Below are 72,089 nucleotides of genomic sequence, written 5' to 3' on the forward strand. Positions count from 1 at the left end.
AAAAAAAAAAACAGAAGACCACAGAGGAAAAAAAATTGCCCACAATCCTCGAACTAAGGAATTCCTCTGTTAGCATTTTAGTATGTAATGAGTTGATTTTTTTTTTTAATTAAGTGACAGCTGGCGTCAGCATTTATCTTTGGGGTGAAATTCTTTTTTTGAGAAAAATAAACTGGTACATTTTCTGGTTCAGCGTGGGAGGACAATTTGCAGGAAGGAGAGAGATGGGGTGTGGGTGTCCTCTACCAAGGAGATTCAGCGGAAGCTGTATGACCTGGCTTTCTTTCGTTTCTTTCTTTTTTTTTTTTTTTTGCAGCAAATGCATTTGTTGCATTGTGTGACTGGATATTTTGGTGCTGTGCGGAGATATTAATTTCAAGTCTAGATCAATACAAGCAGCGTAAGCATGGAGTCTGGGAAGGAACTCGGGGGGCCATGAACACAGAAATTCAGGGTGAAGCTGCAGAAATCTGGGGGCAGGCGTTTGGACTTCCACAGTCTGTGGTGGACTAACAGGGGTGAGTCAGCTATGCCCAGAAATTTGGGGAAAGAAAACATCCAGCTGGGTTATGTCATGCTAGAAATTTATCATTAGTATCAAAATTTATCATTGGGATCGCATTTGCTTTTTTGATTGCAATGTGCCTGACATTAAACTTTTGATTGCTGAGGCGTCCACATCAAAGACATCCATCTCCAACAGTCACACTGCCAGCTACACTAGATAAATGAGCCAGACCTGGTCCACCCATGAAGTTCCCTTTTTTTTTTTTTCCCAGAAAACTCTGGTTATGGTAGATAACCAGCTGTTCATTTGACTGACCTCTTGTTTTCCCTTCCTGAGCTTTAATTCTGGATTTTATGATTTGTTTTTTTGAAGAGGGTACTGAATTTATTACTTATTTTTGTTAACTGCAGGGTCATAGACAGAAATTCATAACTTTCTTTGTATAGAAATTGATATAAATGTGGCTGACTCAGGTTCATGGACCCCTTAATCACTAGAAATTGGTAAGGGGCCAGAGGAGGAATTCAGTCAAGGCTTTATTGTCATTCAGGTCCTCCTGTTTGTTCCCAAGGCGGGGAACAAGCTGCTACCTTAAATGAGCTGGGTGTTGAGGCGGGTGGGTGGGATTGGAGGGGCGGTTTGGGTGGTCTGCACACTCCCTTGGTGGTGCTGTGTTTAGAGATTTTGTGGGGTACCCTGCTTTTGCACCTCAAGAGTGGCAGTTGCTTTGTGACTGTTTTGTGTCTTCTTGTTTGTAATTTGCCCCAACTGCTCACTAATGCAGTTATTGTTAGTCTCTTATAGTTTCTTTGTGTTCTGTTGCTCAAGAAATGGAGGAGACATTTGTCCAGGTGCAAGCACTCTGCTGTAAGTTTCCAGGTCCCAAGTCCCAGGTCCCAGCCTATCAGAAATAATGACAAAGTGCAAAAATACAAGATTCTGGATGAAGAGTAAGGTTCTTCTACAGCTTGTTTTTACTCAAGCAAGTTGGGACTCTTGATTCACAGGGCCTTTTGGGAATATTTATGCTTTATCTCTTTTTCTCTTGAATTTGTTTTTCTGTTGTAGGTTTTGTTTTGAGTACCTTTATTGTTCTCTTATTTCCTGTTTTTGTGCTATGTTCTTACCTTTTTAAAAAATTATGTCCTTTTTTTACTAGCTATTTTTTTTATTTCAAATTTATTTTTTAATTGAAGGATAATTGTTTTACAGAATTGTGTTGGTTTCTGCCAAACATCAACATGAATGAGCCATCAGTATACATGTGGCCCCTCCCTCTTGAACCTCCCTCCCTCCCAACTGCCTCCCCATCCCACCCCTCTAGGTTATTGCAGAGTCCTCGTTTGAGTTCCCTGAGTCATACAGAAAATTCCCGTTGGCTATCTATTTACATATGGTAATGGAACTTTTCATGTTACGCTTACTAGCTATTTGGAATGCTTATTTCAGGTTTCCTGGTTTTTGGATTTGCTCATTTAAGATGTATTTATCTCTATTATTGTAGCTATATCTCACAAGTCTTTAAATGTAATGTCTTCTTTCTCATTCTGCTATTATTTAGAACATTTTTCTTTTCCCTCCAGTTTTATTGAGATATAATTGACATATACCTGTAAGTGTCATATACAAACTCACTGCATCAGTTTGGGGCCTCCCTGGTGTCTCAGAAGGTAAAGAATCTACCTGCAATGCAGGAGACCTGGGTTTGATCCTTGGGTTGGGAATATCCACTGGAGAAGGGAATGGCTCCCCACTCCAGTATTCTTGCCTAGAGAATTCCATGGATGGAGAAGTCTGGCGGGTACAGTCCATGAGTTCACAAAGAGTTGGACATGACTAAGCAGCTACACACACACACACACACACACACACACACAGCATAAATTTAAGATGTACAGCTTAGTGATTTGACTTCCATATGTCATGAAATGATTACCACAATTAGTTTACTGAACATCCATAATCTCATATAGATACAAAATAAAAGAAAAAAGAAAAATTTGTTCTTTGTGATGAGAACTCATGCTTTCATCTTTTAACAACTTTCATGTATAGCATATAGCCGTGTTAGTTACATTAATCATATTGTACATCGCATACCTAGTACCTATTTATCTTGTAACTGGGAGTTTGTATCTTTTGACTATTTTCAACATATAAAAATATTATATAATTATTGAATATATTTACAAGCTGTACATTTCATCCCTGTGATTCATTTATTTTGTAACTGGAAGTTTATATCTCTTAGTTTCCCTCACTTATTTCACTTATACCTCTTCCCACTGGCAACCACCTCTTAGTTCTCTGTATCTGTGACACACTTTCTGTTTTGTTATATTTGTTCATTTGTTTTGTTTTTGAGATTCCACATATACGTGAAATCATACAGTATTGTCTTTCTCTGTCTGACTTAGTTCACTTAGTATAATAATCTACAGGCCCACCTGTGTTGCTGCAGATGGCATTATTTCGTTCTTTTTTATGCTGAGCAATACTCCATCGTGTGTGTGTGTGTGTGTATACATATATATATGCCACATCCTTATTCATTCAGATATCAATACACACTTAGATTGTTTCCATCCAGATCTTATATTTTAAATTCATCAGTAAAGAGTGAAACCAGGAAGCAGTAGGCATCCCACCTTTGACCCCAATAAAGGGGAACTCCAGATCCTTTTTCTATTTCTCTCTCTCTCTGTGTCTACCTGTGACCTCTCCATGTGGTCTCATACTTTCCAGGACATGTGAGTAATAAGCCTTGATTTTTTTTTCAAACTATCCTGGTAGTTATTGCTGAGGATATCTTGCAATTACAATAAGAACCACAAGGGTCAGCCCAACTAAAATATTGACTCCATAAAGGAAATGTCTGCGGGGCTTGACACCAGTAGTACAGGCCCAGGTTAAGGTCCCCAGGCATTTCTAGTTAGTAGCATCACTATCAATAGGCTGAGACAATATTGTTATTATATATAACACAATTTTTATCTTGTTATACTTTTTCTTATTTTATACTCTTGAGTATTTTCCCTGCCCATTAAAGAAAAAATATATATATGCATGTGTGTGTTCACACAGGTATATATGTATATACATGTGTGTAAATACATGTACGAGACTTAAAATGTTTAAAAACTGCAATATTCTATCATTTGGATGAAATTCTGATGCCTAAATTTGGATGTTGAGTGTATTTGTATGGCTGTGAGTATTAAAGAAGATTTTGAAGTATTAAGGAAGACCTGACTTTGAGGTCAGGGGTTGAACATTCACTTGTGAAATATCTTTCACAGCTCTGGCCTTTCCTGCCCCAAAAGATTCCCCAGAAGCACCCGGGTACAGTGGTGACCATTCTTGCATTGTGCTGCTGCTGGGCTCAGCCGCTTCAGCATGGCTGACTCTTTGCAACCCCGTGGGCTGTAGCCCTCCAGGCTCCTCTGTCCCTGGGATTTTCCAGGCGAGAATACTGGAGTGGGCTGCCGTTTCTTTCTCCAGTTCCTGCATCACACTGGGCTATTTCGGTTGTGTGTTTCTGCTTCCTCTGCTATACCAGGAACTCCCTGATCTTAGGACACCTCATGTTTCACATTTGCAGCGCAGCGTCAGGCAGACCGTGTAGGTTCAGGACACGTTTTAAATAAACATGAGTACTGAGTCATTGAGCAGAACCCCTCCCACCCCAAGTCATGGGCAGACACTCACTCTGTCAAGCTGCTCCCATTCTGATGAAGTGGCATTCTCAACTGACAGTTAAGTCTTCTCCCCACGCTACTTAGATGAGCCCTGGGGAGGCGAGCTTTCATGATTCCTGCATCCTAACTGGACTTACATAGATTCTTTTCATGTATGACACCCAGTGGGTTTTCTTAGGAGTATTTTGTATTGTCATTGCTCTGCTTTCTGAATTTGAAAGTGAGTGGTGGAGGAGATGGGGAAAGAGGGGACAGACTGAGGTTTTCTGCTGGCATGCCTTGATATTCAGTTATTATTTTGACTTCGGGTAGGTAAGCATTAAAGATTGAATCCTAATTCTGAAAGAACTTGCAACCTCTAGAGGAAAAATGTGAGAACCAAACCCATGTCTTGCTATTTTGAATTTGAATAGTTGAAAGGATTCCCATGCACACAATTTCACCCAGTTTGTGATTTTGCCATCTTTATTGTTTTTAACATTGCTGATATCTGAAGCTAACTGAAAGATAGTCTTTTTTTTAAATTTTTTTAAAAATATAAATTTATTTATTTTAATTGGAGGTTATTTACTTTACAATATTGTATTGGTTTTGCCATACATCAACATGAATCCGCCACAGGTGTACATGTGTTCCCCATCCTGAACCCCCCTTCCTCCTCGCTCCCCGTACCATCCCTCTGGGTCGTCTCAGTGCACCAGCTCCAAGCATCCAGTATCATGCATGAAAGATAGTCTTTTTATTGGCATCTGAGAAGAGAACCATCTTCCAGAACCGACACATCTTTGTGTGGGAAGTGTTTCCTTTGCTTTTCTCCCCCCACTAGTTTCTGTTTAGAAAAACTGAGTCTTGGTGCATGTGCCAGGCAGGTCTGTCTCAGAGGCGAGTAGAATAGATGGAGTGGCTGGTGTGATTCCTTCTTCTCTTCCTATACCACTTGTTGAAGATAACACAATACATATAGTGCGTGCAGAGAAAGAGGAAACTATAGGTGTTTTCAGACATTCCACTTGACAGAAGTTGCCCTTCTCCATTTTTTTCCTCTCTCTTTCACCTTCTTACTACTGTTACAGAATTTCAATGAGTTAAGATACTTAAGACTGAGTCAACTGCATGGCTGCTATACTCTGCAAAATGAAAAGGGAAACTAACCTTAAGAGTAGAGAAATAAATGATGTTTTCAGTAAAAACACACGCTTTTCAGAGTGCATGGAATCTTGAGTCTAGAATCTAAAATCACTAGAAGAGTCCGTGGATGTGACATGGCTAAACATCTGGGGACCAGTACTGATGCTCCTTATACTGACCATGGCAGATATCATTAGCTGATCACAGTATCTGTCCCACTGTGCAGAGACAGGGCCTCAGAACACCTCTCAGCAAACCATACTCGTTCTTCTCTATTAATTCATGGGAGTTGATACTCAAGATGAAAGCTCTTTGTCTAGTGTGACTTAGACATACTATCCACTGTATGAAGGGAGTTTCTCTTATAATATTTTGGATGGGTGATTCAGGGCTTCCTATTTCCAATTATCTCTGTAGCCCCCAACAGTTATATGTACCACAAAGTTCAGACAAATGAAATGATCTCTGGTTCCCAAATAAAGCCTTGGTTGTTCTACTATAATTTTGTATATCTCCAGCATCATTACCACCCTAATAACATTCCAGCATCCTTGCAAGATCTAAGAACTGCTATTGCAGTCAAGACTTCTAACCATTTGTGCCTCACAGAATTTTATGAATTCTTTTTTATTTTATTTTTTTGACCACACTACATGGCCCGTGAGATCTTAGTTCCTCAGCTAGGAGTTGAATGTGTGCCCCTTGCAATGGAAGCACAGAGTCTTAACCACAGGACCACCAGGGAGGTCCAATGATTACTTCTTTAAATCCTCATAGCACTCTGCACCTTATAATAAACTCTAGTAGGTATTTTGTCTCTAAGACTTTTTAGAAATTTTAAACTGGTTTAAAATTCTCTCTTGGCCAACATTTTTTGGGTTTAAGAACTTCTGAGTGAAATGTAAAAAGACTCCGATAATCTTTCTAATATTTGGCTTACCCAGTGCCAGAGTAGTCTGAATTTTTTTCCTTTTCCTAGATTTAATTGATTGAAAGTTTGATGTTTTTCTTTCCAGTGTGAAATCACTTATTCTTGTGTATCAAGAATAAATCAAATCTGTATCTTAGCAACTATTTTTGAGGTACTTTCCAGTAGCATATATTTTTAATGCAAAAGTAGATAACTGTATCTTTCCCAGAGCATAACAAATATTACAGACAGCTATGGGATCACTAGCCTGATGACCACAAATTTTATGGTAGAAACTCACTGACATCTCTATCATATTATCATTTATGATAAGATAGGAGTGAGAATAACACAAGTCTCTCTTAAGGGTACACTGAAAAATCCAACTTCATTTTTGGTAATCTCAGCCTTGGAAGTCTCCTATACAAATACGGCCTTACATTACAAAGAAGTTTCCACGAACGCAGATCTGTGACATAAAATACATTCTGAAAAATAATGACTCCTCTGAGTTCAAACAGAACTTAGTGAATCTACGTTGTATGTGTTATGTAAACACAGGCTGCCCTAAATCAATATGTCTGATTATTCTTATTAGTCCTAAACCATAGTTTCTTCCATTTCTTCTTTAGATTTAATGTAAATTTCTCCCTCTTCAAACTGTCATTTCCTATTTTCTGTCCTCCGTGGAATGGACTGATGGGCAGTTACCATTGTTTGTATATTCTTTCATTGCTTGAAAATTTATCATCACCTTTTCTTCTTCTAGCTGAAATATTCTTTATTCTTTTCACTTTTCCTCAGAAGATCTGCTTAACCTCTTCTGCTGCTGCTGCTAAGTCGCTTCAGTCATGTTGACTCCATGCGACCCCATAGACAGCAGCCCACCAGGCTCCCCAGTCCCTGGGATCCTCCAGGCAAGAATATTGGAATGAGTTGCCATTTCCTTCTCCAGTGCATGAAAGTGAAAAGTGAAAGTGAAGTCGCTCAGTCATGTCCAACTCCTAGCAACCCCATGAACTGCAGCCTACGAGCCTCCTCTGTCCATGGGATTTTCCAGGCAAGAGTACTGGAGTGGGTTGCCATTGCCTTCTCGTATCCCCTTCTACCTTTTTAAATAATTGCTTTTCTGGAGACCTCTCTGAGTTCACTAGGTGTTGTTCAGTTCCTAATTGAACGGAGTAGTTTAATAAAGGTTGTTCACCGTTGCTCCAAGGCAGATGACTGGGTTATACTGCATGAGAAAGTACTTTGTGGTCTCCAAAGCAGCACCCAGATGGGGCAGATGATTATTACTTGCTTGTTTGCACATCTAGAGCCAGGTCCTAATTTCTGGAAGCAAGGTTTAAAAATGTCTTCACTTGTTTAGTCACTCATTCATTTATCCAACAATAATCTTTCTAGCAAATGCTGTTAGACAGGTATTAGAAATTGGGCAAAATCCATCTCGAGAGTCTTTACCTCTCAATGCCTATGTGACAGCTAAACTTGCTTTTCCAGTTTTTTAAAAAATTGAAGTATAACTGATTTACAGTGTTGTGTTAGTTTAAGGTATACAGCAAAGTGATTCATATATATATGTATATATACATATTCTTTTTCAGATTCTTTTTCATTATAGGTTATTACACGATATTGAGTATGGCTCTCTGTGCTATATAATAGGCCCTTTTTGTTTATCTATTTTATATATAGTGGTATGTATCTGTTCACTCTTGCCGTCTCATGTTTGACCACTTCTAATTTGCCTTGATTCATGGACCTAACATTCCAGGTTCCTATGCAATATTGCCCTTTACAACATCAGACTTTACTTCCATCACCTGTCACATTCACAACTGGGTGTTGTTTTTGCTTTGGCTCCATCTCTTCATTCTTCCTGGAGTTATTTCTCCACTGATCTCTGGTAGCATATTGGGCACCTACCGACCTGGGGAGCTCATCTTTCAGTGTCCTATCTTTTTGCCTTTTCATACTGTTCATGGGGTTCTAAAGGCAAGAATACTGAAGTTTTCCATTCCCTTCTCCAGTGGACCACATTTTGTCAGAACTTTCCACCATGACCCATCCGTCATGGTGATGACCATTATATCTACTACTGTGGTCAAGAATCCCTTAGAAGAAATGGAGTAGCCATCATAGTCAACAAAAGAGTCCAAAATGCAGTACTTGGATGCAATCTCAAAAATGACAGAATGGTTTCTGTTCATTTCCAAGGCAAACCATTCAATATCACTGTAATCCAAGTCTGTGCACCAACCAGTAATGCTGAAGAAACTGAAGTTGAATGGTTCTATGAAGACCTACGAGACCTTTTAGAACCAACACACCCAAAAAAGGTCCTTTTCATGATAGGGGACTGGAATGCAAAAGTAGGAAGTCAAGAAACACCTGGAGAAACAAGCAAATTTGGCTTTGGAGTACAGATGAAGCAGGGCAAAGTCTAATAGAGTTTTGAGAAGAGAACGTACCAGTCATAGCAAACACCCTCTTCCAACAACACAAGAGAAGACTCTACACATGGACATCACCAGATGGCCAACGCTAAAATCAGATTGATTATATTCTTTGCAGCCAAAGACGGAGAAGCTCTATACAGTCAGCAAAAACAAGACTGGGAGCTGACTGTGGCTCAGATCATGAACTTCTTATTGCCAAATTCAGACTTAAACTGAAGAAAGTAGGGAAAACCGCTAGACCGTTCAGGTATGACCTAAATCAAATCCCTTATGATTATACAGTGGAAGTGAGAAATAGGTTTAAGGGTCTAGATAGAATAGACAGAGTACCTGATGAACTATGGATGGAGATTGATGACACTGTACAGGAGACAGGGGTCAAGACTATCCCCAAGAAAAAGAAATGCAAAAAAGCAAAATGGCTGTCTGAGGAGGTCTTACAAATAGCTGAGAAAAGAAGAGAAGTGAAAAGCAAAGGAGAATAGGAAAGATATAAGCATCTGAATGCAGAGTTCCAAAGAATAGCAAGAAGAGATAAGAAAGCCTTCCTCAGTGATCAATGCAAAGAAACAGAGGAAAACAACAGAATGGGAAAGACTAGAGATCTCTTCAAGAGCATTAGAGATACCAAGGGAACATTTCAGGCAAAGATGAGCTTGATAAAGGACAGAAATGGTCTGGACCTAACAGAAGCAGAAGATATTAAGAAGAGGTGGCAAGAATACACAGAAGAACTATACAAAAAAGATCTTCACAACCTGGATAATCATGATGGTGTGATCACTCACCTAGAGCCAGACATCCTGGAATGTGAAGGCAAGTGAGCCTTAGGAAGCATCACTACGGACAAAGCTAATGGAGGTGATGGAATTCCAGTTGAGCTATTTCAAATCCTGAAAGATGATGCTGTGAAAGTGCTGCACTCAATATGCCAACAAATTTGAAAAACTCAGCAGTGACCACAGGACTGGAAACAGTCCGTTTTCATTCCAATCCCAAAGAAAGGCAATGCCAAGGAATGTTCAAACTACTGTGCAATTACACTCATCTCGCATACTAGTAAAGTAATGCTCAAAATTCTCCAAGCCAGGCTTCAACAATATGTGAACCATGAACTTCCAGATGTTCAAGCTGGTTTTAGAAAAGGCAGAGGAATCAGAGATTAAATTGTCAACATCCACTGGATCACTGAAAAAGAAAGAGAGTTCCATATCAACATCTCCTTCTGCTTGGTTGATTACACCAAAGCCTTTCACTGTGTGAATCACAACAAATGGAAAATTCTGAAGGAGATGAGAATACCAGACCACCTGACCTGCCTCTTGAGAAATCTGTATGCAGGTCAGGAAGCAACAGTTAGAACTGGACATGGAACAACAGACTGGTTCCAAATAGGAAAAGGAGTACGTCAAGGCTATATACTGTCACTCTGCTTATTTAACTTAAATGCAGAGTACATCATGAGAAGCACTGGGTTGGATGAAGCACAAGCTTGAATCAAGATTTCTGGGAGAAATATCAATAACCTCAGATGTGCAGATGATACCACCCTATGGCAGAAAGTGAAGAAGAACTAAAGAGCCTGCACCCCACTGGTTTTTCCAGTGGTCATGTATGGATGTGAGAGTTAGACTATAAAGAAGGCTGAGTGCTGAAGAATTGATGCTTTTGAACTGTCGTGTTGGAGAAGATTATTGAGAATCCCTTGGACTGCAAGGAGATCCAACCAGTCCATACTAAAGGAGATCAGTTCTGGGTGTTCATTGGAAGGACTGATGCTGAAGCTGAAACTCCAATACTTTGGCCACCTGATGCAAAGAGCTGACTCATTTGAAAACTCCCTGATGCTGGGAAAGATTGAAGGCAGGAGGAGAAGGGGATGACAGAGGATGAGATGGTTGGATGGCATCACTGACTAAATGGACATGAGTTTGGGTGAACTCTGGGAGTTTGTGATGGACAGGGAGGCCTGACGTGCTGCAGTCCATGGGGTCATGCATGCATGCACGCACGCACGCACACATACACACACACACACACACACACACATCAGTCAAACCAACAGAGAGGGCCCACCATCAACAAAGAATATGAAGGAGTGGAAAAACTCTCTTATATGGACCCAATTGCATGGCCAATTGGGTTCATATGTCTGGAGCATCAGGTGTAAGAAGATTACCAGAGAGGTGAATTAAGGCCCCAGGATGAGTGATGTCATGCAGCTACTCATGTTGGCCCCAACAACATGTTGTTGTTGTTGTTCTGTAAAGGACAAGAGAGAACATTTTGTAGACCATTGTAGACCACTCTGTTCCATTTTCTTCTTTTTCTCTTTCCTTTTCAAGCCCTTTAATTTAAAAGTATAGGAAAACTATTCTTAGCCCAAGGGTTGTGCAAAAAACAGTCGGCTAAATTTGGCCTGCATTCTGCAGTTTGCTATACTAAGTCCCTCCCTTGGGTGTATAAAGAATTTCCTCTAACCAGAGCCACTATGCCAGGGCGACCAGAGAGACTTGGAACACACCGATAAAGAGAGGGACTAATTCGCCCTTGGGGAGTCTTCTCAGAGGCAGTGGCATCTAAGTTGTGTTTGGAAGAATAACTAACAGTTCACAAGGAGAAAAGCAAGTTGCAGGGGGGCGACGTTCCTACTGAGTTGAACTCTGCCATTTGAAGATCATAAGCTACGGGGTAGGGCTTTGTTGGAGCTGAGTTTCTTCATCTTTAGGTTGGGTCTTACAATACCTACCCTTCTGATCTGGAAAGAAACGCAGTGCAGGTCAAATAGTACCATCACCACCACCAAAAAAAGTCCTCTAAACCTTGCTTAAAAGAGCTTAAAGTGCCTGAAAAACGTGGTTGTTATCGCAGACCCTTCATCTTGCCTGAGCCAAGATGACTCATGCCACTCATGTGTGCACAGTAATTGCTGAGATTATTGGGTTTATGCTGGAGTGTTTGGAGCCAACCGCTCATCTCCCAAGAGAGAACAGAATGAGTCAGGAACAGACTTTGGCATCTTCTTGTTGTTTTTTATGTGAGCCATTTACATACTGATCTGAGGCTAAATTTGTTACAGCTCCTTGCTTCTTAAAAGTGCAAGTCATCAGGGGTGGGAGGAGGGGAAATGGGAGGAAGATGGTCAAAAACCTTCCAGTTATAAGTAAAGTAAGCACTCGGGATGCAGGACACACGGTGATTGTAGTTTACATTATTGTGTGTGACATACGTGCAGGCTGGTAAGAGACTGATTCTAAGACTTCTCATCACAAGGAAAGTAATTGTTCCTTTTTTTGCTTTCTCTTTTTATCATACCTATACAAGATGATGGATGTTAGCTAAACTTTTTATGGTAATCATTTCACATTAGTTTATGCAGTTTAGTTCATTATGCTGTAAACCTTAAATTATAGTTCAGTTCAGTTCAGTTCAGTTACTCAGTCGTGTCCAACTCTTTGCGACCCCATGAATCGCAGCACGCCAGGCCTCCCTGTCCAGCACCAACTCCTGGAGTTCACTCAGATTCACGTCCATCGAGTCAGTGATGCCATCCAGCCATCTCATCCTCTGTCGTCCCCTTCTCCTCCTGCCCCCAATCTCTCCCAGCATCAAAGTCTTTTCCAATGAGTCAACTCTTCGCATGAGGTGGCCAAAGTACTGGAGTTTCAGCTTTAGCATCATTCGTTCCAAAGAAATCCCAGGGCTGATCTCCTTCAGAATGGACTGGTTGGATCTCCTTGCAGTCCAAGGCACTCTCAATTATATCTGAATAAAACTAGAAAACAAAGTACAAGTCAGAAGACTTTTGGTGTTTTCTGAGGGGCAGTATCAGGATCTCCCCAACTATTAAATTTTTCTATCATTCTACAATGCCTGATGTTCCAACAGAGTGGATCCAAGTACTTCTTTAGAAAGGAAATAGCATTTTGGACAACTGGGGGTGAGTCAGGCCCCCAGTGAAGTGCTAATTCACTTCAGTTGTGTCTGAGTCTTTTTGACCCCATGGACTGTAGCCCACCAGGCTCCTCTGTCCATTGAATTCTCCAGACAAGAATACTGGAATGGGTTGCCATTTCCTACTCTAGGGAGGGCACCTTAAACTAGGTATTAGCCAGAGAAATCATTTTCGTGCACCAGATTCCAAGAAATGCTGAGGTAGAGACATGGGACTCTAGGAAGATGACTTGGGTCCAAATTCTTTGTGCTAATTATTTAGCCTTTCTGTTTCTCTGCTTGCTTATTCAGGACATGAGATGGTGCCACTACCTAGTAGCTACCATTAAGATGGAATGTACAAGCATATGTCGGGAACACAGAGCAGTGCCTGACAGACAGTGATAGATGTTAGCTGTTATTATTTCTAGTTAAGGTCAAGTTGAAACAGAAGGATAGTTTTGTAACTGGAGCTAGGAGTGTGGAGAGGGGAAAACTGCTGTTTTTCAGTTGCTAAGTTGTGTCTGACTCTTTGTGACCCCATGGATTGCAACACGCCAGGCTCCTCTGTCCTCCACTATCTCCTGGAGTTTGCTCAGATTCATGTCCATTGAATTGGTGATGCCATCCCACCATCTCATCCTCTGCTGCTCCTTTCTCCTTTTGCCTTCAATCTTTCCCAGCATCCAGGTCTTTTCCAATGAGTTGGCTCTTTGCATCAGGTGGTTGAAGTATTGTAGTTTCAACATCAGCATCAGTCCTTGCAATGAATAGTCAGGGTTAATTTCCTTTAGGATTGACTGGTTTGATCTCCTTGCAGTCCAAGGGACTCTTAAGAGTCTTCTCCAGCACCACAATTCAAAAGCTACAATTCAAAAAATCAGTTCTTCGGTACTCAGCCTTCTTTATGGGGAAGCTGCCATGCGTACATGCTCAGTTGTGTCTGACCCTGTGACCTTATGGACTCTAGCCCGCCAGGCTCCTCCTTCCATAGCATTCTCCAGGCTTAGGGGTGGGTTGCCATTTCTCCTCCAGGAAAAAGCTGAGATAAGACTAAATATAAGCATCATCTAAGTTACTTTCTTTCACATACTGGACCTCTGAGTGCTGTGTCTGGGCAGGGTGTCTTGCTCAGTGAGCCAATAGTTTAGTCTTGATTGAAAGTTGCCCTGCCACCACTTGGATGGATGTACAACACAGGCTTCACCACAGTGAGACATGGAGCGATCCCTCTTCAGTTCCCTTCCTGCTGCACCTGTGGATTTGACCATCTTTATTTATGCATTCAAAATATTCTTTAAATGTGTAAATAAATATCTGTATTCCATATTTACAGGCTTTGCCTATAAATTACAAGCATATTTATAGGTGACTGCTATATTTACAGGTGACTCAGATGGTAAACAGTCTGCCTGCCATGCAAGAGACCTGGATTTGATCCCTGGGTTGGGAAGATCCCCTGGAGAAGGGAATGGGAAGCCCCTCCAGTATTCTTGCCTGGAAAATTCCATAGACAGAGGAGCCTGGTGAGCTACAGTCCATTGGGTCACAAAGAGTCACACAAGACTGAGAAACTAACACACACATACATTCCATATTTAATTCCTGGGGAAAATTAGTTGTCTGTATATGTAGGCAGATGTATTTACACATTTTATGTTCAAAACAAAGCTATTTGGGTCATCAAGATTAGATGCCAAGCACTATGTACAAGGTTGGGCAAATTTTAGAAATACTTAATCTGTTACTGGTCAATCCAGTTCATTCTCCCTCAAGTCTCAAGAAAACTAAAATCCCAATCAAAATGCTACAAGCCATTTAAATTCCTCAAAAAATCTCAGAAAGTGGAAATGTTACCTATTGGAGCATAAGAGGAACCAATTTAAGGTGAGAATCTGAGAAATAAAATGCTTTACTTTTATTGACAGTGAGTCAATATGATATTAAAACCAAAAAAAGAAATTCAGTGAAAGAGGCAGTCCATGCCATCTTTAAAAATTCAGTAGGGAGAAAAAATAAGATTAACTGGTGATTTTCCTGAAGTTGCTTGTCAATTTGTTCAGAAAGCTTAATTTGGCAGAGTCAGCCTCAAATTGGTTTCTAGGGTGTATCTTAATTGTATCACTTTTCAGAAAAATGTTTCTGTCAATCAGAAAGTGTTTTAAGAACTAACTTGCTTGCAAAGCTGAGACCCGGCTCTTCATGTAGGAGGACAGCAGGTACCGGAGTCCTGTATCAGAGAAGAGAGAACATTCCATGTAGGGATGGGAGGCTGGGATGTACAGGGAGTGCCTTGGGCCTTAAGTCCATGTTGACATTTTCTTCTGGGGGAAGTCTTGCTGTAGTTAAAAGAGTAAAAACTCACGAATTCTGCGCTTGGGCCTCCTAGTTTCTTTCTTTTGAAGGTGTGTGACCTGAGGTAAGATTCATCTTTTCCTTGTGTCTTGATTTCCTTAACTAGAAAATCTTAAGAGCTGAAGAATGTGCCGTCAGAGATCTTTTTGTTGTTGTTGTTTAGCTCTCAGCCTATGTGAATATGTGGAAGAACCAGGTTCAATCCCTGGGCCAGGAAGATCCCCTGGAGAAGGTACGGGCTGGCTACCCACTCCAGTATTGTCGCCTGGAGGATTCCATGGGCAGATGAGCCTGGAGGGCTGCAGTGCATGGGCTCACAAAGAGTCAGACACAACTGAGCGATTTTCACTTTCCCTTCACTATGTGAGTTTACAGATTTTCCCTCTAAAACCATTTCTGAGATATTAAGGGGTTTCAAAAGATATTGGGGGATATTTACAAAGTCAGAGGTATTTGGTATTTTCATGAGCAGAACCGATTGCAATTCAGGGCTACCTAAGGTGCTGCCCAGAACATCTAGCCTTGGGCAAGGAGCCAGCCAGTGGGGCTCAGGGCAGGAGCACAGGGTGGATAAACATTTCTCCCATCAGCTCTCCTCTAACTGTGGTGGAGTCATCATGAGCTGATTCTGTTGATGTTTATGCTGAGCAAGATCCACATGACCCCTGTGAATGTGTGCCACATACCCGGAAGACAGTGAGAACAGGGAGCTTTTTTGGTGGGGGGAGGAGGGCGGAAAAAGGCTGTAGAGATTTCTGTCTGCGGGAAATAGAAAAGCATAGATTTCAGGCTGTTTCTGCCATAAATCCTTATTCAGTGCCCGGTTTATAATAGATACTCTGGATTTAATGCTGAACAGCACAGGTAGGCTTCCTGCCTTCGTGGAGCTTATTGCTCAGTGGAGGAAAAGTGTGAGTAAACCGCAATCCTATTACATATCATGCTAGGGAAAGTGGAGGGTCCTGGGTGCTCATCGGTGGAATACCTGACTCAGGTGTAGGAAGCTTGGGAGTTTTTCTGAAGAGATGTTTAAGCAGAAAATGGGGAAATACACAGATGGAGAAAGCAGAAGGAAGTGTTGAAGGTGGAGGGACCAATGTGTACAAAGGCCTGGAGGTGAGAGACAGCAGGGTGTGTTCAAGGATCTGAAAGCTGTTCAGTGTGTCTGGAGGGTAAGAGATGGAGGCAGAGAGTAAATGGTGGAGAGATCACACCAGTCAGGTTCCAGAGGGCCTCCTTAAACCTCAGAAGGAACTTGGTCTCTCATTTCAATGCGGAGGTGGGGGGGAGTCTCTGAAAGACTTTAAACAAGGCAGTGATGGGATCAGATTTGTGTTTTAGAATCATCTTCCTGGCTGCAGAGTGGAGAGGGGATTGGAGGGGGCAAGAATTGAGATGGAGAAAGATAGGAGAGAGGGCCAGAGGACTTTTGAAATCCAGGCGGGGAGAAAACAGTTCTTTGGATAATGATGGGAACAGTGGGATTAGAGAGAACTGATGGGTTCAAGAAATGCTTTAGAGGTGTACTTGACTCAGTGGATGAGATGATGGGGACAACACATTTAGTCCATAACAGGTGGTATCATAGCTTTCACCGTGTCATGCTACCATTTTGAGACGTACATTGCAATTTCTGAACTATGATGGCTGGTGTATAGACCTTTAGAAATTGTTTGCCTGGATACAGAAGTAAATGATCATCTCTTTCTATGAGAATTGGTCTTCTGTTTTGTCCTATGATTCATAGAGATTGGTTTCTGAGCTGCAGTTTTTATCCTGTGTGACCCTAGGTCTCCCGGTCTTGGTCAACTGGATGAAGGGTAGAAAATTAATTTAACAGGAAGATTTGGCTCTTTCTTCTAGGAATTTAAAATTGAGAGTGTTCGTGTAATTGGAACTTTACCATGTAAACTTGGGAGCTGCAGGGTGGACTTATTTTCTACCATGGAGATTGGGAAGCACAGAAAAAAACAAAAAGGAGCAGAAGGCTGTGTAAAGATGAGCATAAGTAAGAGATGGAAAGAGAGTCTTATTTATTATGGACTATTACAATGTTGTGTTAATTTCTGCTTACAGTAAAGTGATTCTGTTTATATATATATATATTCTTTTTAGGCTTCTTTTCCATGATGGTTTATCATAGCATACTGAATATATCAACAGTTCTCTGTGCTATACAGTAGGGCCTTGCTGTTTATTCATTCTATATATAATAACTTACATCTGCTACCTCCAGCCTCGCACTCCATCCCTCCCTCAACCCCACTCCCCCTTGGTAACCACAAGTCTGTGGAAAGAGAGCCCTAACGTCCTTCCCTTCTCTCCCTGCAGTTTCTTCTTCCAATCTGGCTATATATCTGTTATGGGTTTCCATGAAATTCTCTTGTATCCTTCTTAGAAATTCTCACTTTTCCTTTTTTTCCTGGCTAGCTTGAGTTGGTTTCTGCTACTTGCAACCGGATAGCCTAAGTAAAATACCTAACACCCTAGACACCTGGCAAAACATAAGTCTTACCAGAGGCTTCTTGCCTGTACCACCCTTGCATGGAGTTCTCTTTTCATGCTTGGCTTGGGCTGTCATTTTCTATAGAAGCTTTCTAGAGGTGATGTCCAATTAGCTCAGTGGTGGCTCTGGACATCTTTTGGCTATGACTCATAGATCAGCTCTCGTCCTTGGTAGAGATCAGAAAAAAAAAAAAAGAAAACTTACAAATACTTGTATTCAGCTCCTTTCCCAACCAAAGTTGTTTTGATTTGGCATTGTGCCAAGTATCGCAGCTTGGCTCTGATGGATCCAGTCCTTCTAAGAAACATATGATTAGAATCAGGAATACTGATAACATTTTATAACCTGCTGAGGGCAATGTTTTTCCACAAATAATGCTCATAAATATCTGAAATTTTTAAAAATCTAGCTCTGCACCCAAGATGTTTTGGCACAAATTACAGAGCATTTTGGGACTTTTATCACATGCTGCTTTCTGAATTTAGTAACGGAGTGAATACGTTATGTACCAAATTCTTGCTTGTTTAAAGAAATAAAGAACTATGTTTTCAAATTAAAATCATTTTAAGGTTTTGCAGCTGTTAAATTGAAAAAAAAAAAAAAAAACCGACAACCTAGCCATATTTGAGCTGAGTCTAAACAGCAAAAGAAAGTCAGGGAGTTGAGGCATTGGCTGATCAAATCATGGGAACTTAGAAGGGTACCTACTGCTTAGTGGTTAAGAGACCTGGTGTTGGAGTTAAGACTCCATGCCTGGGTTGCAACTGGGCCTTGCCTTTTTCCAACTAGTCCATTTTTTTTTAACCTTCTGATACTCCAGGCTTCTTTATTATAAAATGGATTGCAATTGTACCTACCTCAGATGGTTTTGTGAAGATTAAGCAAAATGGTGCTCATGAAGCACTTTGGCTGGTGATGCATCCTAACGCTCAGTCGTATCTGAGTCTGTGTGACCCTGCGGACTGCAGCCCACCAGGCTCCTCTGTGGGTCTCCTGCACTGCAGGTGGATTCTTTACCATCTGAGCCCCCAGGGAAGCCCTGACCTGGTGATGGGGCATGGTAAAAACCCATTGCATGTCAGGTAACTAGTATTTGGTGCCTGGATGAGGGGAGTTGGAAAAGGGGACTACACAGTAGGATGGCCTGCTGTTAATGAAGCAATCCTCCAAAACGGAGCATGGCAAGCTCTCTCCTGAGAGCCAAGGCTAGCTGGCAGTCTGTTCCCATCTGGTCCACATCTAAGAATGGTTTCAAGTTTTAAAGGTAACATTATTCAATGAACTTCACCTGAGATCTGTGGGCCTGGAAAAAAGCAACTGTTAAACTTTCTCTTCATCTTTTGTTTTCTGAGGCTAAGTGTAGAGGACCACCTCACCCTGGCATATTCTAAGATAAAAATTGTCTCCAATCGCCTTTAAGACTTCTCTAAAACTCATGGATGGCTCCCCTCGTGTAGCTCAGGTCCTCTTCCTTTCTCTGAGATGTGCCTTGTTAACGAATGTTGACGCCATTCCAATAACCTGAATAAAGCCAGCACCTTAGTTGTCTGCTGCATTTTGTTTTTACTATAATGTTATTAAAAAGTAAGACCCAAACCCCAAATATACATGCCACAGGGACTGTTGCCCTCAACTTAAGAAATGTTTAATCTGGCTTTACAGAAAAGCTTGTCAACTCCCATGTCTGGGATAAAAAGTGTCCTGGCCCAAAACTCTCCATCAGTCATAGACATTCTTTTGTATACTTGTTGAACTTGTTAAGTGATTCCTATTATAACTCAGCTATACCATAAGAATGATCCAATCAGAGCATTCAAATGAGGGAAGGAAATGAGCAATTTGGAAATGATGAAAAATGATCAAAGGTACTTGTGCTGCATGTTTTCTTGATATTGTCTCCTTTAATTCTTAACTGTTTTGAGACAATTGTTCTAAGAAACAGTCAGTCAGTTCAGTTCAGTCAGTTCAGCCACTCAGTCGTGTCCGACTCTTTGTGACCCCATGAATTGCAGCACACCAGGCCTCCCTGTTCATTACCAACTCCTGGAGTTCACTCAAACTCATGTCAGGAGAAGCTTTGCAAACTGAGTAGAAGATACCCTTTTGTAAGGGACATTTATATGCATAAAGGAAACTTCCATTTGTAAGAGTAACAGGAAAAGAAGTGTGGAGGAAAAGAAAGATGACTCTAAATATTTAGAAACTTCTATCAATAAAGAAGGCACTGACTTAAATCTGCATAATGAACCTTACTCTTACTGGAGTGGGTTGCCATTTCCTTCTCCAGGGGATCTTCCCGACCCAGGGATCAAACCCAGGTCTCCCATTGCAGGCAGACGCTTTAACCTATGCGCCACCAGTTCAGTTCAGTTGCTCAGTCGTGTCCGACCGTTTGCGACCCCATGAATCGCAGCACGCCAGGCCTCCCTGTCCATCACCATCTCCCAGAGTTCACTCAGACTCACGTCCATTGAGTCCGTGATGCCATCCAGCCATCTTATCCTCTGTCGTCCCCTTCTCCTCTTGCCCACAATCCCTCCCAGCATCACAGTCTTTTCCAATGAGTCAACTCTTTGCAAGAGGTGGCCAAAGTACTGGAGTTTCAGCTTTAGCATCATTCCTTCCAAAGAAATCCCAGGGCTGATCTCCTTCAGAATGGACTGGTTGGATCTCCTTGCAGTCCAAGGGACTCTCAAGAGTCTTCTCCAACACCACAGTTCAAAAGCATCAATTCTTTGGCATTCAGCCTTCGTCACAGTCCAACTCTCACATCCATACATGACCACAGGAAAAACCATAGCCTTGACTAGATGGACCTTAGTTGGCAAAGTAATGTCTCTGCTTTTGAGTATACTGTCTAGGCTGGTCATAACTTTTCTTCCAAGGAGTAAATTGTCTTTTAATTTCATGGCTGCAGTCACCATCTGCAGTGATTTTGGAACCTCCCCAAAATAAAGTCTGACACTGTTTCTACTGTTTCCCCATCTATTTCCCATGAAGTGATGGGACCAGATGCCATGATCTTCATTTTCTGAATGTTGAGCTTTAAGCCAACTTTTTCACTCTCCTCTTTCACTTTCATCAAGAGGCTTTTTAGCTTCTCTTTACTTTCTGCCATAAGGGTGGTGTCATCTGCATATCTGAGGTTATTGATATTTCTCCTGGCAATCTTGATTCCAGCTTGTGTTTCTTCCAGTCCAGCGTTTCTCATGATGTACTCTGCATATAAGTTAAATAAGCAGGGTGACAATATACAGCCTTGACGTACTCCTTTTCCTATTTGGAACCAGTCTGTTCTTCCATGTCCAGTTCTAACTGTTGCTTCCTGGCCTGCATACAGATTTCTCAAGAGGCAGGTTAGGTGATCTGGTATTCCCATCTCTTTCAGAATTTTCCACAGTTTATTGTGATCCTCACAGTCAAAGGCTTTGGCGTAGTCAATAAGGCAGAAATAGATGTTTTTCTGGAACTCTCTTGCTTTTTCCATTATCCAGCAGATGCTGGCAATTTGATCTCTGGTTCCTCTGCCTTTTCTAAAACCAGCTTGAACATCAGGGAGTTCACGGTTCACATATTGCTGAAGCCTGGCTTGGAGAATTTTGAGCATTACTTTACTAGCATGTGAGATGAGTGCAATTGTGCGGTAGTTTGAGCATTCTTTTGCATTGCCTTTCTTTGGAATTGAAATGAAAACTGACCTTTTCCAGTCCTGTGGTCACTGCTGAGTTTTCCAAATTTGCTTGCATATTGAGTGCAGCACTTTCACAGCATCATCTTTCAGGATTTGAAACAGCTCAGCTGGAATGCTATCACCTCCACTAGCTTTGTTCCTAGTGATGCTTTCTAAGGCTCACTTGACTTCATATTCCAAGATGTCTGGCTCTAGATGAGTGATCACATCATCATGATTATCTGGGTCATGATCATCTTTTTTGTACAGTTCTTCCGTGTATTCTTGCCACCTCTTAATATCTTCTGATTCTGTTAGGTCCATACCATTTCTGTCCTTTATTGAGCCCATCTTTCCCTGCGCCACCAGGGAAGCCCTTAAATATTTAGAAACTTCTATCAATAAAGAAGGCACTGACTTAAATCTGCATAATGAACCTTACTCTTGCTTATTTTGATTTCCTGGTAATCTCTTTAACACTGACTTGCCTCCCACCCACACTTTTCATTCTTCTGTCTTTAGCTGAAGATGGCGTTGAAGTTGGAGTTCTAAACCACTTTTTTGAATGACCAATTTTGCCTCTGGGTATCTCCCATGTATCCATGAGGTATATAAGTTAATAAACTCAACTTCCGTTTGTTTTTCCCCTGTTAATCTCTTTTATGACAGCAGTCTCAGCTAAGAACTCAGAATGGAAGAGAGAATTATTTTTCCTCCCCCAAATAATCTTGCACAGTAAATATTTATCATCCCAACCTTACAGGTTAGGTGATTGAGTGTGAAGTCACGTAGCCAAGGTCACAGAGCAAATAATTGGAATGTGAGTCTCAAGCTCTCTGATTATAGGGTTCATGTTTCTTCTACTAAAATCCTATTAGGTTCAAGAATTTGAAGCTCTGTTATAGAATGCTGAGTAAACTAGGGTACTCTAAAGAAGACAGAGGATGAAATGGTTGGATGGCATCATCAACTCAATGGACATGAATTTGAGCAAATTCCAGGAAATAGTGAAGGGCAGGGAAGCCTGGTGTGCTGTGGTTCATGGGGTTGCAGAGTTGAACACGACTAAGTGACTGAACGGAGAAGGCGATGGCACCCCACTCCAGTACTCTTGCCTGGAGAATCCCATGGACGGGGGAGCCTGGTAGGCTGCAGTCCATGGGGTCGATAAGAGTCTGGCACAACTAAACGACTTCCCTTTCACTTTTCACTTTCACTCATTGGAGAAGGAAATGGCAACCCACTCCAGTGTTCTTGCCTGGAGAATCCCAGGGATGGGGGAGCCTGGTGGGCTGCTGTCTATGGGGTCACACAGAGTCGGACATGATTGAAGCAACTTAGCATCAGTAGCAAGTGACTGAACAACAATAAGAACTTCCAGAAGAATGGAGCTAGGCAGATTGTGGTTCAATGAACAGAAAAACTTTGAACAACTAGGGCTTTTAGCAAGAGGGACCAAGTCTATGAAGTTTTCCATCTGGCACTCTGTATGTCGAAAGATATATTTTCCAAAATTTAAAAAAAGTCTTTAATTCTTGCTACAGAATACTTTAGTGTATACAGTATAGACTTTTGCAGGATTTTGATCAGTGATTATCAGTGGTGATTAGGATGGAAGAACAGATCACCTTAAAGTGGGAAGATATCAGAATTCTCATTCTAAATGTTCGTATAGGTCTTGACAACTTTGAAGCTCACTCTTACTTTTGGGAGTGTGTCTTTAGGTTTGGGGATATTTAGATACATCTGCTACAAATTATAACTTAAAAATATCTAAACTGTAAGAGTATTTGGCCCCCTGATCAAGAGAATTAATGGTGTCATTTTGTTCCACTTGAACATATTGAAAATTATTTCTTCAACATTACATTCTTCTTTCAAATATCTGCATACCCTGAAGCCATTTTTGAAGTGGAAATATTTTTTTCTACCTGCTTAGCTGTTGCAAGTGAAAAATTGATTTGAATTTAATATTGCCATTTCCTACCCCCAGAAGCATCCTAATGTTGGTTTCTTTTGAGCATTTAAAAATTCATTAAAATATTGACTTCAGTTTGTTTTCCTTTTTCCATTTTTCTGGCAATAAAAATGATTAACAAAACCCTAGAGTAGGGTCTTATATAGATGTGTTAATTTGATTTAAATTATTTATATTTCTTGCCATGCCTTGCTGTCCACCTAGGCTGAGACTGGGGGAGTAAATTTCCTGCTTTCACTAATCTTTGAAGTGGCAATTAGAGGTCTATCTTTGCAGAAATAGTGTGCTGTTAGACTATTGGTTCTGGAAAACAGAGTAATATCTTTTGTTGAAAAATGCAAAAGTTTAGTTTGAGCCACAAGATTAATGTTTTGGATATTCTGAAAGCTTTGCATGTGCATGAAGGAATTATTTAGGTTTTAAAATTACTCAACTTCACTATATCAGAGGAGGGGCTGTTAATTTTATGTACCTGGTGCCCTTGGCTGAGCTTTGACATTCAAAAGCTATTTTAAAAAATTGGTTTGTTGTCTATGGCTGTAACTTGACTGGATTTTCACAGAAGTTTCCATTTAAATAAAAATGACTAGAGATTAACATTCAACAATGCTTGAAGGTTACAATGGGGACCCACATTTGTCATCAATTTTAGATTTTTTTCTTAAACAAAATTTTGGGTGGCTCAGACGGTAAAGCGTCTGCCTACAATGTGGGAGACCCGGGTTCGATCCCTGGGTCAGGAAGATCCCCTGGAGAAGGAAATGGCAACCCACTCCAGTACTTTTGCCTGGAGAAATCCGTGGATGGAAGAGCCTGGTGGGCTACAGTCCATGGGGCCGCAAATAGTCAGACAAGACTGAGCGACTTCACTTTCGCTTTCCAAGGAAAATATGAATTAAAAACACAGAAAAATTTTCAAGGGAAACCCACACACATGTCTGGAATAGATGATTTAAGGCTCATTAAAGCTTTTTTTAAAAACATATCAGTATAAATGGTTTTCATTTCTTCAATTTGTTATTTTGTATCTGGTGTGTGCTAGCCATTAAACTAATTAATATATATTTATGTTGTTTCATTTTCTTAATAATTCTTTAAGAACTATTCCCTCCCTTTTAGATTAAAAAAATAGTTGAAAATGTATGAGGTTAAAAAAATTGTCTAAGGTCACAAAACTCTCTAGTAGAAGAGAATTTGACAGCAGTTCTGACCTCAATATTAGAGTTCTTTTGACTACTGTTGTTAATAACAGTCACCAGGGCCAATTAACAAGATGTTTTCAACTAGTGGGCCAGCATGACATTCTGCAGAAAACAAAGATCATCAAGGTCCTTTTGGACTCCATTGTGTCAGAGAGCAGGTGACTTGTTTGGGGTCAAGACGTGGGTTTACAGTGTTGTCCTTCCCACAAAAATTCAAACTGCTTTTGACCCCTTTACCAATGGGGATTGAGAAGAACACATATACCAGATCAATTTCTTCATCTTGAAGTCCAGAGTCCCTATTGCTCTGCTCAGTAATGTTAGATGAATTGCCCAAGTGAACAAAGTGAAAGTGAAAGTCGCTCAGTTGTGTCCGACTCTTTGCAACCCCATGGCCTATACAGTCCTTGGAATTCTCCAGACCAGAATACTGGAGTGGGTAGCCTTTTCCTTCTCCAGGGGATCTTCCCAACCCAGGGATTGAACCCAGGTCTCCTGCATTGCAGGTGGATTCTTTACCAGCTGAGCCACAAGGGACTTGCCCAAGGATGCACAGTAGATAGTGGGCAAGAATGGCATAGACCCTGATCTATCTCGCTTTAAATTCTGTGCCCTGCCCAGCACATTGCATAGCCTTTCTTTATGGCTTGTACCAAGTCATTCTACATGGTAGACCTTTTATATGGGAGATATCTCAATCTAGTGGCTGATCAAAATGAAAAGAAACTAGATACTTGATTAATTTTATCAATAACTTTGTGACTGATTCAGTTAAAGATTTTATGAAAACCTGGGAAGGTTTATGATTATTGTGAAATAATCAAATGATGTCTATTATACTCTTGGGGTTCATTAGTCTATTTTGGATAACTGAATTTATATATTACAGAATGTAAGGTATATCTAGTTAGGGTGAGAGTCAGCTTGGACTCAACTTTGCTTCAAATACTATAGACTAACATTCTCAGGAGTCAGAATCATGATATTTTGAGCCACTAACTTCATGTAGCACCTACTTTGTATTGTACAATGATTTTAACTTCTAGTCATTCTTGCTTCACTTGTTCAAGGTGGGTAACACAGAGTTTATCTGGAGTTTAAGATTAAGATTGGCAGAATAAATTTGTTCCTGAGATCAACTGATTTTTTTTTTTTTTTGGTTCAGACATTAAAAGAGACATAGTCCATTCAAGTTATATACTGCAGTGGATTATGTGTGAATAAATTAAAAGATATAGATCTTTAATACTAATACCACTTTGTAGCAGCAGTGGTTCTGTAAATGGTTATCTTACCTATTAAACAAAATGGAGTTGAAAAATAAAATACACCGCTACCCAAATAACAACTTATGTTACAAATAATCAGTTTGGATGGAGCTACAAGATTTTTCTGGCACAATAGTAAATTACACTTCAGCAAATTTATCAAACTGATGAAAATCCCAATCCTATGTATTTTGTCTGAATGATGTAGAAATATAGACAACAAGCTGTTTTCTTTTATCCACATTCGTGTGAACAGAAGAATAATTTCACAGACAAATAGTTTCTAGTGTTTTTCTGAGAAAATATGGCTATAGCAGTTAGAAATGCCATTAGTAGCTTAAAACAATATCATTTACTTTTTTTTTCATAATTGGCATTCCAGAAGTTAGTGGCTACTGGTGTAAGATCACCCTATTAACTATTCCAGGGGTCCCCAACCTTTTTGGCACCAGGGACAGGTTTTGTGGAAGACAGTTTTTCCACACAGGCAGGGCTGTGGGGGAGGATGGTATCAGGATGATTCAAGTGCATTACATTTATTGTGTACTTTATTATTATATCAGCTCCACCTTAGATCATCTGGCATTAGACTGTAGAGGTTGAGGCCCCTGAACCATGCCATCAAGGACAGAAGGAATTTCTACCTTCCAGTGTTGTTATTCTTAGAAAATTAGCTTTCATTCTCCTGATTGTTGCCTCATGGTTGCAAGGTGGCTGCAATAGTTCCGGCTATCAGAAGAAAAGAGAGACGAATCAGGATATCTGTGATCCTTTATCAGTCCACTTTCACATTTATTTCCTAGGCCAGTATTGTATCCTATGTCCGTGTCTAATTGCAAGGAGGCTGGGCAAGTGAGGAACAGGATTGGTATTGTTGGTATGGCCAATCATGACTAATCCTCAGGGGCTAGGCCGTTGCTGCCTCCAAACAAAATTGGGGTGTGTCCAGAGAAAAAGAAGGATATGGATGTTGGTTCCACTTCAGAGTTTTCTGTATGATGTGGTCAGCTGTGCTTTCTACTTTTCTCAGAAGTCTGTTCTCAGGTGCCAGCTTGGATTTGTATGCTTAAGTGTGGAGGGTAGGGATTCAGATGTGGAAAAGATCAGTGAGGACAGGAATGCTCACAGAATATCTCATCAAAGAATGGAATTAAAGGGTCAGGTGGCACAGTGGTAAAGAATCTGCCTGCCAGTGCAAAAGAGGCAAGAAGCATGGGTTCGATCCTTGCGTCAGGAAGATCCTCTGGAGGAGGAAATGACAACCCACTCCAGTATTCTTGCCTGGAAAATCTCACGGACAAAGGAACCTGGTGGGCTACAGCCCATGTGATCACAAAGTGTCAAACATGACTGGGCATACATACAACTGTGTACCAGGAGGGAGAGGATTCAGATAAGTGATAGGGGAAAGAAACAGCACCCCAAACAGAGGGATGCAGTCAGTAAAGGCAGGCAGGTTGGCTAAGCACTGTCTCACGAGAGAGAAGGGAATTGAGACTGTGAATTGAGACTTTCCTTCTAAGAAGAATTGAGACTGTGTTGAGAGTGCCTTTCTGTTCTGATAGTGTTCTGATGGTTTGGCATCTGGGACCTTGCTGACCTGGAGAGACTATCCCTCCCTGGCCAGCCAATTTCTAGAGAGAGTAGATGATAGTAAATGACCTGCCTTTCGAATACGTGCACACCAGCCAATCCAGAGACCATATCTTCCCACTACCTCCTTTACTGGGCTTGTACACTCTGGGCCGCTGTCCACCTGCCCGAATCACACCAGGGCCAGGTAGGAGACAGCTAGAGGCACCCACACCCCAAAGCCAACTGAAAGTGTTTAAAGTAGCCAGTCCTATGTCTTCTCACCCTGCCCCACCTGTTCCTTCGTGGAAACCACAATAAAGTCTCTTCCCCATGTTTTCTCCTCGCTCCTCCTGCTTCCTAAACAACCGAGGTGCTCCCCCTGTGTGGCTCCCCAGCAACGCCAAACCATGCCTCCCGTTTCTAAGGATCTGTATCAACTTCTTTCTTCATGGCAGTCATTTTCCTGCCTGTTTTCCTATACCTGTTTGAAACACATCCTGGTACATTCTACAACATTGTTCATTTTTTGTTTTCACCTTATCTTTATTTTTAATTTATATTTTATTGAAGTACAGTTGATTTACAATGTTGTGTTAGTTTTAAGTACACAGCACAGTGATTCAGTTATATGTATGTGTGTGTATATATATATTCTTTTTCAGATTCTTTTCCCTTACAGATTATTTCAAAATATTGAATATAGTTCTCTGTGCTCTACAGTAGGTCCTTGTTGGTTATCTGTTTTCTATGTAGTGGTGTACAGTGAAAGTGTTTGTCACTCAGTTGTGTCTGACTCTTTGTGAGCCTATGAACTGTAGCCCTCCAGGTTCCTCTGTCCATGAGATTTCCCAGGCAAGGATGCTCGAGTGGGATGCCATTTCCTTCTCCAGGGGATCTTTCTGATCTAGGGATCAAACCCAGGTTTCCTGCATTGTAGGCAGATTCTTCACCATATGAGCCACCAGGGAAATTCATCATAGTAGTGTACAATACTAGAGAAGGCAATGGCACCCCACTCCAGTACTCTTGCCTGGAAAATCCCATGGACAGAGGAGCCTGGTGGGCTGTAGTCCATGGGGTTGCTAAGGGTCAGACACGACTGAGCAACTTCCCTTTCGCTTTTCAGTTTCATGCATTGGAGAAGGAAATGGCAACCCACTCCAGTGTTCTTGCCTGGAGAATCCCAGGGACAGGAGAGCCTGGTGGGCTTCCGTCTATGGGGTCGCACAGAGTCAGACTTGACTGAAGCGACTTAGCAGCAGCAGTAGCAGTGTACATACTATCCTTATTTGAAAGTACATCAGTGAGCCTGGGAAGAGAAAGAAGGTCTCATACTGTGGTCTGAGATTTCCAATTTTCGTGTGGAGAGGTGAATAGGAAGGTCACTGAGGAGGAGAGAGGCTTGAAAAAGTTCTGATCTGACTACCAGGATCAGAGGGCTCTGGGGCTATTTGGTGGAGTTTTCTTTCAGAGATTCAAAACATGACTGTGTTTCCATGTGAAAATCCGTTAGCTTTCAAAGTGATCTTCAGTTTGCTATTCATGTCTGAGAAGGATCAGTGAGATTATAAAAAAGATTGAAGCTAATAAGCTGCTGATGAGAAGCAATGAGCTCATTTGTAACCTCATTTCTATAAATGACACAGGTTTTGCAGCTTGAGAAAAAGTGATGTATTGGGCAGGCAAGGAAACTAGGTTTTCCCTTCAAACAGTATCTCTTCCTTCTTTTATTCTACCATGAAATATTTCTGTTGCCCATATTCATAATCTGTTTTTAAAATTCTAAGAATCCTTCTTTGGAAGTCTGCAGTTTATGAACCCAAATGATTGTTAATATTTTATGGTTTAAATAGCAGGACAAATCAAAACTAATAAAAACTTGTGGTGATTACTATCTTTACTAGCATAAATTTTCCTGCATAAATAGTCTGCAGTTAAAATGAGAAGAGAGCACGCTATGAGGTAGTGGACCTCTGATGAAGATGGACCTTAGCAGTATTGCCATCTGGAGCTGAATTTCAGAGACTTCCCTTGGCAAATTGCTGTGCTTCCAGGCAGGAGTGAGCCAACTGAGAAAAGAAGTTTAGTTACCCTACCGAGCTGATGTTGAAGAATTGTGATAACTGTTAACTCTTCTATTAACTTAAGCGAATAAGACTCAATTAAATCCAATTCATACCTCATTGGTAAATCTGAAGTTTCAGAATGCTGGCTGGTAAAATTCAACCTACTGGAACTTCCCTGGAGGTCCAGTGGTTGACTTCTCACTTCCACTGCAGGGCATGGATTCGATCCCTGACCCGGAACTAAAATCCTAGGGGGGCCAAAAAGAAAAAAAAAGATCAACCTTCTGTGTGTGTGTTAGTCTCTCAGTCATGGCCGACTCTTTGCGACCTCATGGACTGCAGCCCACCAGGCTTCTCTGTCCATGAGATTTTCCAGACAAGGAGACTGGAGTGGGTTGCCATTTCTTGAACTACTCCAAATCATCTTCTCTTCCAAATTAGGGTTCTAGAATATGTGAAAGATAGGAAAAGACCCGCTCCACTCATTTTCTTATGTGTTAATTAAAAACCAGAGCCCCTCATAGACTAGAATACCAAGAGAACTGGTGGCACCATCCAAACAATGAAATAGCTATTTCAATTCATAAAAAAGCTTCATTGAAATGGCCTTCATTATTAGGTGCTCATTCCAAAGCCATTTAAGAGGGAAAAGAACATGTTGTTCAGATGTGGGGAAAAAAAAGAACAGGAAGGCAAATCTTCTTTAGATTAGGTTTGGAGTTTTTTTTTTTTTTTTTAATGAAATTCATCTTGTAAGTGGGCTTTGCATCCAGTTTAAACCAACCATTTTATTCTTCAAAAGTCCAGGCTGTTGTTTTTGCATTTTAAAATATAATCATTTCCCAGGGCACTGTCTCTGATTAGTGGGAGAATTTTATTATTATTATTATTTATTATTATTATTTTTAATTTTTCACTTTTTTTTCCTCTTTTTATTGAGATGATCATATATTTTTCAACTTTAATATATTAGTGTGAATTTGGTAATAATTTCATGTGTCTAACACTTTTAAATTAATAATAATTCATGTGATTAAAACATAGCAATATCCTTCTGCCACAGAGAGGTGTGTAGAGGCAACACAAACTGAAAAGGCAGCTTGACTCTGCTGCTGCTGCTGCTAGGTTGCGTCAGTCGTGCCCGACTCTGTGAGACCCCATAGACGGCAGCCCACCAGGCTCCCCCATCCCTGGGATTCTCCAGGCAAGGGTACTGGAGTGGGCAGCTTGACTCTACCACCGAGCAAATTTAGTAAGCCCGCCTCTCTTCAGGCTTCACTTTTCTTCTCTCTAATGTGCTACGGTTGGACCAGCCGGTCCATGCAGTCTTCTCCAGCCCCAGCATCCGGTGGTGTCCAATCTCTGTGAGTCAAGACTGTGTGGTTCAGGCGAGTAATGTGACGGCAGAAGAGGGGCAGATGCTGAGGGAGGCGAATGCTTGGGTTAAGGAACACAGCTGCTGCTCAACTCAAGTTTACTGACGCTGCCACAGGTACAGGACCGTGCTGCAAACTCTGATTTCTTTGAGAGTGGCTGCCCAGCAGTCAGTCTTTTTTGCCTTCAGACCTATTCCTCCACTCCCTACTTCTTTGCTTTGATGTTGGGTGCTGACCCCCATAGGCTGGGGTTCCCATGTCAGCTGACTATGCTTGGCTCCAACGATTGAAGCCTTTGAAGATGGGGGTTGGGGAGAAAGGGAGAGGCCACAGTATTTCTGCCTCTGCCTCTCTGCCTTGCATAATGAAGGCCTCCTATGGCAGAAATATCTCTGCAAGGACCTCAGCTTTTGCAAGACAGGCCCACCTATGGAAATTCTAATTTTCACTGGGTGATCCTAGTCATCTCCTTGTCCTGTTTTTGCACACCCTCTCTTCCTATCTGCCTCTTCCTCTCCTTCCAGCCTAGATGTGAGACTTTCTCCAGTCCAATACCTCAGGAAAATTCTGGAATACAAAATACAGCACAGAATTTGTTCCATCCTGAGGCAAGGGTTGACCAATTTTACCCATAATGTGTTAGTAATTGGATAACTCTCCAAGTTTCAGAACACTCATCCTTGTTTCAGCCATGTTTGAACAGATGTGATTGTTTTAACTGTATTCCCTCTTGAAGGGATGGTGAGAAGAAATTGGAAGGGAGTTTTACAGCTGTGTTACAGTTCCTTGGGGGGAAAACACAACATACCCTTTAGGGCCACACAGGGAAGCACGAGGGTTGGTGAAGATACAGGGAGAGAAGGTAGCTGTGGGTAAGTACCTTCTATGGCTTCTGTGGGAAGGAGTGGGCAAGGTAGGGTGAGCAGGCTTAGGACTGGCTGATTTGAATACTTTCAGAGGGCTCTGGGAGAGTGGGGGCTGCCTTGGTTGTCTGGTCCTTGGTCCTGGGGTGATAAGAGTAGTTATATAGTGGCCTGGAATATAAGAACTCCATATGGAAGGTGCTTGACTTCATCTGCTGCTCAGGAAGGGAAACTGAGCAGCCTCTAGCCAGGACCTCCAAAGTGGATCAAAACAACACATACACAAACTATTTTACAGTGATCCAAATGGGAACTTCCCCAGGGAGGCCTTCCTTGGTTGCAGGAAGGTGTTACCTTTCCAGGAAGATTGGGAGAACTGCCAGTTCTCCATCTTTGCAAAGCTACCTAGCAATGGTGTCAACACTTCTTGCTCAGCATAAAAAGCAACTAGGGACAGCCAGTATTTACCCCAGCCAGTGGGCAGGGCCAACAACTGGTCCCTGGCTACATCTGGCTGCTTCTATCACTTCTCCCAGCTTCACAGAGGTAAGCTATGCTCTAGTCTTGATTGGCAGTTTTCCCTAGTCCCTTTCAGTATGAAGCACGAGCACATTTAGCCTAATGATCCTTCTTAGAACATCTCCTTATGGAAGATCTTTGATGTTTCGACACAGAATTGAAAATGATTAGCTTTGAGGTTATAAGAAGGGATCACATAATTTTTCTTCTTCACCCAAATTTGTTCAAAGCACCGAAGCAGCAAACCATAGACTGTGAGCTCCCAAAGGAGCTTAATCCTATTCCCTCTTTGGAAACAGGCTCAGAGAAATGAAGAGACTTGCTAAAGTCATGCAGCTAGTTTGGTGACAAAGTCAGAACTCGGATCCAGATCTCTTATTCCTTTGCTAGTGGCTGAAAGCTCCTATAAACCAGTTGTCCCATTTTACAGCATACACATAAAAATCAAACTCAACACATTTCTGGAATTTGCAAATATAAAAGTTGTTCATGTTGAACTTTATTTATTAAAAGTTGTGAGCGGGGCCTTTCTCTGCCCAGTTTCTCAGTGAAGGCAGTGAAAATGGCCTGAACTTGAATCACACAGCAAGTATGTGCAGATTACTCATGTGGATGTTTTCTGCTCGAAGAAATCATATTTGGCCCAGTGTGTGTAGCTGGGTGAACAAACCTGACTTAGCATGATGGCAATTTTATTTATTTATTAAGGAATTTGGGGGGGAAAATTTTCAATGACTACTCACAGATTGTCTATTTAGTGTGGATGCTACTTTATTTAATCATCACATCATCCCCTTGGGGCCTCCCTGGTAGTTCAGATAGTAAAGAATCCACCTGCAATGCAGGAGACCCGGGTTTGCTTCCTGGGTTGGGAAGACCAGGAGACCCTGGTTCCCTTCCTGCTGGAGAAGGGATAGGCTACCCACTCCAGTATTCTTGGGTTTCCCTGGTGGCTCAGCTGGTAAAGAATCCCCCTACAATTTGGGAGACCTGGGCTCGATCCCTGGGTTGGGAAGAATCCCCTGGAGAAGGGAAAGGCTACCCGCTCCAGTATTCTGGCCTGGAAAATGCCATGGACTGTATAGTCCATGGGGGTCACAAAGAGTCAGGCAGGACTGAGCAAATTTCATTTCACTTCACTTCACTTCATCCCCCTGAGCAAGGTGGGCTGCTTGGAGAGTCCCTGAAAGAAAAGGTTATCAGAAGGGCATCTCTCTTCAAAGGGGAGTTACATGGTACCTCTGTGAGCAAGACAGGAATGAAAACACATTTGCACGAAATCTGCCCAGATTCTGTTGACAGTTAGCCCAGTTCAGTACCTCAGGACAACTTTGTGGTTTTGGAAGAGTAGAGAACCAAGTCAGAAACGTGACTGCAATTGCCTTTCCACAAATCACACAACAGTTTGGGACCAACCTTCCTCTAATTCTTTTCAGTGGCCTTGACCATGTGTCCACAGACAACTTCTCCTTGTCAAGTTGTTAGCAGTGATTTTTTTGAGTGGCTTTCCTTTCTTCCTTCATTCTATCTGTTTCCTCCTGTACCTTGTATTTCATGTTAAGGCAACCAATTAAAAAGTCCTCATGTTTTCAGTGCTTTAGTCTCAAAGAGCACATGTTTGATTAATGTCCTTTGAGAGACATAGTTTTATTTCCTCATCTCTAGTGCTGGGTCTTTGCAGCCAAAGAGTGAAATATTAGAAGATCATGACTGACCTTGAGCGGCTGCTCATATTGTAGATATGTTTCAATGTCATTTCTTTTAATTTATTTTTTATTTTATATTGGAGTGTAGTTGATTTATAATTTTGTATTGGTTTCATGTGTACAGCAAAATGATTAAGTTATATGTATATCCCTTCTTCTTCAGATTTTTTTTCTATACAGGTAATTACAGAATATTGAGTAGAGTTCCCTTTGCTATACAGTAGGTCCTTGTTGGTTATCTATTTTGTATGTAGTAGTGTATATATGATTAACAGTGATCTTGAAGTGAGTAATCACCAACAGCATCCTTCATGTTTTATAGATAAAGACAGACTCCTGTTTGAAAACCTCTGGCAGCTTCCCACTGCTCACAGAATGGTGCTAAAACTCTTTGGCTCAATATTCAAAGAAAGCCCCTCTATCATCACCTAATAGTGAGTTCTTAGTCTCTTATAGCTCTTAGGCTTCAGTCACCTTGGACCCATTCATTCAACAACTGTGTGTTGGCCCCACCATGGACCAGTGCTGTGTCGGGCACCAGGAAGAGAGTGAGGTCAGTTCTCCTCATCGTGCCCACTGTCAGCATTCTCTTCTCCAGATGTTCACTGGGTTTCCTCAACCTTGTATCTCTGGCCTCCCTGTTCCCTGACTGCAGTAAACCCCACCCCCCATCCTCTCATCACAAAGGGCCCTCTAGGTTCTTTCCTCTGAAGTGTCCTTGGTTTCCTCATTCCCACGTGCTTCTATGATAGTTACCCTTTCCAATCCTGTATTCTAGCCGGGTTTCACAACTCGTATTATTCAAAGTACTCATGAACTGGGATAGTATCTCATTCATCTTTTAATCTTTTCTGCCTGGCAGCTGTGTGGGAATGAATAGAGGTGCATTAGACTGATGCAGCAGAGAAGGAAATGGCAACCCACTCCAGTGTTCTTGCCTAGAGAATTCCGTGGACAGAGGAGCCTGGTGGGCTGCTGTCCATGGGGTCGCACAGAGTCAGACATGACTGAAGAGACAGCATGCATGCAAGTGAAAAGTGAAAGTGCAGCCGCTCAGTTGTGTCCAACTCTTAGCGACCCCCTGGACTGCAGCCCAGCAGGCTCCTCTGTCCATGGGATTTTCCAGTGGGGTGCTATTGCCACATTTGTTCTCATTTATAGGGACTAATGTAACCGTCATATCCAAGAAAACATCTATTGCCTGTGATGTGAAACTCAGCATAGCTTGAGCGGAAGTCAAAGTGCGGGAATTTTCTCCATGTTCAGTGACTCGTTTCCTGAGAAACATGGGGTTAATGTACACTTGATTTTTGAGTATGTTCATTTGTGAATGTTTATTAATATTGTATTTACTTGTTCTGATAAAGAATTTTGGTTATTTCCATTTCCATGTAGTAGTTTATTTTAAGCTTTCAGCAGCTGCTTTGAGGAGAGTGAAAAGGATTTTCTTGCAAGAGAATAAAGTGAATATTGTGTGGAGGATAATCACTAAAATGGATTGCTCATGTGGCTGTTCAAATGACCTAGTTATTTATGTAAAACTTACTTTTCATTTCAAAAACTGTCGACTGGACCTAATTGCTTTTTGATTATAGTGCTAGCAAAATATATTAATGCTAATTACCATGGATTCTATCATTTGAAAAGATGAGGTATTTATTTCTGTTTCATTCTTGAACTAAAAAAGGATATGCCCTTCTGTTGGATTTTTCCTTAAAAGCTGAGAGTTGCATGTTTATTTTCATTTATTAATTCAAGTCTGAATTACATGGGGCCTTCTTATATATTTTTTGAGTTTTGGGTTAAAACTAAAAACTTAAAAGCTTAAAACTTTTTAAGTTTTAAGGAGCTTAAAACTAAAGTCATCTCGGTATCTCACTATTCCTATATAGCTATACCATCCTACCATCATCTACATATCTTCTCTATTTAGCTCCTTCCTGTATGTATGTCTGTCTGTCCATCCATTCACTCATCCAAGTTCTTTATAGAATGAGAAGCAGTAGGTTGTGCTTTATGTTAATTTTTGGCTACAGTGTGTACTTGGATTGTTTACCTTTTAATTTTGGTTTGATAGTTTAGGGTTTTGCTAAAACTCATAAATGAGTTTGTTTACTCACTGTTTCTAATCTTTGAGGAATTTTAGAAAATGGAAATGATGCCAAAATACTGGGACAATTTTCTGGGTGAATTTGTTTCTTTAACAAAAGAGAGAAGAGAATGGAGTCTATAAATCAAAGACTAATGCCCTTGAGACCAATATTTGTAGGGACTCTAGAATAAATGATTGAAAAATAGTTACTGAACATTTAGAACAAGAAACAGTAATCATTCAAATTCTCAAAGGTTCATGAACAATACATTTTTAAACAAACATTCTTTTCTAACTGCTTTATTGAACAGGCTTCCTCATCAGACTTTGTTTACTGAACAATTAATATGCTACTCTACTTTTTCTTCCATTTTATGAGCTTTCAATACCCTTTTTATAAACTCTTGTCTCATTAAAGTTTATTCATTTATCAAGGTACAACTCAATGCTTTAGTGAAGCTTTCTCAAGCCCCCCAATCGGGGTGAAATGCAGCTTCTCAGAATGGGCTTTCCTGGTGGCTCAGACAGTAAAGAATCTGCCTGGCATTGCAGGAGACCTGGGTTTGATCCTTGGGTCGGGAAGATCCCCTAGAGAAGTAAATGACTACTCACTCCAGTATTCTTGCTGGAGAATTCCATGGACAGAGTAGCTTGGCGGGCTACAGTCCATGGGGTTTCAAAGAGTCAGATATGACTGAGCAACTAACACTTTCACTGACTTCTCATAGAATAGACATGTGTATCTCTTTTTCCGTCTTTAATTCTGTTACATATTAGTGTTTACAAATCTATTCTTTCTTTATTTATTGAAAACAAAACCTGCTCAACTCAGCCCATGACTCTCCACTCGCACAATTGTGAACTTACATTGTGGTTGCTTTCTCCTAGGGTTCTATCATATCTTCATTTTCTTTTAGCTTCTCCTAATCAGATAAAGTTAGCTCTTGTTTACTCTTGTTATTTCATTCTCTTATCTTCAAAGGGATGTTACCATGACAGTAAGTAGGTCCAACATAGATAGAGATTGGTCAGAATCTCTGTCTTTAGCATAATATAACTTCCGTCTCCTTATATCTTGTCTCTGGGCCATAATCTGTTCCAGATTTGCACCAAGAGCACATGTCTCCCACTTTCTCTGTATGGCTGGGAAGCCTGCAGTATGCTGTGTTCTGCAGTTACTTTGTCTTGATGTTATTTAACAATGGTACATCCCATGGTTTAGATATGCCTTCTTTACATTCAGGCTATTCTTCACTCCTTCTTGAAAAAACCTGTTCCTCTCAATCCAAATTGAGAATACCATCCATTCACTTATGCATTCAATGAACATTCATTGAGTCCTAGTACGTGCTAGGCACACAGATACAAGAATAAATGATTGTCTTTTCTGTTTCTTTGAAGCACTCTGACCTCTTAGCAAGACAGATGCTCAAAAGGAGCATTTCAATTTGGTGTTCTGAGACAGTGCCAAAGAGAAGCACTGGTCTCATACGAACCCTTGAAGACAGTTCTGATCCTTCTGGTGCAGCGAGATAGGATAAGACAAGGTTCCCAGGAGTTGTAATATTCAAGTTCAGCCTATCGACATGAGTAGACAGTAGCCTTCAATAGGAATTAGCTATGGAAAAGTTGGGGGGAAGGTGAGGCATGGGGGTGGGGGAGAATTATGGCAAGGCATGAGCAAAGGCGAGGTGGTAGAAACATCATATTGTAAACTAGGAAATATAAACCATTTGGTGTTGTTGGAACATGGAATTCAGGACAGGGAGTGTCAAGAGTTGAGGCTAGAGTGTCAGTCTCAGATCAGATCTTGGAAAATCTATAAAATTCAAGCAGAGAATGTGGCAGCATTCTTGTCCTGAGTTCCACCCCAGCAATTCTCACTAATAACTCTATCTTTCCTTCTCTGGGTTAAAAACTTGTTTGTTTTGGTCTCCTTTCCACAGATACATAGAGCTGGAGCTGATTCATACTGTCTTGAATGTTTTAGAAATTTTGCAGGTTGATTGTTGAACATAGCCATTATTAAAAATTACATGCAATTATTGGGTTGGCCAAAAAGTGCATTTGGGTTTTTCTACGACATCAGACAGAAAAAGCCGAATGAACTTTGTGGCCAACCTGATAATTAAATTAAATACACCAATAATAAACACTTACCACTTTCCAATTATTTTACATTTCATTGCATTGTATGGTACCTGCACTCTTAAGATTATGTCTGTTGCTCTTGTGTGGTAGAAATACTATATAATGGCATGCTGCTCTGCACAGCCCTTCCCAACTCTGTTTGTTGCATCAACTTGATAGCTTGAAATTGGCCATGGTGGGAATATTTACACCATGAAAATCAGCAAACGCTATGAGTCAGGGATTGATTTATTGTTTTGTTGACTGTCTAGACTTAAGAAAATGAGGGAGCAAATGTAAATAACGCAGATTAACACAAAAGCGTGTTTATGTCTGTAGCCATTACATTGGGAGTAATGGTAAAAAAAAAAAAAGGAAAATATTCTTCCAGTATCTGAAAACTCATTTCCAATTCAGCAAGGAAAGCATTCACATCACTGACAGATGAGTAAACTTCCAACATATGCCTTTGTTGCTTTGCTTGTGTCCTTTCTTGTTAAGGTAAATAAAAACATCTACTGAAGTTCATTTCAGAATGATATTCATCTGTCACTTGCAACCATAAATTGGACATAGATACAAAAGTTCTGCAAAAATCAACAGCTGCATTTTGTCAGGATCAGTTGGCTATATAAATTTATAATAGAGGGGATCATATATTTTATCATTATTTGTAAGTGGTGAGCTATACATCTTTTATATGCATAAAATTTATGAAGAACTTTTATGACTATGCATTATATAATACATACATACATATATATATATATATATATATATATATATATATATATATATATACACACACACACCAAGGGCTTCCCTGGTGGTTAATGGTAAAGAATCTGCCTGCAATGCAGGAGACACAGGTTTGATCCTTGGGTTAGGAAGATCCCCTGGAGAAGAAAATGGCAACCCATTTCAGTATTCTTGCCTGGAAAATCCCATGGAGAGAGGAACTTGGCAGGCTATAGTCCATGGGGTCAGAAAAGAGTCAGACAAAACTTAGCAACTAAACAACAACAAATTTTATATACTTTTTTTTTTTCCTCAAAGAGCTGTTGTTAAACATTTTCCAACATATTATGGCCTATACTTATTTCTAACTGTAGTCTAGCTTAATTTTTTCTGTTGGTCACTGAGTTCTGTTACACAATTATTATTTTTCCTACATAATATGCAGAACTTCCTGTTACATTTGGTTTTACAAAGATCCGGGCATTTCCTCTCCCATACCTCACCTGCTGTTTCAATTACTGGTAATCATATTGACAACTCTCTGGGAAAATCTGTCTTCGCTCTCTCTTTGTGACCTGCGTGATGACCTTAGCCCATTGTTCTATTACCAGGTCCAGAAGATGGAAATTAACTTTGCACCCCCCACCTCCATGTAGCTGCTTGTTCATCCCAGTTTTTTTTTTTTTTTGTCTCATAAAAGTTCCAAGCTCTCAACTCTAAGTTGGGATATATAAATTCCACTTAGATATACAAGTCCTTCAGCTTCCCTCCACGCACTTGATTGCCCTGAGAGATGTCTTCTAAGTCTCTTATGGCAGAATGATCAGTCTTTGAATGAATCAGTAGAAGCAGAAAGAGGGCAAATGTCATGGCCTTCGTGTTCTGCATTGGAGGGACTGCCGCTAGGGGAACATGTCAGGTTTATGAGAACCATATCTCTGTCATTCCAAGAAGCCATTATTGAGGTCTGAATGCTTCTCACAGCAGACCAAGAGACAAGAGCTTTCTAGTACTAGTCTTGTCCTACAAAGCATAAATCACTGCTTCTCCTCTGCTGCTGCTGCTAAGTCGCTTCAGTCGTGTCTGACTCTGTGCGACCCCATGGACTGCGGCCTACCAGGCTCCTCCATCCATGGGATTTTCCAGGCAAGAGTACTGGAGTGGGTTGCCATTGCCTTAACCTCTGAGCCACCAGGGAAGCCCCCTGCTTCTCCTCTAGGAGGTGCCAATTCTATTAGAGATACAGTCTGCTGCTGCTGCTGCTAAGTCGCTTCAGTCGTGTCTGACTCTGTGCGACTCCATAGATGGCAGCCCACCAGACTCCTCCATCCCTGGGATTCTCCAGGCAAGAATACTGGAATGGGTTGCCATTTCTAGGAGGTGCCAATTCTATTTGAGATACAGTTTGGGGTTGTTATGAAGCTGTCTTGCTTCAGTTTCGTCTCATTATCTTTGTGATCACATTCTCCCCGCCACACTCTCCCCAGGCTTCTTGCTGTCATCAACTTCTTGTCTATTTTTCGTCTCAGATTTTTGTCCTCCAAGAAGTCTTCTCTGAGGGGTAGTGCTCCTAGGCACCCTGCCCACCCCCAAAATTGCAGCTGGAGAAGTGCCAGCATGACTTCTAAGCTATCTCCTACAGTGCTCTGTGAGGGCAGAGATGGTACCCCTTTTCTCTATGACTTTATTTCCAGCTCTCAGGAGAGGACCTGGTAAATGGTAGGCACTCAATAAATATGTACTGAATGAAGTAATAAATGAATAGATGAATGGTCTTGGGTCTCGATGGGGTGCTTCTTGATTCAAATATCTGAGAACTAAGAAGACAAATGTTCTGCTCTCTAACACATTGTATACAATAGCAAAATAACAGCAATACATGCTGTTAGTGTGGAAGAACTCCAGACATTAGAAAAGGGGAAGACTAGTAGATACACAGTAATCACTGGTTTACTGCAGTTTTGAAATTTTACTGGGCAAATCCTGCCAGGTCCTCCCATTTTCAGGGCAGGGAGGATTCCTAAACTAGGCTTGGGTGATGTCTCAGTGAGTATTGCAGTTCAGGAGATACAAGAGACATGGGTTCAATCCTTGGATAAGGAAGATCCCCTGGAGGAGAAAGAGCAACCCACTCCAGGATTCTGCACCCAAAAAATCCCATGGACAGAGGAGACTGGGGGGCTACAATCCAAAGGGTCGCAAAGAGTCAGACACGACTGAGTGACTTTCACTTTATCCTTCACCTGCTCTCTTGGTGTGGCTCCCAGTTCATTATTGTCATAGGTCTTGGCTTCTCCCCCAAGGATGTCTTTATTTCTCCATAAACCGATTGGCTACTTCTGAAGATGGAATTGGAATATATTCTTTGACTATATCTTTAGCATTCTTCTTGCCCAGAGAAATTTAGGGGCCCTCACTCTTTCTCAGTTGAGCAATGTCAGTCTCCTTCACCTTAGGCTGGCAGTGTCTCTATCAACACACCTCTTTGCATATTTGTGTGTTTTCTAGATATATGATTTGAAAGGTCTAGATAGGCCAAAGGTCACACCAGCACTCCTTTTTTAAGGTACATTTTTCTCTCTAGACTTAACTACTCCTATCTTGGTCATCCTTGGCTCAATGGACATGAGTTCAAGCAAGCTCCGGGAGATAGTGAAGGACAGGCAAGCCTGCCATGCTGCAGCCCATGGGATTGCAAAGAGTCAGACATGAATGAGTGACTGAACAACAACAATCTTGGTCACAGCTGGTTGCTGTGGAACCATCCCCTACCTAAGCTTTATAGAAGCGTTTCTGTGTGTGTGCAGCTGAGAAGATACTTTATTTCTTTCAGAAGTTTTAAGAAGGGCTGTGCAACCAGATTATTGATTTGATCCTAACCCTGAGGGTGTGTCTAACTGCAGTGCCCTAGATCTTTGCCACCAGGATTTATCTTAGTTTGAGAATGTTTTACTGGTTGAAGAGGTTGGATATGAGAAACCAGTTAATTTTTCAGATGAGTCAGGCCCTGCATTTCTGGGCTATTCTCCCTCTCAGTTTGTTCGCAAGTTTGCTAGTTCTTGTTTGCACTGATCATCTCCCTCTTGTAGCTAGCTAACCATAAACATTAAAAGCAATCAGCTAATGCTTTCAGCATTGTGTCTAGAGACTGACTTTGGTTCAGTTCAGTTCAGTCACTCAGTTGTATCCGACTCTTTGCAACCCTATGGACTGCAGCACGCCAGGCCTCTCTGTCCATCACCAGCTCTTAGAGCTCACCCAAACTTATGTCCCTTGAGTGATGCCATCCAACCATCTCATCCTCTGTCATTCCCTTCTCCTCTCACCTTCAATCTTTCCCAGCATCAGGGTCTTTTCCAATGAGTCAGTTCTTCAAATCAGGTGGCCAAAGTATTGGAGCTTCAGCATCAGTCCTTCCAGTAAATTTTCAGTACTGATTTCCTTTAGGATTGACTGGTTTGATCTCCCTTGGACTCTCAAGAGTCTTCTCCAACACCACATTTCAAAAACATCAATTCTTCAGTGCTCAGCTTTCTATATGTTCCAACTCTCACATCCATACATGACTACTGAAAAAATCACAGCTTTGACTATATGGACCTTTGTCAGCAAAGTAATGTCTCTGCTAAGTTGGTTGTAGCTTTTCTTCCAGGAGCAAACATCTTTGAATTTCATGGCTGTAGTCACCATCTGCAGTGATTTTGGAGCCCAAGAAAATAAAGTCTGTCACTGTTTCCATTGGTCCCCCATCTATTTGCCATGAAATGATGGAACCAGATGCCATGATCTTAATTTTTTGAATGTTGAGTTTTAAGCCAACTTTTTCACTCTCCTCTTTCACTTTCATCAAGAGGCTCTTTAGTTCTTCTTCTCTTTCTGCCATAAGGGTGGTGTCATCTGTATATCTGAAATTATTGATATTTCTCCTGGCTATCGTGATTCCAGTTTGTGCTTCATCCAGCCTGGCATTTTGCATGATGTACTCTGCATGTAAGTTAAATAAACAGGGTGACAATATACACCCTTGTCATACTCCTTTCCCAATTTGGAACCAGTCCATTGTTTCATGTCTGGTTCTAACTGTTGCTTTCCTGACTGCATATAGATTTCTCAGGAGGCAGGTCAGGTGGTTTGGTATTCCCATCTGTTTAAGAATTTTCCACAGTTTGTTGTGATCTACACAGTCAAAGACTTTAACATAGTCAATGAAGCAGAAGTAGATGTTTTTCTGGAGTTTTCTTGCCTTTTTGATGATCCAACAGATACTTCAATTTGATCTCGATTCCTTTGCTTTTTTAAAATCCAGCTTGAACATCTGGTTCTTGGTTCATGTACTGTTGAAGCCTCACTTGGAGAATTTTAGACATTACTTTCCTAGCATGTAAGATGAGTGCAATTGTGTGGTAGTTTGAACATTTTTTGGCATTGTCTTTCTTTAGGATTGGAATGAAAACTGACATTTTCCAGTCCTGTGGCCACTGCTGAGTTTTCCAAATTTGCTGGCATATTGAGTGCAGCACTTTCACAGCATTATCTTTTAGGATTTGAAATAGCTCAACTGGAATTCCATTACCTCCACTAGCTTTGTTCATAGTGATGCTTCCTAAGGCCCACTTGACTTTGCATTCCAGGATGTTGGCTCTAGTTGAGTGATCGTACCATCGTGGTTATCTGGGTCGTTAAGATCTTTTGTTTGTTTTGTTTTGTATGGATCTGTGTATTCTTACCACCTCTTCTTAATATCTTCTGTTTCTGTTAGGTCCATACCATTTCTGTCCTTAATTGTGCCTATCTTTGCATGAAATGTTCCCTTGATATCTCCAATTTTCTTGAAGAGATCTCTAGTCTTTCCCATTCTATTGTTTTCCTCTCTTTGCATTGATTACTTAGGAAGGCTTTCTTATCTCTCCCATTCAGATGGGTGTATCTTTCCTTTTATCCTTTGTCTTTCACTACTCTTCTTTTCACAGCTATTTGTAAGGCCTCCTCAGACAACAATTTTGGTTTTTGCATTTCTTTTTCTTGGGGATGGTTTTGATTGCTGCCTCCTGTTCAGTGTTATGAATCTCCATCCATAATTGTTCAGGCAATCTGTCTATCAGATCTAATCCCTTGAACCTATTTGTCACTTCCGCTGTATAATTGTTAAGTGGTTTGATTTAGATCATACCTGAATGGTCAAGTGGTTTAACCTACTTTCTTCAATTTAAGTGTGAATTTTGCAGTAAGAGGCTCATTGTCTGAGCCACAGTTATTTCCTGGTCTTGTTTTTCTGACTGTATAGTGCTTCTCCATCTTTGGCTGCAAAGAATAAAGTCAATCTGATTTTAGTATTGACCAGCTGGTGATGTCCATGTGTAAAGCTGTCTCTTGTGTTGTTGGAAGAGGGTTTTTGCTATGATCAGTGCACTCTCTTGGCAAAACTTTGTTAGCCTTTGCCCTGCTGCATTTTATACTTCAAGGCCAAACTTGCCTGTTGCTGCAGGGATCTCTTAACTTCCTACTTTTGCATTCCAGTCCCCTGTAATGAAAAGAACATCTTTTTTTGGTATTAGTTCTAGGAGGTCTTGTAGGTCTTCATAGAATCATTCAATTTCGGCTTCTTTGGCATAGACTTGGATTACTGTGCTATTGAATGGTTTGCCTTGGACACAAACAGAGATCATTCTGTCATTTTTGAGATTGCACCCAAGTACTACGTTTCAGACTCTTTTGTAGACTATGAGGGCTACTCCATTTCTTCTAAGGGATTCTTGCTCACAGTAGTTGATATAATGGTCATCTGAGTTAAATTCACCCATACCGGTCCATTTTAGTTCACTGATTCCTAAAATGTCAATGTTCACTCTTACCATCTCTTCTTTGACTTTTTCCAATTTACCTTCCTTGATTCATGGACCTAACCTTCCAGGTTTCTATGCAATATTGTTCTTTACAGCATCAGACCTTACTTCCATCACCAGTCACCTCCAAGGCTGGGTGTTGTTTTTGCTTTGGCTCCATTTCTTCACTCTTTCTGGTGTTATTTCTCCACTGATCTCCAGTAGCATATTGGGCACCTACCAACCTGGGGAGTTCATCTTTGTGTCATATCTGTTTTCTTTTTCTTACTGTTCATGGGGTTCTCAAGGCAAGAATACTGAAGTGGTTTTCCATTCGCTTCTCCAGTGGACCACATTTTGTCAAAACTTTCCACCATAACCCATCTGTCTTGGGTGGCCCTGCATGGCATGACTCATAGTTTCATTGAGTTAGACCAAAGGGACTGAGAACCCCCAGTGAATCTGACTTTAAGGCCAGGTAGGATTTGATTATAGAACTTCCACAGGACTGGGGAAACAGACTCTGGGAGGGCACAAATAAAACCTTACGTGTACCAGGATTCAGGAAAAAGGAGCAGTGACTCCAGAAGAGACTGAGCCAGACTTGCCTGTGAGTGTCCTGGAGTCTCCAGCAGAGGTGTGGGTTGACAGTGGCCTGCTGTGGTGCCAGGGGCACTGCATACAACAGACCAGGGAGTCTTGGTGTGCTGGCATAAGTCCTTTAGAAGGAGTTCACCATTACTGCCATTACCCCTACCATAGTTTGTCCTCAGGCCAAACTAAGGCAGGGAGCACAGACCCACCCATCAACAGAAAATTGAATTAAAGATTTACTGAGCATGGCCGCACCAGAATAAGAGGCTGCCTTGGACAAGTTCAAAAGCTTATTAGATATATTTTCTGTCTTCCAAGTGACACAGGCGACAGTTTAACCAAATGTTTCATGTCCCCACAATGAAGCTCATGGTTTCCCAGCCTCGTATGTTTTCTAACCACATCTCTAGCTTTCCTTAACACTTTCTTTGCCATTTTCTGAGCCTCCACACATCGTCTACTTCCAAAGTTAATGTCCCATAATTTAGGTTTTTGGTTGCAGCAGGACCCATTTCTACGTTCCAATTTTTGTATCACTCATCTATTGTTATGTAATGAACTGTCCCCAAACTTGTTGGCTTAAAGTACCAATCATTTATTATTTTAATTATAAATGGCTCTAAGCCACATGGCAAGAGGAATGGCCACAGGGAGGGATGTTGGGTTGCCATTAAAATAATCCACCCTAAAGATTAAGGCTTTTTACCTGGGAATTACAGAGAAAACATTTTTGTCTGTTGGATAATGGTGTTATTTTCTCTTCATACATTAGATGTATACTCTGATAAAAGCACACTGATTTCTTTCTTTTTAAAAAAAGTCAAAATCTGTTTTTTTTAAGTCTTCAAAAATCAGTAAATGAAGGGAACTGTGGCTTCAAAGTTGTTAATCCAACTTTTAAAAGTGAAGTAACTAAGATTTCGACAGGCTGTTACTTCAAAGGGTAGAAAACCAAGCAGGGCAGCTCAGTGGAGGAAAATCTTCCCTTTCTTGGCAGAGTCACTCTAGGAACCCGTATGTTTCTTTCTGCCAAGGCTCATGGAAGGAATATACAGAGTTTTGAAGTCAGTTGAACTAAAACTTTTGGGGATATTACTCGATAAGGCAGAGTCTGAGAATGCAGGAACTGGACCTGGCGGGGAAGGCTTCAGACCCATATGACCTCAAGGCCTGGGGGTTCTGTGACATAGTAAGTGAGGGAATGTAGTTTAAGGGCTCTTTCCACCAGTGCTCTGCAAAGAAGCAAGGCAGGTTTGGAGTTCATAATGGTGTGCAAGCTTAGTTGCTCGGTTGTGTCTGACTCTGCGATACCATGGACTGTAGCCCAGCAGGCTCCTTTGTCCAGAGGATTTTCCAGGCAAGAATACTGGAATAGATCCCCATTTCCTACTCCAGGGTATCTTCTTCATCCAGGGATCAAACCTGTGTTCCCAGTGTCTCCTACGTTGCAGGCAGATTCTTTACTCATTGAGTTGTCCAGAGAGCTCCATTCATAATGGGGAGAAGGGTTATAAATACAACCTTGATATTGAATTTTAAAAATATCACTCTTTGGATTACTTTATAAATATAGTAAGTAGCTGGTATTTGTCTGCTATAAAATGTTTTTGTCAAAACACTGGATAACATGTGTTCCATTCTTTGTAATTTAGTGAACTAGTCAAGGGAGGCAGAACTCTTTTGAACTCAGTGGTTTAGCATAAGAGAAATTCATTCCTCACTCATGTCACAGGCTCAGAGGATAGAAGGGAGGCCCTGGTCTGGAAAGTCATCCAAGAATCTGAGCTCCTTTGTCTTGAGGCTCCAACCTCTTCTGGATCCTTGTAGTTTCCTCTGTTCAGCTGGAATATGGTGGAAAAGAGTGAGGTGGCTTTAGAATGGCCACATATCCTTTGTGATCTTTTAAAACAATTGTTTGTAAAATTTTGACTGTGCTGGGCCTTGGTTGCAGCGTGTGGGCTCTGTTGCAGTGCAGGCTTTTCTTGTTGCAGCGTGTGGGCTCTGGTTGTGGCACCATATGTGGGAGAAGGTGATGGCACCCCACTCCACCACTCTTGCCTGGAAAATCCCATGGACGGAGGAGCCTGGTAGGCTGCAGTCCATGGGGTCGCTAAGAGTCGGACACGACTGAGCGACTTCCCTTTCACTTTTCACTTTCATGCATTGGAGAAGGAATGGCAACCCACTCCAGTGTTCTTGTCTGGAGAATCCCAGGGACGGGGGAGCCTGGTGGGCTGCTGTCTATGGGGTTGCGCAGAGTCAGACACGACTGAAGCGATTTAGGATCTTAGCAGTTCCCTGACCAGGGATCAAACTCACACCCCCTGCGTTGGAAGGGGGATTCTTCACCACTTGACCATCAGGCAACTCCCTCCTTTGTGGTCTTTTTATGTGCACATGGCTCAGATGTACTTGACAAGATGGTACTTTATTCCCTTCCTCTTGAGAGGGGACTTGCTTCTAATGAATAGAATGGAAGTGATAGTGGGCAGCTTCCAAGACTAGATCATAAAGGCACTGCAGCTTCCTGCTTGCTCTCTCTCTCTCTGATGGTTTACTTTGAGGGAGCCAGCTGCCTTGTGATGAGGACATTCAGGCAGGTGTGTGGAGAAAGAGGCCCAGGTGGTGAGGAGCTAAGGACTTCTGCCAATTGCCAGCAAGGAGATGAAGCCACCTGCCAAAAGCCCTGTCAAGGAGCCTCCTGGGGCGCGGAGCCTCCAGGTCCAGGTGAGCCTGCAGATGACACGGCCTCAGTGGATGGCTTGACTGCCATGACCTTGTGAGAAACCCTGAGGCAGAAACACCCAGGAAAACCAGTCCTAGGTTCCTGACCTTCTGAAATTGTGTGAGATGATAGGTACTTGTTACTTTAAACTGCTGAGGCTTTGGGTGATTCGTTATACAGCAATAAGTAACCAAGACAGAGAATGAAGGATTGTGCATGGAAGGGTTTTATATCCTGGACCTGCAGGATTCAGAAACCACTTTCTACCACATTCAGTTGGCTAGAGTGACTCACATGATCAAACCTAACAACCCAACTGCAAGACAGGCTCAGGAATGTCATCCAGCTGTGGGCCGAGGAGGAAAGGACAACCTGGATAAACAGCTGGCCAGTCTCTGCCAGGTTCATTGAATTTATATTTAGAACTGTTTGGACTGCAAGGAGCTGGTGGTTGTTTATCCAGGTTCAGACAAAATTCTTAGAGGAAGTAAGCACAGCCTTTGAAATATTAGTGTTGACGTTAGTTCCTCTTGTAGAGTGATGCCAGCTGTCTCTGAAGCTACTCAGGAGAATATTAGGAGGTTTCGGTTTGTCTCTCGATGAGTGCTGTCACTGTCATCGGAAGCAATAACAGTGGTACCACTACCCACAGCTCACATCCTCAAATATCTGGACATCATGTGAAATTGTTAATCGTCGTAGGACTTAAATGAGGTCGGGGGAATGATCTCAATTTCACAGATGGTAAAGTGAGACACAGAGAGCCTAGGCAACATGTTCAGAGTCTTACAAGCATTTCAGGCCCTTTAACACAAGTGTGTGTTTCTCCAGAGCTAAGAGGCTTGACCGCTCATCAGGGTTGGCAGGGTGTTTAAGGGAGGGTCTGAGCTTGGCCAGGTGTTTTTAGCACATGGAGTGGGAGGGGCTCTGACGTGCCATCCCAGGCAGAGGGAGTGAGGGTCTGCCACACTCTTCTACAATGTAGAGTAACCTGAAGACACTAGATACCTCCAGTACAAGTATCATCCTAAAAGCAGGTAGAAAGACACAAACTAGCTGTGTCAAATTCCAACTTGGTCAAACTCACATCGTTTCTCTTCAGCACAGCTCTAGGTAGGATATCTCTGAGCTTCAGTTTCTCCTGTTTAAACCAGGAACAAAAGTGGGTTTATTGCAAGGTTCGAATGACATGGTGTATGCAAAAACATCTGGAATATTTCTTGGCAACACTACAATTTTTTAAAGTTCTTCTAAAACCCATGCCATTATTTTCTGAGGGACTAGAAGCCACTTCTTATTTATCATTATATATCCTTCATACCCAGTACAGTGTCGGGCACAAAGTGATTGCATAGTACAGTTATGTTGAAGGCACAAGTGAATAAATGATAGAATAATTTCCCCTTCATTCTTCCCAGGAGTGAGGAGCTTAGTTGGAGATATGCAGTCTAGCGATCAAGGACTTACAGAGTGCTTTCACACACAAAATCTCCTGGCATTGCTGCCCCTCCCCGCTTCTTTTCCCCCACCTCCTTCTTCCCCCTCACCCCCCAGGACATTGCCACTGCCCACTCCCGAAGCAGTGGGAGGCAACCCTTATTAAAGTACTTTGTCCAGTTCAGGATTGAAGAAAATCTAACAAACTCAGAGAGTGCCCAGAGGAGAGCAATAAAAATTGATTAAACAGACCTTCTGAAGAAAGGTTAAGAGAATTGGGATTATTTTCAGCTAGAGTGGCTGGTGGAAGGAATAATAAATTTTCAAGAAACAAAAGAATATCTTGCAAAACTTTTTTTTTTTTTTTAAAGTGGTTACAGTGGGCTATTCTACTAAGGATAGCAGAGAAGGCGTTTTGATGACTTTTTTGCTTGACATTAGCAAGTAGCCTCTCTCTGCCCATGGGATTGTATTGGCTACTTGCTCTCTGAAAATTTCTTATTGCTTTGGGACATTCCTTTAAGAATGTTGTGGGTCTCAGGTACTGTGAGGTCACTGGTGCATGATAGAGAAGAGACAGTTGAACTAAGTAAGAGATTAGATTATATTCATGGAACTTCCAAAGGAGAAGACTATGAACCTAATTAACCTCTGGCCCCAAAGGCATTTATAGACACTACGCCTCCCTACTTTGCTGACCTCCCAAGACTTTTCAGGGCTAACTTCTGTAAAGCTGCTACACTCCATAAGACAGTCATGAGCAGCATCCTCATTTTATTCTTGTTCAATTATCCTGTAATATTTATGGATAGAGGTAGATTTCCTAGGACAGCTGTTGTTGCTAAGTCGTTTCAGTCGTGTCTGACTCTGTGTGACCCCATAGACGGCAGCCCACCAGGCTCCCCCGTCCCTGGGATTCTCCAGGCAAGAACACTGGAGTGGGTTGCCATTTCCTTCTCCAGTGCATGAAAGTGAAAAGTGAAAGGGAAGTCACTCAGTCGTGTTCGACTCTTCTCGACCCCATGGACTGCAGCCCACCAGGCTCCTCTGTCCATGGGATTTTCCAGGCAAGAGTACTGGAGTGGGGTGCCATTGCCTTCTCCCCTAGGACAGCAGGAGCTCAGAAATAGATATCAGTACTACCACTAAGACCATGATATTCCTTGCCCAAGCCGTGAAGTCAATTTATGTTGACTTTACACAGCTTAGTAACATAGCAGATGTCTATTGAGTGCATTCTATATGCCAGGCATTGTGTTAAGCACTGGGGAGACATACAATGGTGAGTTGTCTATATGAGACCCTTGTCAACACGGGCCTAAACATGGGTTACTGGGGATACAGACAAATCAAGAGGTAACTGCAATACTGTGAGATATATGCTATAAGGCCAATTGAGAGACCCGCTTAGCCCAGAGGCAGGTGGTCAGGGCAGGCTTTATGGAGGATATGATGCCAAGTGATTTGTGAAAAATAAATAAGCATTATTAATTCTCACTAATTTCTTTTTTGGCCACGTTATCAGTCCTGATAGCTCTTATTTTGGTAACGGATGTCATTACCTAATCCGTTGTCAGCCTTTCCCCACTCCACTGTTTAGTACTTTTTGTTTTCTTTTTAAAATTGCCTCCATGATCCAACCGTTATCTGCATGGTTTAGGGACGAAGAAAGGCTCCAGGTATACTTAATCCAGGTTAAAGTAATGCCAATAATTATTTGCCAAGAGTTAATACTCTCTTCTGAAGCACTGTATTAGTAAAACATCGAGGCATCCCATATGTAAAAGAACATCTGATCTTGAGATTTATACAGGAAAGAAGCTATACTCATTTGAACCAGAGAGAGCTGATTGTCCATTCAGGGAGCCCAGAGTACTGCCTTGGCATTGGGGCACCGTTGCTGCTGCTAAGTCGCTTCAGTTGTGTCCAACTCTGTCCGACCCCGTAGATGGCAGCCCACCAGGCTCCCCCATTCCTGGGATTCTCCAGTTAGTTTTTATTAATTATTTTCTGTTTAATAATAATCTGAATGAGGCCCCAGTGTAATGACAGAGCTTTATGAAATTAAATTTGAGCTGCTCCAAGTTAAATAATTAATTACATTCAGCTTTGGAGTGAATATACAAAGAGGTGTGTGCCCAGCTCAGGGTGGTTTCCCTTCTTTGGGACTGTGCCCATGCAGAGAATGGCCTCTAGTGGCTGTGTGTCTATAGCTGATGGATCCAAGGGGTAGACACCTGTCCAAGCTAGGCCAATCTCATTTCATCTCAGGAAGTTTTGAGTTGAGAGAGAGAGAGGGAGAGAGGTAGAAAAAAGGGGAGAGAAAAGGGGAGGGGAGAGAAGGAGAGACGAGGTGAGGGAACATTTTAATTGCAGTAATTGTCTGGCTCCCATAGTTCTCAAGGTCCAATTATTTCTGCATCTGTCTTGCAGTTTGGTTATGTGAAATAGGCCAGTATTCTTATAACAAAGTCGTTAGTCTACCTTAGCTACATCAAGGTGAGATTCTGTCGGCTGCCACTGAACATTCTGCTGAAGACAAGTCTGCAGTATAATACTGCATATACTGTATATGTATAGTATAGGTGGCTAGAAACCTGTAATTCAGTGTGTGGAGACAGATGGTCACAGGACAGAGCATAAGGCTGTCTGACCTCCTGCTTTGTGAGCTTGCCTGTTAGGAAATCTTTAGGGGCTCAAAGAGTCTCAAGAGGCCACATACTTGGCTCATTTGCTGAGGTTCTATTCTATACCTGCATCTGCACCTCAGGAGCAGGCTGCATGCTCTCAGCCATCACTCCTGTGCTGTATCCAGGGGCTCTTCCTAGGAGGCAGTGCTATGCAGTAGTTACCTACTCAAGCTCTGGAGTCAGACAGACGGTGCTCGGGATTCCAGCCCTGCTGTTTAGGAGCAGCGGCTATGTGGCCATTTGTTAATGACTCACAGCCTTGGTTTTCTCATCCTTAAAATGGAGGCCTCACTTGGTGCTGCAGGATTTAAGTTTTTTTTTTCACATAGAATATTGGACAGAGCACCTGGCATATATTAACCACTCAAATATTAGCAATTAATTCGAATACAAGCCAAGTCTTCAAATAGGAAAGAAAGGTCCTTGTCCACTCAACTGGTATAAGGCAATAGATGAAGCAGACACATAGAGTTACTCTAATCTTGCTATAAAAAAATGCTTAGTGTTTTAACGTCTTGGAAAAGACCCGAACAAGATAAGGGCAAATTATGATTATGTTGCTACTTGTGACATAATCCGACAGTCTTGCTTTCTCATCTCCTCTTGCGAAAACCACAGCAGAAACTTTCTGAAACCACGCAATGACCTTACTATATTATGCCTCACTTCATTCAGGAATCCCACAGATCCTCTCCAGGGGGTTTAATTACCCAAACTATGCAAAGAAACTAATTATAAGAATGCAAGGTTGCCCTGAAGTTGCATTTATGCTCAACCAAGATGATCATAAAATCTTCCCTGCTCATAGCTCTGCTTATTTTTTCACAGTTTGAGGTAAAGATTATTGAGTGTAAAGCCAGCCAAATTTCTGTCTGTATGTTCTCTTTTTCTGCTCTGAGACCTCTCTCTCCACCACATGCCCTAACTTCCTGGTTCCTGCTCCCCTCAATTTAGTGAGAGATTTGAAATAATATAATTGTTGAGAGTGACTTGAGAGTCAGATATATCTGAATTTCAATTCTAACTCAGAGTAACCTACTTGTCTTTGTAAGTACATAATACATGTCAATAAATGAAAATTATTGCTAATTATCGAAATGTCTCATATTTCTTCTATGAAAACACCAAAGTAATGATTTTGAACTGTGGTCTGAGGATAGCTTTCATCAGGATGATTCTTACTAAAAATATAGACTTCCAGGCATTTATTTTTAGTAAGAACTAAAAAGTAAAGGGGCTTCCTTTGTGGGTCAGATGGTAAAAATCCACCTGCAATGCAGGAGGTCTGGGTTCAATCCCTGGGTTGGGAAGATCTCCTGGAGATGAGAACAGCTACCCACTCCAGTATTCTGGCCTGGAGAATCCATAGACAGAAGAGCCTGGCAGGCTACAGGCCATGGGTTCGCAAAGAGTTGGACATGACTGAGCGACTTTCACTTTCAAATTAAAGGGGTAAAACTAGGGGAGGGACAGAGCAAACTGTATGATGAGCCCCAAGATGATTCTTCTTCACATTGAGTTATGGGAGTCCCTGAGATTATAATCTCTCTTGAAGATACCAGAGGTGGAGTCCATGTGTTACCTTTCTCAGTGGTATTTGTGTTTTGACCTGACCTCTGACAGAAGGGTGAGAGAATTTTGGACTGAGTCTCAGGCTTTGCTGAGCAAGACTGGAAAAGCTTTTACAAGCTCCAGGGATGTCCAGTTCCCTGAAATCACACTGAGTTTATGTGTAAGATTGACCTCAAAGGTAATTCTGTTTTTGTGGTTTGAGTCCTTAACCTCTTGTGGGCTTCTTGGTGGCCCAGAAGGTAAAGAATCTGCCTGTAATTCAGGAGCCCCAGGTTCAACCCCTGGGTTGGGAAGATCCCCTGTAAAATGAAATGACAACCCACTCCAGTATTCTTGCCTGGAAGAAGAGCCTGGTGGGCTATAGTCCATGGGATTGCAGTGGTGCCCAAATGTGGGTGCAACGAACACCTCTCCTTGGGCATCTGCGAGTGTGGGGGTTGGATACCAAAATGACTGGGGTGGGTTCAGAGATGCAGATGTTCTGACATGAATGAGGTAGTTCTGCCCAATGAGGAGGATCTTGTCTCATAGGACATCACATCTCTGCTGAAGGTTGAGGGCAAAGGGAGGCAAGAGGGATGGTTTCCACTACTGCTCACTTGTGATGGCAGAAGCCTGTTCCCATGAGCACCTGGAAGCAGAAGATACGGGTGTCAGACCTGCTCTGCTTCTGCCCCAACCTGCCTCCAGCCCCTCCTTGCCTGCACACCTTCCACCTGCAGGCAATGCCTCCCTTCTGAACCATAGAAGGTGTGGTTACAGCTGGAAATGTCTGTTGATCAGAGGAGGCAGAGTGACCGTAAAGCTTATGAAGCTTAGGCTTCAGGGCTCTTCTCCTGCACAGACCCTTTTGTGTCCCGGGAGCTAGGGAGTCAGGAGTGGAAGGCTGACAGCCGTCAGGAAGCTTCTGTCTATATAAGCATTCCCGGTCAGTTGCCTAGGTGATCTCGTAGGAAAGGCAGCTGGATCTCTAGGGTGCCAGCAACTCATTTTCTGTAAATTATTTTTGTAATTTATTTTCTCATTCTAAGCAAATATTTACTTTTGTATGTAGTTCTGTATTTGTAATTTTGCATTTGTTTTCCTAAAAATCCCTTACTCTCCAAATTGCATAGGCTTAAGACTGATAAAACCTGGAACTGTCCTCCCTTCTGATTGGGGCTCATTAGCTTTACACGAGCTAATATAAGTTTGGGGGAATTAATAAATTTTTCACATGAATCTGAAATGGGCTCAGGGTGGTGCTTTGGGGCCACAGTGAACTGAACATTAGGCTCTATATTCATTGGTCAAGAGCGGTCTTGTGGCAGTAATTCCCCACAGCTACTGAAGACCCTCCAGGTTGCACCTTTGCAGGCTGAGTGACCCCATGCAGGGACTGGTCAATGGCTGAAACGTGAGGAGAGGTCAAGCCAGTGGACATGATGCACCAGGGCTGATGGGTTTCCCTGGTGGCTCAGATGGTAAAGACTCTGCCTGCAATGCAGGAGACCTGGTTTGATCCCTGGGTTGGGAAGATCCCCTGGAGAGGAATGACTACCCACTCCTGTATTCTGGCCTGGATAATTCTATGAACAGAGGAGCCTGGAGGGCTGCAGTCCATGGGGTCGCAAAGAGTTGGATGCCATGGAGCAATGAACACTTCACCAGCGCTGATAAACCCACTTCCTGCATAATCAACACAGCAAAGTCAATCAGGATGGTTCCACTCAAGAAGTTAGTTCTATTGAAGAAGATTCCAGTTTCCAGGAGCGTCATTATAAGAATCAGCAACACCTGCTGAGTGACTCATCCGTCTATAACCTAGAATTGGCTGCTACTGAGTAGCTGGTAAGTCTTTTGACAGATAATTTTATCTATTTGTAGAAAGGGACATGTGAATTAATTTGCTTCTCTCAAAAGAAAAATCATGTGTTAACTATATCGCCACAATTACTTTTGGAGCATTTTATCATCAACTTTGGGAAGCTATTTGGCATTTACTTTCACTTTAATATTCACTGCTTTTTCAGAAATTTTCCATCAAAAGAACTGTAATGTGTTGAGAAACTCTTCAATGATTTGCTGAAGTTATTCTCACTTCTTTTTAAAAGGCCTCTATTCTCTTTCTACCTCGATGTGACACAAACTGACCTTGAGCAAATCTTTTACTCTCTCTGGGCTTCAGCATATCTTTGTGTTACATTTAGGTCAGTTCAGTGGTTCTTACACTTCAGTGTACATCAGAGTCACATAAAGGGCTTGTTAAAACATGGATTGCTGGCCCCCACTCTTGGGTTTCCGGTATAGAAGATCTGAGATGAGGCTGAGAACTTGCAAGTCTAGTAAATCTTTGGGTGGTGTTGGTGCTGCTGCTAACTTGGGGCTGCACTCTGGTAACCCCTGGGCTAGACAAATAGACCCTAGTGCTGACTGATGATCAGAATCCTCTGGGGAACTTCTAAGCAATGGGGATGCCTGAAGCCCATCTCTGCCTATATCAGAATCTGTAAGAGTCTTGGTCAGGACTAGGATGAGGTGAAGTAAGGCACCCAGGGTACAAAAATAAGGATGGAGTCGATTAAAAATTGTTTTCTTTTCCATTATGGTTTATTGAAGGATACTGACTATAGTTTCCTGTGCTCTACCAGTAGGAACTAGTTGTTTATCCATTCTGTATTTGATAGAGCATCTACTAATCCCAAACTCCAAATCCTTGTGTCCCCCACCACCCTCTCCCTTGGCAACTACAAGTGTGTTCCTTATGTCTGTGAGTCTATTTCTGTTTTGTATATATGTTCATTTGTATCATATTTTAGATTCCATGTATAAGCAATATCGGATGACACTTGTCTTCTCTTTTTGACTTAGCATGATAATCCGTGGGTCCATCCATGTTGCCGCAAATGGAGGATGACCACAGTCACTTTTAGGGTTGCACAAATCCAGACACTAAGAGTGAGTGCCTCCTTAAATTTTGCTCCCTAGGCATCTCACTCACGACCCCTGCCTCCTCTGCCCAGAGCTTTGACCATGTTGAGAGGAGAGTTGAAAATTTGTATGTAATGCACCAGACTCATGGCTACACAGATGATTCTCTAAAGCTTCCTGGAGTAATCAGGGTTTGGGGTAGCCTTTTACTCATTTGTAGATTAGACTCTTTCTTCTTCTTCTTTTTTTTTAAAGCATTATTTATTTATTTATGACTGCACTGGGTCTCCAGTGCTCCATGCAGCTGTCTCTAGTTGTGGCAAGCAGAGGCTACTCCTTGTTGAAGTGCACAGGCATCTCACTGCAGTGGCCTCTCTTGTTGCAGAGCATGGGCTTTAGATTGCAGGCTCAGTAGTTGTGGCACACGGGCTTAGTTGCTCCATGGTACGGGGGATCTTCCATATGACATGGATTGAACCCGTGTCCCCTGCATTTGTAGGTAGATTCTTAACCACTGAACCACCAGGGAAGTCCCTAGATTGTTTATTTCAACAAGGGATGTCAGCCCAGTGATATTTCTAGGGCTAGAGAGTCACAGGTTGTGCTCTTAATAATTGGTTCCTGCTGAATTCCTTCCTTAGGCAGAAACTTTAAGTTACTCAACCTGTTGAGGCTTAACTGCTGATGAACTGGTTTATACTGGGACAATATAGAGTGCAATGGAGCTGCCCACTGAAGTTGCCACTCTTTCCTTGTTATTCATATATATGCTTGAAAATAATATTGAGTGATAGCATATCACAGAAGCAAACAATGCTTTATTCTTTTTCTTAGAATCATTATTTTGAAATAATTTCAAGCTCACAGAAAAGTTGCCCGAACAGTACAAAGTACTCCTACAGCCCCATCATCCAGCCTTTCCAATTGATAATATTTGACTGCATCTGTTCTTTCCCCCTGTTTTCTTGGTCTAGTGTCCCATCAGGCACCTGTAGTATAATGCAGTGTTCAGGTCTCCTGAGTCTCTTCAAGTATGGAAGAGTTCCATGGTTTCCCCCCCGTTTTCCATGTTCTTGGTGGTTTTAAAGATTACAGGCCTTTCATGTTGTAAGATTACTCTCAACTGTCTGGTATTTCCTCAAGCCAGACTCAGGCTGTGTGCATTCTTGACAGGAGTCCCACAGGAATCACCCCTTTTCAGGGCATCATTTCAGGGGGCACTCTCTTGACTGGTCCCACAACTGATAATGTGAACCTTGATCACCTGATTATCTTAGTGTCTGTCAAGTTTCTTTACCAGTTTTCCCTCTGTACTTAGAATTTTGTGGAGGTATTCCAAGGTCATGTGAATATCCTTCTACATCTATGAAGTGAAGTGAAGTGAAGTCGCTCAGTCGCGTCCGACTCTTTGCGACCCCATGGACACCAGACTCCTGCATCCATGGGATTTTCTAGGCAAGAATACTGGAGTGCGTCGCCATTTCCTTCTCCAGGGAACTTCCCAACCCAGGGATTGAACCCAGGTCTCCCACACCATAGACAGATAGTGGCTCCCTAATGGTGATGTTCTGTTTCCATCACTCTTTCTGCATTTACTAGTGGCCATTTGCATGCAAACCTGAGCTTATTAATATACATGGACTCACTGTGTATTAGTCAGGTTTCTCCAGAGAAGCAAAACATTCGTCTATCAATCAATCAATCATCTTCTGAGGAATGTATTATATGGTATTGGCCCATGAGATAATGGCGACTGAGGAATCCCACATCTGCCGTCTGCAGGCTGGTGACCCAGGAAAGCCAGAAGCGTAGTTTGGAGGCCTGAGATCCAAGGGAGCTATGATATTATAGATTCTTGTCCAAGTCTGAAAACCTGAGAACCAAAGAGCCAAGGAGGGCAGGACAAGAGGTCCCAGCTCCAGCAATCAGGCAGAGAGAGGGCAAATCCAACCTTTCTCTACCTTTTTCTCCTATTCAAAGCCTCAGTGAATTAGATGGTACCCACCTGCACTGGGGAGAGCAATACGCTTTACACAGCCCACCTATTCAAGCACTAATCTCTTCCAAAAGTACTCCCATAGACAAACCCAGAAGTAACATTTAATTAGATATCTGGGCTTCCCATAGCCCAGTCAAGTTGATACATGAAATTAATGGTCATGCCTGGATTCCTATTTTATTTTTAGAGATTTGTAATTTGTTACTTTGTTTTTTAAATTTTATTTATTTGATGCTCAAATTTTCAGCAGTTTGAATAGTGGAAGCCTCTTAATGCATGTTTCCATTATTCATTGACTATTTTCTTACTTTATGGCAAAAAAAAAAAAAGGGATGCTCCAGGCTCATCTTGTACTTTCTTTGTCTCAGCCCAGAAATGAGCCATTTCTCTAGGGACATGCTTATATAGTCCTCAAAGCTGTCTCCAAATAGTGTTTACAAATGAGAATTACATGATAAGAATTCATTTGTTTCTAAATTTTAGCATAGGCATATTAAATGATAAAAACTCAAGCCAAGGGAATATTTTCAGTTCAGTTCAGTTCAGTTGCTCAGTCGTGTCTGACTCTTTGTGACCCCATGAACCGTGGCATGCCAGGCCTCCCTGTCCATCACCAACTCCTGGAGTTCACCCAAACCCATGTCCATTGAGTTGGTGATGCCATCTAACCATCTCATCCTCTGTCATCCCCTTCTCCTCCTGCCCTCAATCTTTCCCAGCATCAGGGTCTTTTCAAATGAGTCAGCTCTTCATATCATGTGGTCAAAGTATTGGAGTTTCAGCTTCAGTATCAGTCCTTCCAATGAATATTCAGGACTGATCTCCTTTAGGATGGACTGGTTGGATCTCCTGGCAGTACAAGGGACTCTCAAGAGTCTTATTCAATACCACAGTTCAAAAGCATCCATTCTTCAGTGCTCAGCTATCTTTATAGTCCAGCTCTCACATCCATACATGACTACTGGAAAAACCATAGCTTTGACTAGATGGACCTTTGTTGGCAAAGTAATGTCTCTGCTTTTTAATATGCTGTCTAGGTTGGTCATAACTTTCCTTCCAAGGAGTAAGCATCTTTTAATTTCATGGCTGCACTCACCATCTACAATAATTTTGGAGCCCAGAAAAATAAAGTGAATATTCTAGAGGAGTAGATAAAAATGAGAGCATAGGCCAGAAAAAAGTTTTTATGGCCATTGTTTCCTTCTCCTTGAGTTATGCTGTTGCTTACAAATGTGCACACCTCCTAGCATTTTATTTGCACCCTAAATCCTTTTAGTGTTAACTTGCATCTGGTTACTAGGTTTCCTTCTTTCTCTGGGGCTTCTCTGATGGCCTCAATTGATGAAAACAGTTCAGGCTGTTGACCTCTCTGTGCATCTCCACTGAGATCAACTAGAGGCAGCAGAGTGAAGAGTTCAATTCACTTTGCTGGTTGAGCATAAAGAAGAATCCAGAAAAGGCCAGCTTATAATGGTAACTAATAATGCCATTCCTAATGAAACAATGACAGTGTCCTGGGAAAGAAATCTGCTGATAACATGTTATTCTGGTGGTGTTCTTAGAAGTTCCCATTGTTTCCTGCTGAGCCTCCTTGCCAAAATAATTAACTTACAACCTGGGAACTGCAGTAGGGAGGGTGGAGGGAGAGATAAGACACAATTACTTCCTATGAATTTTTGCCTTCCTGAAAAGATTTCAGGCTTTGCAAATTTCTCTGCTATTTTTAAATGTTCTCATTCTAATGAGAAGCAGACCCAGCATCATGTAATGGTTGAGTTGGTATGGTAATTGCATTACAATAAATAGCTGAGGTGCTCAGCCCATAAAACTGACCTATAACCCACTGTTCTCTTGCAACGGGGAACTCTTTAATAACAACAGATTTTTAAGGGGCTGGTGTTTCTTTGGACTATTTCTTCCAGGTATGAATAAAGAAAAAATCTACCTTAAGGGCCCTGTGTTGGGTATGAGTAATTTTATGTCTTTGCTAAGATGAGAAGTGTTATTACCCAGAGAAAATTATGCTGACACAATTTAAGCAGAAATGATATAGGAGATAGTTGGAAAAAAATCAAGGCTTTTGTTTTTCCAAGCAAGAAATTACGGTACCTTGGTAATACTGGGAGGAAAATGAACTGAAAATCATATTTTTAAGGACACAGTCCTCTCTAGACTATGACAAAAGACTACTAGGATCCACATATATACAATAGGTATGTGAAGGCACATTTCATATATAGTCTTTCCACTCTAGTTTCTGTTATTGACTGAAGGTTTAAGCTTATAGGAGAAAAAAGTCATTCATAGGACTCAGCTCACTTATATTAAAATGTTCTTGTTCAGGGTGGTACAAGATGGAATGGAGGATGAGACAGATGTACACAGTCTAACTGTGCCCTTAAATAGCTTATGATCATGGAGAGGGGCCAGAGGGGTTTTATATATGTATGTATATATGTATCTATCTGAATGCAACACAGAGCTCAGTGTGAAACAAGCTCCAGGAGTGCTACAACTCAAGTGTGATGTGGGTCAAAGAAGAGAAGTGTATTTAGATGAAAGTATGTGTATTTATGTGTGTGTATAAGTGTCATTGACTCAAAAAATGCACAATGTAAAAGTTGAAAATTATGTTTTACTCAGCAAACAAAACTGAGGACTTAAGCCTGAGACGCAGCATCTCAGATAACTTTCAGAGACTGCTCTGAAGAGATAAGGGAGGAGCCTAGGATATATAAGAGTTTTTGCAACAAAAACCAGATAGTCGGAGCATCAAAAGGTTCAGTTCAGTTCAGTCGCTCAGTCATGTCCGACTGTTTGCGACCCCATGAATCGCAGCACCTGTTAATTAAAGAAAACCAAATATCTCAAGTTAAGGAATTTAGTGCTTTTCCATGTATGAGAAGATGCAAGACTCTGGGCTCACAGAAATCATTACTTTCTTAGGCACTTCAGCTATCTGGGGCTAGTATCCTGTGCCTTTCCATCCTGTATCTCCTCGGGGTGCACCATCCATGGTGGGTGGCTAGAGATGTTGACTGTCAGATGGTGGGCATCCTTTGACTTTCCTGAGTTCTCTCAGAATTCATAGTAGGGGTGGTTATAATGTGATGGATTGATGTCTGCAACATCTTTTACTAATATGGCAGGCAGTATATTTCATTCAGTGTATTTGTATGTGTGTGTGAGTGTGGCTATAGATGTTTCTAATGGAAAGAACACAATGACACTTGGCAAGTCAGGACAAGAGGGCTGGCTGGATACCTGGTCGGGCCTTACAATGTGGCATTTACATTGGTGAACTCACTAGTGTCCTAGGCCTGGCTCATAGTATTTCGGTATCAAAAACTGACTTCTTGGTGTCCTGGAATTGATTAGATTTTGTGATGCTAACTTGGTTTAATAAAGTTTAGATGAGTTTAATGTATTAATCCAGAAAACCAATTTATTAATTCATAATGGGAATTATAACCCTCAGTGGAGAGGATGCTTTTGTTAGCCTGACTAGAGTATTAGTTCTACATAAGCAGAAGCCATGAACATGGATTGGAGCCATGAACTCAGGATGAAATCAGAATCAGGATGTTGAGCCATCTGACTTCAAAATGTAGTGACATCACATTAATCCAAATTGCAACCATGTTTTAAATAAGGGCACCTTTGATGATTGGATCCATCAGGATGCATCTCTGAGCCACAGTGGAGCATTTTCATTGTTGCTTAGACCAGCATGGCTCATGGTGGCCTCCGGTCCTCTTTCTTGCGTGTTTCCATGGGTGACTGAAGATCCTCCACTTCCCTTTGGATTGACACACAGTCTTTTTTTTTTTTTTGGTAGTAGAATCTCCTCTTCAACAAAATTGACTTAAGGGTTGTCTAAAATGATGCACTTAATTACATTAAAAAAATTAACAGTACCAATGTAAATTCATACCCTAATGTTTTGATGTAGCACCACCATTTCACATTTTGTTTGATTCTTAGTTTGGATTACCTGGGGTTTCCCCAGTGGCTCAGTATTTAAAGAATCTGCCTGCAATGCAGGAGACAAAGGAGACGCAAGTCTGATCTCTGGGTTGGGAAAATCCCCTGGAGGAGGAAATGGCAACCCACTCCAGTATTACATAAATGATATTCATTGTGTAGCCTCTGTGATTGGGTGTGGCCTCTACCCATTGTGTAGCCTCTATGACATGTAAGGTCACTTAGGAAGCAATCTGAGGGCAGAGTCTTTCTATATTATTATGATTATCCCTTCACATTAGGCTTTTTATAGTTTTCATACATGTGCTTCATTTGATAGCAATTTACTTTTTTCCTGCTTAACACTTTTTAGTTTTTCTAAGGCTTTAAATTTAAAAGAAAGAACAATTATTATTCTTTTCACATTCAGATTTCATCAGTTTATATATTGTTTATTAAATAACTTAAGTAAATAGTTTTAGAAGAACCTATAAATTGACTCTGATATGCTTGAAATCAACTTGGTACATTAGAGTACCTAGTCACCCAGAAGTGAGCATTCAGCATACTAGGGTGTTAGTCAGAAACATTCTAGGCAGCATTAGGGAGGCTGGGTTGGTCCAGGGAGCTTCTACTGGATATATTTGTTTGCAAGTTAGATCTTGCTGGCCCAGGAGTCATTTCATCTCTGGCTCGGCACTTCTCTTTATTGGCCCATTATGTGCTATTGAGCGATCAGAGGGCAATCTCATTTCCCTTCCTTAGCAGCATGTGCTTTCAGAGATTACTCCCCCTGCCCACCCCTTTCTAGTGAATGTGGCTCAGTGGGTAAAAAAAACCTGCCTGCAGTGCAGGAGATTCAGGAGCATAGGCTCGATCCCTGGGTTGGGAAGATCCCCTGGAGGAGGGCATGTTAACCCACTGCAGTATTCCTGCCCAGAGAATTCCATGGACAGAAGAGCCTGGCTGCTATAGTCCACAGGGTTGAAAAGAACTGGACATGACTGAGCAACAAACACCTTCTAGTGAAAGAGGTGGCAGACAAATCATTTTGGAAACCCTAGAGGCAGCCATATTACCTGCCATGCACCAGAGGAGAAAATATGACAGTTTCTCTGGCGAACTGGCCCAGAGAGCATTGTAGGTGTAGAGCTCTTTCATCCAGGGAAATGGGGTACAGTCAGATCCTTTGTATGAAAAAGTCACTGGCTTCCTTATGTTAATCTGTGGGGAGAGCAAAAGGCTTTGGTTCCAGGCTTGTGACTATGAAGCAGTGGCTAGAACCAATCCTGATGCAGAATTCCATGGGTGGACTAATGCTTTAAATGGGGATGGATATGTGGAGTGAACAGCTGGGCTAAGGAAGCTGGGGATCCCAGCAATGGGTTATTCTGGACTAAGCACTGGGACATGGAACAACCGATGGTTCCAAATAGGCAAAGGAGTACGTCAAGGCTATATATTATCATCCTACTTATTTAACTTCTATGCAGAGTACATCATGAGAAACGCTGGGCTGGAGGAAGTACAAGCTGGAATCAAGATTGCCAGGAGAAATATCAATAACCTCAGATATGCAGATGACACCACCCTTATGGCAGAAAGTGAAGAAGAATTAAAGAGCCTCTTGATGAGAGTGAAAGAGGAGAGTGAAAAAGTTGGCTTAAAACTCAACATTCAAAAAACTAAGATCATGGCATCGGTCCCATCACTTCATGGCAAATAGATGGGGAAATAGTGGAAACAGTGGCAGACTTAGTTTTTTGGGCTCCAAAATCACTGCAGATGGTGACTGCAGCCATGAAATTAAAGGACACTTACTCCTTGGAAGGAAAGTTATGACCAACCTAGACAGCATATTCAAAAGCAGAGACATTACTTTGTCAACAAAGGTCCGTCTAGTCAAGGCTATAGTTTTTCCACTGCTCATGTATGGATGTGAGAGTTGGACTATAAAAAAAGCTGAGCACTGAAGAATTGAACTGTGGTGTTGGAGAAGACTCTTGAGAGTCCCTTGGACTGCCAGGAGATCCAACTAGTCCATCCTAAAGGATATCAGTCCTGAGTGTTCATTGGGAGGACTGATGTTGAAGCTGAAACTCCAGTTCTTTGGCCACCTGATGTGAAGAACTAACTCATTGGAAAAGACCCTGATGCTGGGGAAGATTGAAGGTGGGAAGAGAAGGGGATGACAGAGGATAAGATGGTTGGATGGTATCACTGACTCAATGGATATGAATTTAGGTAAACTCAGAGCTGGTGATGGACAGGGAGGCCTGGTGTGCTGCAGTCCATGGGGTCATAATGAGTTGGACATGACTGAGCAACTGAACTGAACTGAAGCACTGGCAGACTGAGGTCTGCATCCCTTTGAACCTTTGTGGTCCATGCAGAGATCTGGGCCAGCCATGCACCTGTTGACAATTTTCCAAATCTTGGATGGATAGCAAAGGGAGGGAAGCTTGTTTTTTCAGTGTTCTGTTGGAACATCATTTAAGGGGGTCATCCGAAAGTACTTAATTGCTTTAATTTTGACTTGCTATCTTCTATCGACTAAGGTTCAGATTCTGTGAAGTTTCAGATTTCTGGGTAGATTTTGTCTGGTGCAGGTGAAAATGGGTCTGTCTTGTGGAAAGATAACCCGAAAGTTATGTTTTAAGTGCCTGATGGGACATTATCAGCTTTACATCCAGCCTAGTGTGGCGGTTTAGTCACTAGGTCATGTGTGACTCTTGTGACCCCCTGGACTGTAGCCCACCAGGTTCCTCTGTCCATGGGATCTCCCAGGCTGGAATACTCAAGTGGGTTGCCATTGCTTTCTCCAGGGGATCTTCCCAACCCAGGAATCGAACCCAGGTCTCGTGCATTGCAGGTGGATTCTTTACCAAGTGAGGTGACATTAATGTTCTAACATTAAAAAAATCAAATACCAAACATCCCAAATTCTTCAGATGGTCTTGGACCCAGTTTTCCTATGAGTGAGTTGAATAAAGCTTTGGCATATGTTCATTCTTCACTTGCTCAAGAGTCAAGTCTGTGTTATACTTTGATTTGCCTCTGTCAGGCTGATTTGGGATCTGTCTTTATGAGGGATCGCCTGTGGGAGAGAGGAGTAAAAGCATCTCACCCTGGAGGAATGGATGGGAGGGGTGGACTGACTGCCTCTCTTATTCCTCTTAGGTTCCCAAGCTCTTGGAAAATTCAAGAGGAAGACAGCATCCCTAAGCTTTTCTGCTCTTAGTAAAGGAAGTGGGATGAGATGGTAGTTGTGGTAAGGATGTAGCGCCAGTGATTAACTGGGAAATAAAAGTGATGTGACTACGACTCTATCTTGTTTGTGGAGCAGCTTATATGTGAGTTATTAACATTTAGAGCAGTGTGTTATTTTTGATTATTGGGGTAGAACTCTTTCTCTTCCCCTTGTATTTCTGACAGTATCATTGAAAGGGGTCTTGAGACTGCAGAGATGAGGGGGTGTTGCACAGTGTTGTGGGTGTTGGCACTCAAATAGATGTATGCTTGCTAGGTGTTATAGTGCAAGTTTTTTTTCTTTTCTTTTCTTTTTTTTTTTTTTGGAGGAGGGCTTTTATATTTTTACTTTCTGTATAGTACAATCTTTGTGGTAGTGGAAATGTATGCACAAAAAACAATTCAAATTGGAGTTCAGAGTAAAAAGAAAGAAAAGAATTTGTCCCAAAAGACATTAAATATACATGGATTTCACAGCTATACTCTATCCACACCCCCAGACTCTACACATTGAATCATTCTAATGAGACTATCTGATCTTGAAAATTTTCAGAATCAGGGGAGAAAATAAACATGGCCACCTCTCCTTTTGTATGTTTCCTTGTTCTGAAATTTACCTAGTTGGGAGTCAGGTGCTAAATCTAGCACTAGAAGTGTTATCCACATGATGATTCCCGTTTCTGCTGCTGCTGCTGCTGCTGCTGCTAAGTCGCTTTAGTCGTGTCCAACTCTGTGCAACCCCATAGACAGCAGCCCACCAGGCTCCCCTGTCCCTGGGATTCTCCAGGCAAGAACACTGGAGTGGTGTTTCTAACACTTGTTAAGCATTTCCTATCACCAGGCACTCTTCTAATCCCCTACCTATAAGAATTTCTTTCATAATGAAAAGAAATCATATTATGCCATATTTCGGTTCTGTAATAAACGTGATAGCAGCTTTTACAGGTCAGATTCCCCAGAAAGCAGACTATGAGATGGAGCTGTTTTACAGGAGGTTCATCCAGGATCTGTCTGGGGATCAACCTCTTGGGGGAAATGAAGGAAGTAGGATGAATCAGAGGGAGAAGCTGAGTGGTGATACAACAAACACCTCAGCTGATCCCATGAGAAGCTTAGTTTTTGAACCCACTTTTATTTCCCAATTAAATATTAATAACTCACTAGTCTTTGAATGCAAGCTGACCCCATAGAAGGGGCTCTGACTTGGGCAGAGTGGTGAGCCTCAGCGGGCAGCAGACACTGGAAGGGGGCTCAGTTGTGAGCTGTCAGTTATCAACACTTTGAGAAGCTGGGGAAAGAACATTTCAGTCCTGAAATGGTAGTGGGATCTGAGCATCCACTAAAAAAACTTTGGCTTATGTTGTGCTAGCCTAATTTTCATATCTTAATAACTGTAATTTCTGGACACCCATGTTTCTGAGCACTCCTTGTAGATCTTTTTAAGGCTCCTTTGGCTCTTTCCTTCTTAAGTGTTACCTCCTAGGTTCCCAGCCTCGGCCCTCTTCTCATCCCCTACATTTATTTTCTAGGTGATCTCAGCACTCATGCCTTTGGCATCTTTCACAAAGGACAACCCACAATGGTGTTTTTTTAATGGATTCCCTTAAGTAGTGATGTGGAGCTCTTACTAGGTAGCATATTTCCTTTCTAGATGTCTTGATGGTATCAGAATCTCTTGACTGCACATTGTCTTAGCTCTGTCTGCAATAACAAAGTACCATAGACTGGAAGGTTTAAACAACAGATGTATATCTCACAGTTCTGAAAGCTGGGAAGTTCAAGATCAAGGTGCCAGAAAATTTGTCTCCTTGTTTGATAATAGCTATCATGACAAGTGTGAAGTGATATCTTGAGTTTTGTGTGTGTGTGTGTGTTTGTGTGTGTGTGTGTGTGTTTGTGTGTGTGTCTTTCTGATGATCAGTGTTGTCTTTGCATCTACCTGTTAGATATTTGCATGCCCTCTTTGGAGACAGACAATTATTTCTTCGCTTTGTCTTTTGTAGGAAAACATTAGAGGTGCAGTGCCAGAATGCCTGGAATGAATCTTTGATCAAGTTTCTTGTCTTCTTTTTGTATATCTTTCCTCATAAAATTGTACCTTGATTATAGGACTGTTGCCTAGTGAAGTGAGATGCTACACGTGTAAAACTATTTTCTGGCACAGCTTTAGTGATCAATACACATTAATGATTAAGTTCATATCCTTTTGTTATTTATTTATAAAGATAAAAATATATCTTTCCATTTATCTCTTTTTAACTTACTTTTTTTTTTTTTCTCTCTGTTCGCCTAGAAAGAACTGAAACTGCCCACCCAGTTCCCATTCCTATATACAAGAGCACACTCCTGGAGTGGTCCTGGCATACACAGATGTCATGTGTTGGATGACTCCAAAACCTACCTCTGGTTAGATTCTTCTTCTGAATTCAGGATGCCTATTTTTGGCTGCTTGTTAGGAACTTCTTCCTGTACATCCCAGTTCAGTTCAGTTCAGTTTAGTCGCTCAGTTGTGTCTGACTCTTTGCGACCCCATGAATCGCAGCACGCCAGGCCTCCCTGTCCATCACCATCTCCCGGAGTTCACTCAAACTCATGTTCATCGAGTCCGTGATGCCATCCAGCCATCTCATCCTCGGTCGTCCCCTTCTCCTCCTGCCCCCAATCCCTCCCAGCATCAGAGTCTTTTCCAATGAGTCAACTCTTCTCATGAGGTGGCCAAAGTACTGGAGTTTCAGCTTTAGCATCGTTCCTTCCAAAGAAATTCCAGGGCTGATCTTCTCTAGAATGGACTGGTTGGATCTCCTTGCAGTCCAAGGGACTCTCAAGAGTCTTCTCCAACACCACAGTTCAAAAGCATCAATTCTTTGGCGCTCAGCCTTCTCCACAGTGCAACTCTCACATCCGTACATGATCACAGGAAAAACCATAGCCTTGACTAGACGGACCTTAGTCAGCAAAGTAATGTCTCTGCTTTTGAATATGCTATCTAGGTTGGTCATAACTTTTCTTCCAAGGAGTAAGCGTCTTTTAATTTCATGGCTGCAGTCACCATCTGCAGTGATTTTGGAACCCCCAAAAATAAAGTCTAACACTGTTTCTATTGTTTCCCCATCTATTTCCCATGAAGTGATGGGACCAGATGCCATGATCTTAGTTTTCTGAATGTCGAGCTTTAAGCCAACTTTTTCACTCTCCTCTTTCACTCTCATCAAGAGGCTTTTTAGTTCCTCTTCACTTTCTGCCATAAGGGTGGTATTATCTGCATATCTGAGGTTATTGATATTTCTCCTGGCAATCTTGATTCCAGCTTGTGCTTCTTCCAGCCCAGCATTTCTCATGATGTACTCTGCATAGAAGTTAAATAAGCAGGGTGACAATATACAGCCTTGATGTACTCCTTTTCCTATTTGGAACCAGTCTGTTGTTCTATGTCCAGTCCCAGAGATACCTCAATTCCAACAGTTAAAAAAATAAACTCAGAATCTTTCGTGTCAAATTTCCTTCTGTACTCTCCATTCACCAACTTTCCCATGCAGAAATGTCGAAGTTGTATCAGATTCTTACTCTTCTTCCATTCCTCCCATGCAGTTGTTCACCAGATTCCTATAGGCTCTTCCACCTAGATCTTGCTTCACCTCATTTCATCCCATTCTTTCTAATCCCATTTCTCAGGGTAAGTTTGGGCTCTCATTGTTTCTTTAGCGGTTATTTCAACAGTCTTCTAACAACTTATTTCCCAGTTCCCACTACTGTCCTGTCCAATTAGGCAGACATATAATTTGTCAACCACATCAGGACACTTTTGCGAGTGAAGCCCGGGTGTCATTAAACATTACACTCAGACATCAACAAGGACTGTCCCAGGCAAATTAGGACATATGGACATCCCTCTAATTCATCCTGCACAGCTGTCAGAATGTTCTTTCTAAAACACTTGTCTGACCCTGTTGCTTGCTCTCCCATATAGTGTATCTAAGGGGAAACATGTGCTGTTCTAATGACTGCAGCATTCTGCTCCACTTGGCTTGGTTTCTTACTGTAAATCAATCTTCAGCTCTCTGCCTCTCTTGCAGTTTGGGGTAAATGTTAGCAAAGAGAAGTCTTCCCAGGGTTGGGTCACTTCTGAATATCATAAAAAAGCAAACTTTGGGATTTGCCCAGCTTGGAATATGCTGAACTGATGTAGGCATTGTTGTTTGGTTGCTAAGTTGTCTGACTCTTTCACGACCCCACAGACTGCAGCCCACCAGGCTCCTCTGTCCGTGGGATTTCCCAGGCAAGTATATTGGAGTGGGTTGCCATTTCCGTCTCCAGGGGATCTTCTTAATCCAGGGATTGAACCTGAAACTCCTGCACTGGCAGGCAGATTCTTTACCACTGAGCCACCTGGGAAGCCCAAGGCAGGTGTTACTCTAGACAGTTCTGCCCTCCCCACCAGGGGACCCCTCTGTGATACCAGCATCCCACAGCCTTCAGCTGTCATCGCTCAACTGCTGTCAGATCAGTGGTTGACTAAATCTGCACGACAGATTTAATAAATGACTGAACATATCATAAAGTGGCCAGCCTAGGTATATCAGCGGTTTTTTGGTTTTTACATTAGCTTTCTGATTTTCAGGGAAAGTAGCCAAAGAAAAGATTTTTCCTGATGAGTATGCATTTCCTTTTGATTCACTGAAGGAGTGCTTTCTTACAGCTTCTCTGAGGAAACCAGCTATTCCTTTAATTGACACTTGCAATCTTTCCTAAATATCAATTTTTTCATTACGTAAGAAATCTATAGTTATTGCAGAAAAATTAGAAAAATATATAGAATACACATAAAAATATACAGAATATACAGAAAACACAGAATGGCAAAAGGAAAGAAAAATTACCTGTCTTTCTATCTTGTACATAAAATTGTATTCATATTGTGTGTATTCCTTATATATTTTCTGTGTGAATAAGTATATAAACAACTCACATAAAACAAAAGTAAGCATGCTGAAGAGTAGCTTGCGTTTTTGGCTTAGTAATAAAAAATGTTTTTTATATCAAAAAGTGTATCTTGGCAACCATTGTTTGTAAAGGCTGCAGTATATTTCATTGTATGGCTGCTCCATTCTTTACTTAACCATCCTTTATTTTTGGATATTTAGGAGGTTTCTAACTTTATTTCCATTTAAGAAAATGTTCATGGAATCTCCTGGAATATACATCTTTTCCCGTTTTGGGTATTTCTTTGGGATTCATGTTCATATGAGGATTTGTTGAACCGTTTTTAGATTTTTGAGCTCTCTGGGCTTTGCATTTGTATGTGCTGCTGAGCGTCAAAGCAGCCTGTCTGGGCAGCTTCACTGATGGAGCCTCACATTCTTTGGTCGCTTATTAGAAAAAGATAAATTTTAAACTCGAAGGGGTGCATTAAATATATATATTTTCATTACAATCTTTTGCCTGTGTTTATGCAGGCAAGTTGGAATGAGATATGTTCTAAAGAATCCATTTGCAGAAAAATTCAAGCCCATATATATTTTTTCTCAAAAATATTTTTGTTGTGCTTTCCTCCTGAACTCTTTGGTCATTGGGAAGAAACAGGCATGGTTTCACTTCCTTTCTGCTGATTATCTGGCTAATGGATTCAGTCTAATGACCGAATGCTTCTAGGGAAGACATGAAAAGACATAGTCTATGTATTTCTAATTTTGAATAGATATCTACCCAGGAGAAGCACGTTGAATTAACCAAGAAAAAATGATCAGAAGGTGACATATAATTGCACTCATGTTTTATTCTTCAAATAGTTCTTTTGCAGAATTTGGTGTTTATTTGGACCCACTAAAAGTAAAGTTTGTGTCAGAGTCCTTTGGGATGGGTGCCAGATAGAAACCGTCAGCATGACTCCGAATGTGATGAATTGTTGAAGATTGATTCCTCAAGATAAAAAGTGTGAAATGATTCTCCGAGATGGCAGCATTCAGAAGAGTATACATTTTTGCCATTTAAAAAGATAATGTCAAAATGAAAGTCAAATTTCTTTAGGTATTTCCTTAGTGACTGTCACCGTGATTTTTCATGTTCTACATTATTTTCTTTCTCCTAAACCAGATAATTTTTATTTTTTCCCTGAAATATGCAGCTGTGTCCACCCTAACTCTCTCTCCAGAGGATTCTTTCTTTCCCTTTGGATTTTCCACATAGGCAGGAGAAGGGTGGGGTGGGGAGTGGGATTTGAGGCTTTCTTAGCATCTGGAGTGGCTTCTTGCCTTCTGAAACCTAAAGCATTAACCTGGGAGACAGGAATAATGCTAGATGAGTCAGTCATTTTTCCCTCTAGCATCAATATCTTGAATCTTAATAGTGACATCATCATAGTGTACAATTAGGCCCTAATCAGTGGAGCACTTTATTGATGGTAAATGTAATTGCTAGCTAATGTTATGATCATGTCAGTAGAACTCAGAGG

The sequence above is a fragment of the Oryx dammah genome, unplaced genomic scaffold (genome assembly GCF_014754425.2).
Source record: "Oryx dammah isolate SB20612 unplaced genomic scaffold, SCBI_Odam_1.1 HiC_scaffold_14, whole genome shotgun sequence".
Taxonomy (NCBI): domain Eukaryota; kingdom Metazoa; phylum Chordata; class Mammalia; order Artiodactyla; family Bovidae; genus Oryx; species Oryx dammah.